General features: G+C 37.0%; 3 protein-coding genes and 1 long non-coding RNA gene across 7 annotated transcripts; 3 read left to right on the top strand and 1 right to left on the bottom strand.

Annotated features, from left to right (window-relative positions):
- Positions 1–17,314: 17,314 nt before the first annotated feature.
- On the top strand, positions 17,315–20,960 carry LOC116252335 (growth-regulating factor 6-like). The gene is made up of 4 exons (XM_031626512.2): positions 17,315–18,033; positions 18,632–18,856; positions 19,053–19,404; positions 19,841–20,960. The coding sequence occupies exons 1-4, from the start codon at positions 17,661–17,663 to the stop codon at positions 20,619–20,621; spliced, it is 1,731 nt and encodes a 576-aa protein (XP_031482372.1). The 5' UTR covers positions 17,315–17,660; the 3' UTR covers positions 20,622–20,960.
- Positions 20,961–45,456: 24,496 nt separating this feature from the next.
- Positions 45,457–49,372, top strand: LOC116253633 (receptor-like protein 44). 4 transcript variants are annotated; one of them, XM_031628564.2, is made up of 2 exons: positions 45,457–46,900; positions 48,967–49,372. In XM_031628564.2, the coding sequence occupies exon 1, from the start codon at positions 46,084–46,086 to the stop codon at positions 46,897–46,899; it is 816 nt and encodes a 271-aa protein (XP_031484424.1). In that variant the 5' UTR covers positions 45,457–46,083; the 3' UTR covers position 46,900; positions 48,967–49,372. The 4 variants fall into 4 exon arrangements, with proteins under 4 accessions (XP_031484424.1, XP_031484425.1, XP_031484422.1 ...); XM_031628565.2 differs by lacking the exon at positions 48,967–49,372 and adding an exon at positions 48,388–48,954; XM_031628562.2 differs by lacking the exon at positions 48,967–49,372 and adding an exon at positions 47,901–48,365.
- A 2,380-nt stretch (positions 49,373–51,752) lies between these two features.
- On the bottom strand, positions 51,753–52,371 carry LOC116253607 (uncharacterized). The gene is made up of 3 exons (XR_004172496.2): positions 52,013–52,371; positions 51,875–51,934; positions 51,753–51,787 (listed from the first exon to the last, which is right to left on the bottom strand). It is a non-coding gene; the product is annotated as an uncharacterized LOC116253607 (long non-coding RNA).
- Positions 52,372–62,767: 10,396 nt separating this feature from the next.
- LOC116252633 (uncharacterized) lies at positions 62,768–65,701 on the top strand. The gene is made up of 3 exons (XM_050077586.1): positions 62,768–62,952; positions 63,390–65,396; positions 65,479–65,701. The coding sequence occupies exons 2-3, from the start codon at positions 63,391–63,393 to the stop codon at positions 65,504–65,506; spliced, it is 2,034 nt and encodes a 677-aa protein (XP_049933543.1). The 5' UTR covers positions 62,768–62,952; position 63,390; the 3' UTR covers positions 65,507–65,701.
- Positions 65,702–72,089: the final 6,388 nt, after the last annotated feature.

Raw genomic sequence — 72,089 nt, 5'->3', positions numbered from 1 at the left:
TCAACACGCTTGGTCCATGCATAAAAAACTGGATTTGAATGCACGTACAATGCCCCTAAATTATCACACCATAACACGGGGGCTGAAAATGTATGAAACTCTAGCTCCTTGAGTAACAATCAAATCCAAAGAAGTTCAACAGCACTTCCAGCCAGAGATTTGCATTTGGCTTCAGTGCTTGACAAAGCCACTATTTTTTTCTTTTTGGAGTACCAAGTGTCAACATTATCTCCCATAAAGACTACACAGCCACAGTTTATTGTCTGCCATCTATGCATCTGTCCCCAATCAACGTCGGCAAATGCTTGCAACAACAATGGGGAATTGGAAGGTTTAATCCACAACCCATGCTCAATAGTGTCTTATATATATCTTATAATTCTTTTAATGGCTTTCCAATGATTTTCGACTGTGCATATATTGTCATACTTTATTTACAACAAATGAACTATTTGGATCAATCATCTAAGCATATTGAAGAGCTCCTACTATGCTGCAGTAGAGAGATTCATCTTTGAATAACACCCCATCCTTGCGCAGTTTGGTGATCGAACTCATGGAAGTGATAAGTTCATTTGCATTGACCATTTTGGCTATTATAAGAATATTTCTGAGATAATTTGTCTGTTGCAGCAGAATTTCATCTTCATGACATAAAACTTCTACTCCCAAAATGTAAGAGAGGCGTATGATGCCTTTGATAGAAAAGCATTTTTTTTAGCTCACATATTATACTCTAAATTGTTGAACTAGAGGCTCCTGTGATGATGATGTCATCAATAACACTGGAATATAAATGTGAGTTTTTTTAGAGATGAAAAGTGAAGCATCAAACTAGCATATCAGAAATCCATGGTTCAGAAGAAACTCACTCAACTGCATGTACCAAGCTCTTGGAGCTTGTTTCAACCTCTAGAGGACTTTTTCAAGTTTACATACATGAGAAGGAAATTTCTCATCAACATATCCCTTCGGCTGAAGCATATAGACATCCTCTTGTAAGATGCCATTGAGAAATGCATTATCAAAATCTAGCTGTCGAATATCTCACTTATATTAGACTGCCAAAGATAAGAGAATCCGAATAGAGGTTGGTTTAACAACTAGACTGAAAATCTTTGAGAAGTCAATTCCAGCTTCTTGGAGCAATTCTCGAGTGACCAATCATGCCGTGTGTCCAAAGATGGATCCATCTGAATTATGCATAAGTTTATAGACCCATCTGAAGGAGATAACATTTGAAATCAGGCTGCAGATGAACTAATTTTCAAGTTCCATTTTTTTTGTAGAGCCTGAAATTCCTTGTTCATTGTTGCACACCGCTCTTGAACCTGGGTAGCTTCCTTGTATGAGGTTGGTTCACTATTTTTAAGGTTTGACCGGGTCATCATTCTACGTATATGAGTAGGTGGTGGTGTTTTGGGTAAAGAAATAGGGTGGGTAACAAGAGACATGGAAGGTACAGCTAGTATAGACTCGTGTGAGGTGGGTTGTGGTGAGAAGCTCAAATTTGGGGTGGGTTCTAGGTGTTCTAATGGTGCAGTAGATAGTTGGGGGCTATGAGGGAGGTTAAAAGTTGGTTAATCAGTGGCATTTTGAGGTTTATGAGGTTCATGTGTGCTGCTATTCATCGAGGTGGGAAGCAAAATTCTCCATTGTGTTGGCTCAATGACATTCAAACAGGCTTGAGTTGATTTATCAAGATCTGACCCAACATGGTTTTCATTAAGAAAAACATGTTGGCTAATAATGATTTTCTTTGAATCATGTATATAACAAAGATAACTCTTGTGTCTCACTCCATTTTTTGGTTCAAACTTGCTGGAGTTATAAGCAGTCAAAACTGGAAAGCATATTGACCCAAATACCTAAAAGTGATCATAACTTTGTTTTTCATGGAATATAATTTCATATGGAGTCTTGTGCATAGCATATTTCCTTGGCAGTCTATTTATAATATAAGCAGCAATCCGAAACGGATCCATCCAGAATTCTTGTTTCATTTTCGCTAAATCAAGTATCGAGAGCCCCATTTCAACTAAATGCCTATGCTTTCTTTCCACTAATACATTTTGTTATGGAGTTTGTGGACAAGAAATGCGAGGGTGAATTCCATTGTCAATCAAGAATCTCTCTTGTCGGTCACTAATAAATTCTCCTCTATTGTCTTTTTGGAGAATTTTAATTCTTTCTTCAAACATATTTTCAGTAATGGCTTTAAAATCAATAAAGCATTGTTGTACTTTAGATTTAAACTTGAGAGGAAAAAGCCAAACAAACCGAAAGAAGTCATCTACTAGCAAAAGATAATAGGAAAAGCCTTTTTGATACAGTTGGAGACTGTTCCCAAACATCTCCCTGAATTATTTCTAATGGTTCTGACTGTTGCCGGCGGACTATGTCTGGCCCGGCCAAGCCAGTAAAAGGTGATGCTGCTTGGCAAGCTTAGGCATAGTTGGAAGGCATGTGGGATCAATCGGTCACCGAGTCAAGCAGAAAGCAATGCACGTGGAATGTGCAGCGCGGTGGTGCAGTGACAAGGCGTATAAATGCATCAAGGTGAACAGTCCCTTTGGAAGTGCAAGTCCGTCGTTGGGGAATCCAGTGGGTTCCCCACGCGTAGTATTTGGATACACAAGGGCGTGCGCATGGGTTAGGGGAAATTCCCCCAGTGGGCGTATACGCTGCGTTCCACAACTGCGTAGAGTCACGCGGGGGTGAGCAAGTGAATGCTCATCGTCGAGTAGGGCGATGGTCGGCCGCCTTACTTAATGACATATAGTCGTCAACTGGCTTCGGCTGGGGACTTCCTCTCAAGGGAAGTCTACCCTCACCCAGATTTCGTTTGGATGTAGATAGGCACTTGGAGGAATGGCGAAGTTCTGACAGGGCCTCATGGTCACGGCTTGCCGATGGCCGACAATGGGATAAACCTGGGTGATGGTGTACCGAGTGCTTAGCACTCATCGTCTAGTCCACAGTCTCGAACAAAAGATGAATGCTTCCGCTAGCTTAAGAGAGAGACGGCTGGCCGAAGGCTTTGGGGAACGCCTTGGGTGCCGTGCGGGCTGGAGAAACTCAGCCCGTGACACTGACTGTCTTGTGAGTGGCTGCCTTGAAAGGTAGTTTGTCGGCTTTTTGAACAAGGAAACTCTCAAGAAGAAGTCTCCCTTATTCTTCAACAAAATAGATTGCTGCAGAGAGAGAAAGTCCATGATTTTTTTATGTGCATGACCGAGCCGCCAATGCCATGTATCAAATCTTGCTTCTTTCTTGGCTCCATCGGCAAGCAACACCTCAGGTTTTGGCATCTTAAGCTCATACAGACCTCTTGGCGTCTTCACACCCTTGAGCACCTTCCTTCCATTTCGAGGATCCTTAACAAAAAATTTAGTGGAAGTGAACCCAAAAGCACAATCATTATCAACAGTAAATTGTTTTATAGACAACAGTTTTTTGGTGATCCAAGGAGCATGCAAGTTCCGGTTTAGATTAAAAGTAGAAGGTCCAGAATGAAAACATATGAAATCAACTTGAGAAATAGTAATTTTATTGCCATTACCAACAACTATACCTTCATCACCTTGATAATCTCGTTTGTACATAAGTTGAGAACTATCATTTGCAACATGGTTTGTTGCACCCATATCAGGGTACCAGGCTTCATCCTTCGCTTCATCAAGAGTCACTGCAAAATACACCTCTATGGCATATCCCAGCATGACCTTGCCGTGTGTCCTTTTCACTCGCAATACAGAACAAATTGCTTTTGACTGCCTTGAGTGTTCTTATTTGGTCCATCCTTTGATGTTTCTCCTTGGATGGAATTATGCTTTCCATGTTGCTGAAAGCGACCATCACGCCTCCTTGGAAATTGCCTTGCCTGTGGCATCTGTAAGATTGAGTTGTTTCAGCAACTACAATGGCCTTAAATTTCAGCACCTGGACTCTCTTCTCTTGGTTGAGAATATCACATAGATTGGAGAACATGAGTTTCTCCACCGAGCTCTTTGTAATGGACATGAGTTTCTCCACCGAGCTCTTTGTAATGGAGGTTATAAAACTTTTGTACGCTTTTGTTAGACCATTAGAGTAATCTGAACAAGGTCAAAATTTGACACTTTACGATCAGCAACTGCTAACGTGTTTGCAAGGGAGTTGATTCGGTCCAATGCACAAGGGAGATTGTGACACATAAGATCACTCTAGATCTTCTCAGGCTTCTTGGGCTGTTCCAACATGAAGAATCTGGTCCAAGGCTTGCTCAGAGACAATAGCCTGAATCCAACTCAATGCAAGTTTATCAGCATGCTCCCATTCTTCATAGGCTGGATTTGGTTCTTGCCTATTGTTTTTCTTTTCAATATATTGAAATGGCGCAGAACATGTACCATCAACAAACTTCAGCAACCCTTGAGCCTTCATTACGGACTTGATCTAGTTTTGCCAGAGTAAGTAATTTGTTTTGTCTAGCTTCACCGAAACTAGACATGCTGCAACATTCCATTGGGCAGCATAATGATGGGTGCTGAAATTGGCTGCCATAACTTCAGAACACACATGATAGATTGAAGGACCGAGCTGCTCTAGAGCTTCAATGGCTCTGACATCATGAAAGGTTTTTGGATAGAGACAAGATGAAAAATGGAAAGAGACTCACACAATCAAACGAGCTCTGTATTACAGTATTTATCAAGAGATACTTACAGATATTACAAGTATTGTACAAATACTAGAAAGATAACCATTCCTTAAATAGAGGACATGGTTTACAACAATAAAACAGAAGATAAGGGAAAGACAATTAAAGTTGATGATATGCATATATCCTTAAGTTACACATGAATTCAAATTTTTTGAATCTGAAGCTTGACCCTTATGCTTAACATTAGCATCTTTTCTTGCAGTCTTTCTTATGCACATTGAGTCTCTACAACTTCCTAATGCACATGGAGCCAATACAACTTTCTTATGTCAGTAAGGTAAAAACCTCAGCAAACTTAAAAGAAAGTTTATAATTCTTGATATGCTTCGTGATTGTTGAGATGCCATTTAAATGTTAAAATGCTACTTATGCTTTCTTGTTTTGTGCAGAAACATTTGATGTTCTTTATCTGATTATATGCACATATACATGAAGAACTATTTATCCAAGAATGTAGAGGATTGGGTCTTAGTGTTACTAGACAATCTGTCTACATGTAGACATGAATACAAGAGATGTTGACTTGTATCTACATTAGCTCATGATTGTATCTATTACCTATTAGATGTTGACTTGTGTGCTATGTCCTACATGGCACCAAGAGATGTTGACTTGTGTTTTATGCGCGGGATAAGCTTAAGTGAATTATATCGAACCTTCATGAATCTAAGAGAAATATTCATCTTTTCTAGTTTATAACTCTCAAATATATCACATTTTTGCTTCTCTTTTGCAGATTTAATTTTCAATCATGATGTCCACATTCATTTTGTTACTAACTACTTGTACAATGGTTTTCATTAATGATTTTTATCCAAGCCATCCAAGCTATGCAAGTAAAATGATTTATGAAAATAGAATGTGAATTAGGAGACAAAGAACCAACTACACCTTTTGCAGCAATTCAGCATCATCGTTTTGTCTTGCAAAAGGGTGTCACACATTTGCAAAACATAACTAAGAGTATTATTTTAATTTGAAGCAAATGAAATTTGAAGCATATACTCTGATTGCTTGAAGATCATCACTTCTTTTTTTAGTAGCAAGGGTTTCTCCAATACTATTGTATGTCTCTAAATTAGTAAAAAATGAATGGCATTCACTTCAGCAGGCTCCTGAGAAAATGGCACAAATGACTCAACTCCATATTTCACAAAATTATAATTTTCTTTTACAAAACATTTATCACAACCTAAATCTGATAGCTTATTCAAGCATTCATTTGAGAGTTCCTCAGCATAGATACATACAAAGGAGACATGAGGTAGGGACCATTACATATGCCTTTACATTAGCTCATGATTGTATCTATTACCTATTAGATGTTGACTTGTGTGCTATGAGCTACGTGGCACCAAGAGATGTTGACTTGTATTTTATGTGTGGGATAAGCTTAAGTGAATTATATCGAAGCTTCATGAATCTAAGAGAAATATTCATCCTTTCTAGTTTATAACTCTCAAATATATCACATTTTTGCTTCTCTTTTGCAAATTTAATTTTCAATCATGATGTCAACATTCATTTTGTTACTAACTACTTGTACAATGGTTTTCATTACTGATTTTTATCCAAGCCATCCAAGCTGTGCAAGTAAAATGATTTATGAAAATAGAATGTGAATTAGGAGACAAAGAACCAACTATACCTTTTGCAGCAATTCAGCATCATCGTTTTCTCTTGCAAAAGGGTGTCACACATTTGCAAAACATAATTAAGCGTATTATTTTAATTTGAAGCAAATGAAATTTGAAGCATATACTCTGATTGCTTGAAGATCATCACTTCTTTTTTTAGTAGCAAGGGTTTCTCCAATACTATTGTATGTCTCTAAATTAGTAAAAAATGAATGGCATTCACTTGAGCAGGCTCCTGAGAAAATGGCACAAATGACTCAACTCTATATTTCACAAAATTATAATTTTCTTTTACAAAACATTTATCAAAACCTAAATCTGATAGCTTATTCAAGCATTCATTTGAGAGTTCTTCAGCATAGATACATACAAAGGAGACATGAGGTAGGGACCATCTACATATGCCTTTAAATTAGCTCATGATTGTATCTATTACCTATTAGATGTTGACTTGTGTGCTATGTGCTACGTGGCACCAAAGAGATGTTGACTTGTATTTTATGTGTGGGATAAGCTTAAGTGAATTATATAAAAGCTTCATGAATCTAAGAGAAATATTCATCTTTTCTAGTTTATAACTCTCAAATATATCACATTTTTGCTTCTCTTTTGCAGATTTAATTTTCAATCATGATGTCCACATTCATTTTATTACTAACTACTTGAACAATGGTTTTCATTAATGATTTTTATCCAAGCTATGCAAGTAAAATTATTTATGAAAATAGAATGTGAATTAGGAGACAAAGAACAACCACACCTTTTGCAGCAATTCAGCATCATCGTTTTGTCATACAAAAGGCTGTCACACATTTGCAAAGCATAATTAAGCATATTAATTTAATTTGAAGCATATACTCTGATTGTTTGAAGATCAGCACTTCTTTTTTTAGTAGCAAGGGTTTCTCCAATCCTACTGCATGTCTCTAAATTAGTAAAAAGTGAATGGCATTCACTTGAGCAGGCTCCTGAGAAAATGACACAAATGACAACTTCATATTTCACAAAATTATAATTTTTTTTACAAAACATTTATCAAAACCTAAATCTGATAGTTTATTCAAGCATTCATTTGAGAGTTCTTCAGCATAGACACATACAAAGGAGGCATGAGGTAGGGACCATCTACATATGCCTTTTCATTGGCCATGATAAAACACATCATGTTGGTTTACATTGACATTAATGTTTATACATTCTTTTCCCTTCAATTATGTCATGATGTCTTCTCCATATATGTATGCCTTTAAGTTCTCTTACACGACCATGTAAGTCTTCAACTTTGCAATTCAAGTGTAGTATGTCTTCGTGTGCATCTTCTAAGGCCATGTTTGGATGAAACTCTAAAATGTGGTTTTGAGAGGCAAAACAATGTTTTGCCTGAAACCAAGTGTTCAAAAACCTGTGCCTCCTCAAAATTTTCACCAAAAACATCGTTTTGGGACTGGGTGCAAGCTATAGCAACTGAAGCATGTTCGTTCTTGAAGATAGAAATCTGTTATCCTTTTGCATTTTGAGTTCTTGAAGTCAAAACCTCTTTGAGAAGCAGAATATTTGACCCTTTTCTTTCCTCACTAGGAGTAAAGGCTCTTCCCTTAAGTGTTTCTTGCAGACGATGGTGAAAAGAAATTGCAGCACATTGCAAACACCCTAATAGCTGTTGCTATCTTGGTTAAAAAGACAACCAAATAAGAAACAAGGCCACTTTGATTGTTTCACCGGTTAATTATGCACCCATTAATTTTGGTGAATACTTTGAACCAAGTTTGAGCATGTCCGCTCGTTTAATGTCATTTAACTATTAGTTTAATGTCATTTAATTGTATTCAACAATAAGCTGAACTTGATTTTTAGAGAGTGCATTAAAGACATGGTTTTTGTCATAAAAAAAAGGTTTAAAAAGTAAAATCTTAGTTTTTCTGTTATCCAAACAAAAAAACCATGTTTTAAAACCTGGTTTCCTAAACCAGGTTTTGTACTTGTAATCAGGTTTTAAAGGCTGTCATCCAAATGCCCCCTAATCGGTTAATCAAAAAATGCACATTTTCTTCCTTCGACAGATACAAACCCTTTTTGTTGCAACACCATTCAAAGAAGTGACCAAATCTTGTTGTTCCCTATAAAATTATCAAACAAAGGACTACAATCCAACTAAATTCAATATAACAAACAAATCAGTGCACAAATACATACATAATTCCTACATCCATAAAACAACCTCCCTGAATTTCAACCATTTTTTACTACACGAATGATTGTTGGCAATTCACATTTACATTGACAACTTTGGTAACTAGTGGAGCTCGCCATTCTTTGCTGAAAAGGAAAAAAATTTGAAATGGAAATAGTACAATAGGTAAATGTTTTTTTCTTTATTGCAAAGACAGTACTTAAAGTTTGAAAGGATATACATTGCATTGAATTTTGAACAGATTTGAATCTGCCTCAATTAGTTTGAGGCATGGCTGCTGGAGCTCTTTGTGGTCTTCATCATCCTTTCAAACTTTAAGTACTCTATCTCTCTCTAAAATTATAACATTTCACTGGTTAATTATGCACCCATTGATTTTGGTGAATACTTTGAACCAAGTTTCAGCATGTCCGCTCATTTAATGTCATTTAACTATTAGTTTAATGCCATTTAATTGTATTCAACAATAAGCTGAACCTGATTTTTAGAGAGTGCATTAAAAACATGGTTTTTGTCATAAAAAAAAGGTTTAAAAAGTAAATTCCTAGTTTTTCTGTTATCCAAACAAAAAAACCATGTTTTAAAACCTGGTTTCCTAAACCAGGTTTTGTACTTGTAATCAGGTTTTAAAGGCTGTCATCCAAATGCCCCCTAATCTGTTAATCAAAAAATGCACATTTTCTTCCTTTGACAGATACAAACCCCTTTTGTTGCAACGCCATTCAAAGAAGCGACAAAATCTTGTTGTTCCCTATAAAATTATCAAACAAAAGATTACAATCCAACTTACATTCAATATAACAAACAAATTAGTGTACAAATACATACATAATTCCTACATCCATAAAACAACCTCCCTGAATTTCAACCATTTTTTACTACACGAATGATTGTTGGCAATTCACATTTACATTGAAAACTTTGGTAACTAGTGGATCTCGCCATTCTTTGTTGAAAAGGAAAAAAAATTGAAATGGAAATAGTACAATAGGTAAATGTCTTTTCTTTATTGCAATGAACTAAATGTTATAATTTTAGAGAGAGAGAGAGTACTTAAAGTTTGAAAGTATGATGAAGACCACAAAGAGCTCCAGCAGCCATGCCTCAAAGTAATTGAGGCAGATTCAAAACTGTTCAAAATTCAATGCAATGTATATCCTTTCAAACTTTAAGTACTGTCTTTGCAATAAAGAAAAAAACATTTACCTATTGTACTATTTCCATTTCAAATTTTTTTCCTTTTCAGCAAAGAATGGCAAGCTCCACTAGTTACCAAAGTTGTCAATGTAAATGTGAATTGCCAACAATCATTCGTGTAGTAAAAAATGGTTGAACTTAATATAAGAAATACATATTCATATTTATGTATAATGTTGACTTTATATTACAAACCTATTATATATGAATGTGATATACATACCTTCAACTTATGTTCACCAAAATAGTTGGTAATAGACTCCCAATAATCTTCTGGGATGTTGTATGTGCATATGAATTTCGCTACTTTAACATCAGATTGAGGACCTACAGGTTCTTTGAATAATTTCCTACACTCATGCTTCCATTACTTGTATAGTCGTGCGTATTCATGTATAACTTACTTTTGTGGATGTGCTCTTTCTTTTAGTGGGAATTCATATTTGTTTTGTTTCCATATATTAAAGTGGATGCTAGTATAATAATTCAACATAAAATGAAAATATTACATACCTATACATGCAACCATAAAAATTTGTAATGAATAATATTGGAAGCTCAGAAAAATTATGATATAACAATGGTGTGGTAACAGGATCATGCACCTGTGTACTGATGTATCTCACTAAATATTGTACCTCTCTTCCAATAGGTTGGCCTATCAAACATTTTAATCTTGTGCTTTGAGTCATTTCTTAAGGTCACAGTCGCCACAACTCAGGTAATGCCATGTGTCTTCCTACGTAAAGGGCTTACAAGAAAATCGATTAAAGTTTGTACATATGAATCACAATATGATGATAGAATAATGAACTATCAATTCTTTCATACTCAGTACCAGGAGGATGTGTATCAGTTATCTGCTCTTTACTACGTGTATCTTCACTATCTGTGGTCTCGTATTCTTCCTCCGTATGTGAGTCAGTCTCATATATCGAAGGAATGGCATGTCTTTTCCTATATGTACTCTTCCTATGTACCACATAAAAAACACAAACATTACATCAATTTTTAAAAAAATATATAAAATTACAACAAAAAAACATAACAGATATAAGTATACCAATTATGAACCAATATTGCATGTTCATTATCCCTAACCAACGGATATCAACTTCATGTACGTTGGCTTGACTATTTGATGAGTTTTGTACATTTATATCACCCTCTGTCATATGTCCTAATATGTCATACAAGTCTCTTGATTTTGTTTTAATAACAACATGCTAATTATTGTATATTGAATTTCCTATATAAAAAACTTGTTGACATTAAGATGCTAGAACAAACGGTTCGTCCTTCATACATTTGTTGTTGATGTTAACACATGTAAACCCAAATTCATCCACTTTCATGCCTCTCTGACGTGCAATCAAAACATCATATTATTCACATTTGAATAACATGTACTTCAGTTTCTCACAATAACTGATCTCCATTATATCAGTGATATATCCGTAGTATTCAACTTCACCAACATGAGGAGTATGTGCATTAACATGAACACCACTATTCTAGTATTTCATGTATGTATGTTTATCCCTTGTATGAAATGTAAATCTATTAAATATGAACCTTTTATATCTGAATGCATTCATGTTTGAGAATTGAAACAACCAAACAATATCTTCTTGTACATATTGATTTCTTTGGTCACATTTTTTTCTAATTTATAACAATATATATAGATATATAAATGCTATAAATAATGTAAATGTAAATCTAAATCTAAATACATCCAAGCACATGTATGAATCATACATGTTTTTAAACCAATCTGAGGACTTTGTTTTGTGGAGACGCTGTATGGCATTGGGATTTGTCACACTATGTTTGGTAATCAACCTCATGTGTTCCCTATAACACAAAAAATAGACGTAATAACATCATAGTATATTGTATGAACATACAAATGTAAAGTTCAGAATATTCTTACATAATATATGATAGAATAACATTGTGATTAAATAATATGTATGTGTGCACTTGCTATCGAGTTAATGTGTCTATGGTTACCAATTTTGATGTGCCTAATTGATGCCCCACTGTCTCTACACAGGATTCATCATCTGTATTAACATCAATGTCTTCGGCATTCCTTTTAGGTATATTTATTCTTGATTCTATTTCCCGACAGTATGTTGAACAAAATGTCAGACATTCATCTGCCAAATAGCCCATTGCAATTGACCCTTTTGGTTCACTTTCATTACCTACATACCTCTTCGACTTAAATAAATACATGATATAAGCATAAAGTAATAGTTTGAAGACATGTATATTCATTAACAACTTCTTTGTATCAAAAATTAAAACAAAAATATACTTTTCAAGCGGATGCATCCACCTATACTGTAGTGGTCCACTCAATCGAACTTCATTTGCTAAATGAATTGTCAAATGCACCATCACATCAAAAAGAGTTTGTGGAAATATCATCTCCAATTGACAAAGTGTTATGCTAATTTGTTGTTCTAATTCTTGTAACTCAGCATCTGTTATGGACTTCATACACAATTTTTTGAAAAACTCGCAATAGTTTATCAACACGCGACAGACCTTCTTAGGTAGAGATCTCCTCAAAGCCAAAAGAAAAAATTATTGTAGAAATATGTAACAATCATTACTCTTCAAATTGGAGATCTTACGTCCCTTCATGACGACTTTACGTGATATGTTGCTTGAATAACCATTTGGAACTGTTAAATTTTCAACACATTATAAAATATATCTCTCATTATTGTTCATGTTATAACATGATGGAGGAAGTACCCACCTATCTAAATTTGGATGTTGTTGTGCATGAAGTGACTCTCATATGTTCATTTCCTTCAAGTACATTCTAGTACTCAAATGATCTTTTCATTGTTGTGTATAATAATGTACCATTGATGTTGTCACAAATGTTCTTTTCTATATGCATAACATCTAAATTGTGACGTAATATGTTATGCTCCAAATATAGCAAAGTGAAGAATATACTTTTTTTTTCTTTCAATTATATCCAAGTCATTCTTCTGTATTTATGTTCAACGTCATATCGTGCAACAATTCTGACCCTACAATCATGTGTTGGGAAACTAATCTTAATTATACTATATAATCAAACATGTGCCTGTCTTTTCCATCTCAATGGAAGCCAATGACAATGACTTGTATAATACATCTTTTGTATCTTTATAACAGACAGGAGAAGCTAGCTTACCTTTCGTAGTCCAACCCGATATGTATGCATATCTCTGAAAATCATGCATGGTCCACAATAAAGCTGCATGCAATTGAAAATATTGTCATCTAAGAAAGTCAAATACACATACTCTTTTAGTACATAACAAATTCAATTCATCGACCAATGATTATAGACATACATCCATGCCATTTGTGTTTAGAATTGTTGGTCTTAAGATGATTAAGGATAACAACATATATGATTGGTTCATGCATATGCATAGTGGCAAATTATATATCACCAGTACTATAGGCAATATGCTATAGGTTGAACTTAAATTTTCAAATGGATTGAATCAATAACTAACCAAACCTAAGCATACTCGAGCATCAAATGCAAATGATGGATGCATCTCATCAAAGTTCTTCTGTGTTGCACTGGGTGTCTAAGAAATCCTCCCTTTATATATTGGTCATTGTGGCATGTTCTATGCTTTGTAATTTCAGTAATTGTGAACATTCTCTTCAAACGTGCAATAAGGGAAGAATATCATAGAGTCTTCATTGGTGTCTTATGATGTTTATTGGCATTTGTCATTGTTTGTTTATAATCATTTTCCTTCCATCACAAAGTACCACATTTATCACATGTATCTTTAGTTGTGTCTTCATTTCTCAATAAGAATTAATTATTAGGACACATATCATTTTTTTCACAATCAAACCCCAAATCTCCAATGATCTTCTTTGCCTCATGAACTGACTACGACATTTTTACCCCTGTAAGTATTATAATCCATTGACAACTCAAGTAATAAACCAAAGCTTTTGTCGGCTCACCCCCATAATTTTTTTTTATATGAAACAACCATATTAGTAAACTCATCTTTGCAAATCTGTTGCATCTTGGATATAGTGGATGCTGAACATCTTTATTCAATCTTTCATAATAATTGTTGATCTAATAATCTTTCGACTATGTACCGTATGAGAAGATGATGCATCTGGTTGTATATGGAACAAATCTGATAGCAGCCATTGAATGTTTTCTACAACTATTTCCGATGCACATTCATGTGAACTTCTTTTCTCCTATGACATTCCCAACAAATAATTTTGTACAAAACCATTACATATGATGTGATCGAAGACACCTTTAGCAACATGAGGGAGGATCACATTCTTCCATTTGCTATCGCATTATGTTCGATAGGATAGTCAAAAAATTGTTTTACGCTAGTTACATATTCCAAATTGTCTCTCTTTTTTTTTTTTAATCCCAGTTCGATTATCCATCTTTAATAATTTTGTACAACCAACTTCAATATGATCAACTCCCCATATTGTCAATGCTAAATTTTAACCAGTTGGTTTCTAATTCATGCAAATGAATATTTGTTGTGTAGTTCGTCATGCAATCTTTTAAACAAGTGCCTAAATATTTTATTTGGATAATCTTATATCTTTCGAACAATGTCAAAAAGTGATGCCTTTAACATATATGCAACATAAATATCATCTTATCCCTAAATCAGATATCATTAACAAAAGATTTATTGTACCATTTGGCAATGTAACATGCTATATGATTCCTGAATGACGCTAGAATCTAAGCGGTTTTAGAAAAATATAACTTTTCACTCGTTTAAACATTTTGTCAAACACTTAATGGGAGACTAAAAATGCTACGGACCAGAAACATTCAAACACCCAAAATAATATTCAAATGACAACCAACCGAACTAATATTCTACAAATAAGTATGTGTGTACTTGAATTAGACATTATTCAAATTTGACCCCAAACTTCAGCCACAATGCACCAGAACCTGGTGATGATAAAAATTAAAAAAAGTGGTGGTTTTGTAATTGTTTGGAGATTTTATGCAATTAATATACCAAATTGAAGGTACTAAGGTCAACAAACATTTTTATAAAATTTCATGGCCTAAACGGTTGCTGAAAAAATTTGGATAGGTACCTTACAAAAATCATATTAAATTAAAAAAAGTGGGAGAGGAAATTGAGAAACCAACCTTTTCAAACTTCAAATAGTCCAAAAACACTATAAAGAAGAAAAACTCACCAGAAAACTGTCGAAAGATCGCCAACGGGAGGAAGAGGGAAGAGAAAATAAAAAAGGAAAGAAGAAGGAAGAAGAACAAAGGTTTGGGTGGAGGAAATAAGTTGGGGAAGCCTTTACCGATGCGTGAAACACATTGTTAAAAGCATCACTTAAAAACATCGGTAATGTTAATGTGGTAACATTACCGGCATCTGAGGCATGTCGGTAGAAAAGGCATTAGTGATACCTAAAATCAACACATCAATCAAAGTAGAGTTTCGGTGATGCTCGAAGCTCGCATCGGTAATGTTGCAATGGCGGTACATTTCAACGACGTGGAGAAAATCATGCATTGGGAAAAATTGGATCGATACATGTAATTCATCAATAAGAGAACCATAACGCATCGGTAAAACTAGACAATGTTTTTCACTTTTACCGATGTCCAGCTTTGGACGTCAGTAAAGTTTCAACTTTAATGACAGCGACATAATAGCTCCACGTGTCAATGAAGGCTGCTTTTAACCGACATCCTTCGCTAGACATCGGTTAACAGTCATAATTATTGACATTTGGCTCTAAACGTAGCTAAAAGTCACTTTCACCGACGTATATTTTCTACACATCAGTGAAACCATCTTTTTTTGTAGTGCAGGAGACAGGGTCAAATCTATGGTCATCTTACCTTGTTAGGTTTATTGCTCAATACTCTACTGCTCTATCCCCTAAGCTTCCTTCGTGCTTCTTGTTTTACAGTACTAGTGCTTGATGCCTCTGAGGGCTTGTCTGCTCGTATTCTTTTTTGTTCAATGAGTGTGATCAGTTTGCTCCCTAGCTCGAATCACTTCGCTGTCGCCCAAGTTAGCTTAGTTATCCTTGACAAGCCACTTGATTGATTAATATCTACCTTCCCAATTGGTAGATGGTTCCTTTTCCCCTGAATCAATAAAGAAGGTAGAAATTAGTTGTTTCTTTTGTAGAACCGGAATGGAAGCACCATGTCCCAAGGTTCTGGAACATATCACAATGACATGTATATGGGTGCATACTGATGGAAAGAACAAAATGCGAAAAGTTAAACATAATATGGTAATAGATCATAGGTTGTAACTTGATCATGAGTGCATTTGCTGATGTTGCACCTACTAAGTATGAAAACTGCCAAACACAGGGGACTACTAGGAGAGGAGTTAGGAACATGAACAAGGAGAAGCCAGATCATTTGTCCGCCCACAATTGCCTCCTACCTAATGTTGGCCTTGCTGTAGTTCGACCTCCTTTGACCACCTATGAGTGCCTCTTGTCTGATGCTGGCTGAAATCCTAGCGGGGAAAATTTTGCCTTCCACTGACGCCTCCCTCATCTTTTTCTTGGTGTTAGAGGGCAGAGAGGGAGAAAGAGGGATACACATAATGTCGAATGAGTGTCTCAAATAGCGTGGTTTAAAACAATGGATTTTAAAGCATTATATCTTATATCAGCCCTATGTATGTGATTCAAGAAAATCAAACAAAGGCTTAAGTTTTTCCATGAAAACCATCTCAACAGCAGTCATCTGCAAATTAGTTTCTTAGCATAGCTGTTAGTTATAAGTTTCAAACATTGAATGGTCTTCCCTAAATTGCATTACCATTTAGCAGCTTTCTGCAATTTAGCAAATTAATTAAGGAACACAGATTGAAACGTTCGGTAAATAATATAAAAGTATATTCCTAAAAAAAGGCAATTAAATTTGTTAATTAGAATATTTGATGCCAATAAAATTTTCCCTAAAAATGGTGAACCTTTTTTTGTTGTTATTCAAAAAATTTAAGATGAAAGGAATATCAATGGATTCATAGGGAAAGCCGTTATATGTTATGGGGCTGCATGTAATAGGAGGGGAGATTCCTTTCACACCTCCCCACAACACATAAGTCGCCCTATAGGAAAAAGAAATTAAGTTTATTAATTAGAATATTTGATGTTTTTCTCTAAAGAGAGGTTAATAATTTTTCACTTGAAAAAGTTTGAGCTAGTTTTGTTCTTATTCTAAAAAATTAAAGTTGAAAAGAATGCCGAAAAAAGTAAACGGGTAACGCTTTGCTCTACATTCAATTCCTTTGTCAACACCTTCAAAACTTTCTATTTATACACTAAAGCTATGAGAAAGCATCTAACAATGATAGAGAAAGAACGGATAGAGAGAGCAAGACATTACATAAGAATGAGGTTGCCCAGTTTGTGCTTAACCTCTCGTAATTTTCTATCCTATCGTAGACAATTACATCTATTACTTCCTTTCTTAACTCATTAAAAGGAGGGAAGGGAGAATATAATTGTCTGCTTCTGTAGTTTTCTTGTCACCTATTTCCCTCAACATCTTCCTTCGGAAACGCTATTGCACATGTTATTTCCATTCTCAAGTTCATAAAATGAGCAGCAGTCTGCTTCTGTAGTTTTCTCTTCGCCTATTTCCCCAACATTTTCCCTCGGAATCGCTATTGCATACGTTATTTCCATTCTCAAGTTTATAACCCGAGCAGTAGGTAAACGAGAGAGAGAGAGGAGGGGAGAGAGAGAGTCCTGGTTTTTAAAAGCTTCTTGTGCTTCTGAGAGACGGGCTCTTGATACTGCTACATCTGTTCCCAATATCACCACCCATAGCCATGACTGTATTAATGCACTGCTTGTGTTCTTTTAGCGTGGCATTGTAGTGATGCTGTTCGATATGAGTTTGGAGGGTGCCGGCTCCATTGGTGCCTCAGATGACGGGCTTCCTGACCAGAAGGCCTACGGATTTGATGGGGAGTTGATGAAACGAGGGAGGGCTTCTGAGTCTCTTGATGTTTACTCCAATGACCTCCCGGCCACTGGTTTTAATAGCATCAAAATGCTGAAGACAGATGAGCTTCTGCGGTCAAAGCCAATGCCGTCCCAAACAAGGGATACTCCTTCCGCATCTAACTCATTCCCACAAGGGTTTCTTGGCGTCTCTTCTCTTCCTGAACTCGATGGCTTGCTTAACATCCCTGACTCTGTGCAGACTACAGCATTTCCTTCTTTTCAGTCTCTTCATACCAGAGTGGCAGGTACAATGCTGCTAATGCTGAAAATAAATGATCCTGCCATAAATTATATGCTGCATACCGTTTGCCAACAGGAAAAAGCTGGTTTTTTTCCTCTGATTCCTTCTCTTAATGGGGCTTTGTTTTTTCTGATCTGGGATTTTCGTGAAGCGAAGACAGGAAATCTTACGTTTCCCTCGTTTCCTTTCTATATGGTTTCTGCGATGAAGAAAAGATTTAATCTTCCTGGGAAAGTCTTTCCGCTGCTCTTATTTTCTATTTTCCCCTTTTCATCAGTTGTGAAGTCTTTTTATTGATGGTTGTCGCTTTAATCTTTTCTTAGAAATGGAGTCCTTGGTTGGACAGTAATTTCGTGCATGCTTTTTTTTCCTCCGTTTTTCCAACCAAAACATTCATGGGAGGAAATGACATAGGACACAATGAGATAATGAGAAAGTGAACACTGAGTTGGCTTTGGATATTCAGTCGCAAGATGAGTTCTCCATTACGTGACCTCCCTGTGCAATTAGCGCGCACTTGGTTTCTTCACTTCTTTCTATTTCCTAAAGCTAGACATTGGTTGTTAAATCGTTTATATTATCCTTTTTGGAATTTATTGAAGGTTTGAGTTCATCAAGTTTGAATCGAAATATACAAGGAATTCCAGTAAGATTTGGAGGACCCTTTGCTGCCACTCAATTGTTGGAACTCGAGCATCAGGTCTTAATATTCAACTACATGGCTGCAGGGGCACCAGTCCCCCCAAATTTGCTCTTAACCATCAGGAAAAACTTGGGTCCTTCTCCACCTTCTGCTAATTCTTCTGCTTCGTTGGCACCCGATAACGGTGAGTAACTTAGGTTGGCTTTTGTTTTGCTGGAGGTGCAATGTTTTTTCTGATCTTTTTGGTTCTCTTTCATTACATTTACTTCCTTGTGTTGCCTTCGGATCTTGGGCCTTATTCTTCCTTTGTCTGGTATAATTTGATTGTAAATGTTTTCTCTTTTGTCCTTGCTCTGTTTGGTCTGTTTCTGAGTGAACAGTGAGTTGGGGATCGGTTCATCTTCCAGTTTCCGGCAACGGAGATGCAGAACCAGGCCGGTGCCGGCGAACAGACGGGAAGAAATGGCGATGTGCTCGGGAAGCTGTCACCGATCAGAGGTACTGTGAGCGTCATCTGAGCAGAGGCCGCCACAGAAGTTCAAGAAAGACTGTGGAAGGCCAAACTGGTAATACCTCTAGCGGAAAGGGTGCTGCCTCTGCCCGCATGGCGTTCCCTTCTGCTAGTTCCCCGTCTCCGTCACCGGCTTCAGACTCTCTATCCATGAAGCAACCACAAGTCAAGTCCTCCAATACCTCCGCTGACCCCACCTCCGCTGCTGCCAATTTCAGCAGGTTTGCTGTTAAAGCCTATGTCACAATTCTCGCATGCTCCCTTATCCATCGGACACCCTTTATCCCTTGAATTTTTTCCTTTTCTAGAAGCCACTCCTTGCAGGGGAAATCATGATGGCCTGACTGTTGGCCCTATCTTTTCACAAAGGATCTTTTGCTTTCTAATACACATTGCGTATGCTTGTGGATTTCTCCATGTGAGGACAGAGGAGAGAATCTATCTGAATGTTTTGATTGGTTGGTTGTGCAAAGATTTCAACTCATTACACACTGAAGTTGGTCGCAGATGGACTTAATTGTGATATGCTGGCCTAAACATTTGCTCTTTTTATTTTAAGTCTATCTGATTTTCCTTTAGTATCTTTCTGTTTAGTGGTTGGTAATTGGTATTGTGTTTTTAACTTTTTTTTCTCTTCTTGATTTCTTCTTTATACAGTGCTCGCATGTTCTCGATTACCAAGTCCAATCCTTGTGATCCAATGCCTAATCTGAATAGCAGTTCTTTTCCTTGTTCTGCAAATCTCGAGAGTGGATCGCTCTCAGCAGAAAAGCAGCAATTTCTATACCAGCATTCCTCTAGAATGAAGAACGGCTTCAATCTGCTGTATAATGCGCAGAGCAACTCATACTTGCAGAGCAGGAACTTTGGCCTTCGTCAGCACCTGAAGACAAGAGCACCTGAACATGCTCAGTTTTTCCGTCCTTCCACCCATGGCAGGCCTAAGATCGATGATGTCCAAGAAGAAGCAACTTCACTCGCCACCTCTATGCCTGCTGCCACCTTGGGTTCTTCTTCATCGTCCTTGTCATCGCCAATGCCAGAGCAACTTGCGCTCTTACCATTGAAATTTGCGCGTGAAGTGCACCCAATTCAGATGGGACTAAGTGTGGGAGATGCAAACTGTTCATCCCCAAAACAGACTTACTGGGTGCCAAGGTCGTGGGAGACGCCATTTGGGGGTCCTCTTGCGGAGGCATTGAATTCCACGAACGTCACAACCAACTCCTCCATGGAAGCGAAGAATTCCTCTGCTCTCAACCTCATAGCACGAGGATGGGATGCAAATTCGCCGCTACAGTCATCCCCAACTGGTGTTCTGCAGAAGACAGCATTCGGAACACTGTCCTGCAGCAGTGCAGGGAGCAGCCCAAGGCCTGAGACCAGCAAGGTTAATGAGGACTGCCCCCCTGATGATCCCCTGGTTCCATCCCTGTGAATTCTGCAACCAACAGTTCAGTCTTCTTGATGCATTCTACAGAGGTAAATCTGACTGGCAACAGATACCAAATACTGTGGCCTTTACAGCTACGAAAAGGAGAAACCAAGAGGAAAATAAATGCGTTTGGAATAGGAATAGGCGCTTCCGTTACAGCGACCTCATGTTTCTCTCGTTGTCCTTTAGTTGATGTTTTCTGAAACTTGGCTTTTCTGTGATACCAAACCAAAGATCGAACATTTTGTTTCTTTGTTTCTTATTCCTTTTGTAATCCAGCAATGGGTGCTAAGATCTGATATTAATTTTATCTATCCTTATTGCCAAATAATTCATTAGCAATTTTCCTTTCTAGTTTCCCTCTGGTCCTTCTCAGGTGAATGCTCTTCTATTTTTCTTTCTCTGCTACTTTTTCTGCAGTGTAAAGATGATGAAATGAAAAGAATCTAATCATTCATTCAGCTAATGGAAAAAGAAGGCGGTATTTTTTACTTATTTATGATGACATGAACAGTTTCGTAACTGTTTCTTCACTTGTGAATTAGAAGAGTAGGTCATAATACTCAAGGACTTACTGAGAGGTACTTATGTATGGCCCATCGCTGCAAATACCAAATAATGCTACAATTGAATTGAATGTGAAGAATGGAAAGCACGTTGTTTCCATAGCAACAATTCTTCAAAGAGGAAAATGACGGTGCTTCTTCATCATTTCCTCTGTGCCTGTTGTATTTCAAAGTACCTAGTAAATGCAGTTTCCACTGGATAGTGGCCATGAGCCCTATCCTTTCCCACTTGTAACTGTGAAGGGGGCCACTCGCAGTTACAAGATAAAGTTTGTGAACTTTCAAACTAAATAAATTTTTTATCAAATATATTTGATTTATAAAACAGTTTTCTGATTTCTTTCTCTTGCAGGGAATCCTATGTGGCTGGCTCTAAAATAGCACAGCTCCTTTAGTTTAGGGTTGATCGTTTGATTATCTTGGTTTTAAACTCATTGAAGCAAACCTGTAAACTCACCATTCTCTTTCTCTTTCTTCTCTACATCGTCTGTGCTCTTTCTCTTTTATTGTTTGCTGCTGGTCTTTGCTGCATCGCTGGAGAACTTATGCTGTTCGGTGCATAACAAATCTGGAGACTCCTCTAGTAATCTTACTGAGGAGGTTGAAAGGCTCACACCTGTCATTCGCTGCAGAAAACCCAACAGTTTCTGCCGCTCATTTTTTGACCACGGAAAAACTTGGCTGCATTAATAGGATGCAAACGTGACTGAGTAAAGCAATGAAAAGTTTCTGTGATGGAACAAACATGAATATCGGGTCAAGCAGGGGTTGGGTAATGACGTTGCTCCCTTGGCATTGAATTTTGCTATTAAATTCGAAGAAAGCAAAGAGGCAATCAGGTTAATTGTTCTTCAACCAAGAAGGAGATCTTTGGCCTCTGATCGACCAAACCAAAAAAAAAAGATAGAATTTCAAAGTAGAATGACGCATATGCCCCCTCATTGTCGTTTTTATGTGTGCATGAGCGACGGCGGAGCCAAAGGGGCTGGCAGGGGCCATGCGCCCCCCTCCCCGACCCCTCCTCTTTCAATTTTTTTTTTTAATTTTTAAAAAATTTTGTTTACCATATATAAATTTTTTGAAAAATTATGTTTTAGCCCCCATCAAAATTTTAAAACTATAGTTATTTTCCTTTAATGAAAATTCTTAGCTCGCCCCTGTGTATGAGAAAAAAAGAAACTCTACCATGTTTCTTCTACCCTGCATAGTCGCTTCAAGATCTTCCAGGCACAAAAGCTTCTCCACCTCCATGCAGAGTCCCTTATGCAATGGCATAGGCTGGCATTTTGTCTGTAGCGGACTAATTTGAAAGCTCTCTTGTCTTTAAGGGTATTTATACACGTAAATAAACAAAATATTAAAGACATTAATATGAAATAAAATAATTTTTTGCAGGGCTGGTGTGGGTAACAACCTACATCTGCACATATGTCGTTAGGTTATGCCACTGCTTCCACCTCTCCATGCACATCATTTGCAGGTACATGTTTTTTATGCTTCAGGATAATATTTCTCATTTGCATATTAACTCCCCTTTGAAATTTAAAATTTGATATATAACCAGTACTCCTTAGTCAGAATTTTCTCGGCTCTGCCTTTGGCACCTGTGCTCATTGACAATGGCTGTTGGCTGAGGAGATCAACCATCTCCTTCTTCCATTCACCCTGGCAGGAACCGGTATACTTTCTTTTAAACCTATTTTGTGTCTATGTAAACATGTGCATTCTCCCCTACCTTACTCCAGCATGGTTTGTTTCTCAGCCTCCAGTTTTTATATGTTCTGCTTCCAGCTGCCCGAAACAAATCTGGTTGTACGTCTCCTATTTAAAGTTAATGTGCTTTAGTTTATGTTTACTTGCAAAACATGGGCAGCCAGTGTAGGTTCTACGCATCGTTATTTAAGAAGAAAGGGCCAAATCTCATGAAGAGTTCTTGGCCTTTAAATTTATTTAGACTAACTTTTCACATGCATGCCAGATCAGAGCACTGTATAGCATTTATTTTTATAGATCACCACTAAGGTGTTGGAGGGTTGGACCGACTTCGCTTTGGATCCACAAAGATCTGAATTGGGTTCGGACCAAGATCCATTTGTGACTGGTTTTAGAAGAAAATGCTTACTAGTGAATTAAAATAGTTCATGAAAAGTGCCATTAGTACTCATTATATCAAAAAGATGTCATTAGTACTCACTGTACAAAAAAATGACATTAGTACTCACCATACCAAAATGATGGAAATGTCAAGATTCTTTTGAAAGGTTAGGACTTTCTTGAAATGTCAAGACTAATTGTAATTATATGTCGTTAGTACTCACTTTACAAAAATTGTATGTCATTAGCATTCACTATACCAAAATTCATCAAGTGGAGAAAGCGAAAGGATGAACATTTTGACGTAAACAGTTATCGGGCTATGATATGGTGACAAATAGGACCCAAATTGGAAGTGGTGAGACCAATTTTGAAAAGTTGGAAGGGGATCCTGGTAATTATTGAATCTGTAGATATTACAGCAACATAGTCCAAAATTCTTTCAGCAAATTCTTTTAGAATGCGTCTAATTGAGTTTGATGACAGTAAAAATAGTACCCAGTTTTCATAATGTTTAATATTTGATGGTTTCAATCTATTCAAAACAATTAATATGAGTCACAACACACGGACAGTGGTTTTCATTTTGTATCATATGGATGGTTATGAGACGACCCACTATAATATTAATTTTGTTGATTTTTAATCCATCTAGTCTAGAAATGACATAGATGCATATTTACTTCCTTTCATCGATGAGTTACAAGAATTGTACGGTTGAAATGAACACTTATTATATCTCGAAAAAAGAAACATTCAATTAGCATGTACACTACCTTATCAAGGTGAAGTACTAAGAATGAACTTACCTGCCGTCATTGTCAAACTAAGAGCCACTCAATTTTTAAGAATAGAAGAAAAGTTTGTTATATGGTTCATCACATATTTTTGTCAATTGATCATGTGTTTTAATTGAAAACTAAGTATTTGATGAAAATTTTGAACTATCATATGCTTCAATAACTGCTTCTCACAGTGTCAATTATGTATTACGAATATATTTATGAAAATTTGTTAATCATGAACAAACTAAGATTGTTATTAAATTAAAAAAGAAAAGTATATGTTTCGATTTTCCATGTTGGTGGTATAATATGCTAAAATACAACTTTAACGTAATATATATTAAAAAGAATATTGGCAATAATATTATGCACATATTCTTGAACATAGAAGGGAAAACCAAAGACTCTTACGATGCTACATTAAATTAGAAAAATTAGAATATTAGATCCACATTTCATCCAATCAAGATTCTAAGTTTCAATAAAACATGCATACCACATGCTTGCTTTTCAATGATAAGGAATGGGAAAAAATATTTGTAAAGTGTTAAAAAATATAAACACTACTAATGGTTTTGCATCAAATATTTTAAGTTGTGTGCATTTGAAAAAAAAAAAGAAAATATTGGTTCTCAATAGTAATGCACTATATTAATTCATTAGCTGTTCAAAGGCCTATACCAAATAATGTATGTTTGGCATTAGTTAAGCTTTGTAAGTTTTCCAAGAATTTATATTCCAAAGTATCGAATGAAAACTTGACTTTCAGCATTTAGATGAGAACCTTAATGGTATAGTTTGCCAACTTAAGAAGATTCTTCCACTTGTCTTTTTCGATATCATGATTCACAAGCTGGTACACTTGGCTAAAGAAACAATTTTGGGATGACCTATACAATATCATTGCACGAATCACATTGATAGATACATGGCAGTTAGACTTTATAGATTACTTATGTCATTTTAATGATATGCTTTGTACAATTAAAATTTTCAGGTGTGCATGTATTTTATGACATTTTCGATGCGTGCACCCTCTCTAACTTTTGTTCATAAAGCAAATGACATGTACAAAACAGAAAGAACTACTTACATCCAAAGAAGGGAATTAGCGCTGTTGAGACAACAAAAACAGTGCTTTTTGCTTACATTCCAACCATAGATTAGGCCAGGTACAACCAACCTAGTCTGGAACAAAAGTATATGAAATGACAGTTTTGTGCATAGAGGAACTAGAAATCATTACATGTTTCTTGTAGAAGGAACATCACCAAAATTTTACCAAAACCTTAGTACTTTACGCCAGCAAAACGGATTGTGGCAGTCCAAAAAACTCTTGGAAGGCATAACAGCATCTGTGCATATCCTTCAAAATGAAGGCCAAGTATACAGAGACACTCAACAAGAAGGTGCACTACAAGTATACCTTTAACTCAGCATTTCAGGCCAAATTACAATTGTTGTATTGTGCATTAAGAGGTCTTAAAGTCCCCGGAACGGCGCAGAACAGCACAGCGTCTTCCATTTTTCGCACATTCAATGCAAACACCGGACATGGAACAGGGAGAACAGGATGGACGGGGGACGCAGGTATAAAAGCTAAACCTGCTCCGATCCGTTCCGTGGTTTAAGTGCGAAGCAATGCATTCGAGGCATTTGTCCGCTCTCGTGTAGTTCCTTTGGAACCTGCGACTCTCCCTCTCTCTCACGCTCTGACACTTGTAGTCCATCTCCCTCTCGTTCACGCTCTCTAGCTCACTTGGTTCAGCTTTGCAGTGAAGAGTTCCGATGAGCAACAGCCACATTAATGGCAACCAATGGTCAGGCGGCCATTGTCTAGCGACCAGAGGATAGCTACTCCACGTTCCCCTCCACCATCAGCGACCAAGTTCCAGGTAGGTCTTGTTTTCTCCTTCCCTCCACCATCAGCAATGATCAAATATACTTTAATTCACTTGCCAACCATTCGATAAGTCTGTCTTCTTGCATTTATAGGCATGAAGTAGTCGTTCAACTCTCATTGAAAGTCACCAAAGGTATCTACCTTGCAGTTCTCTTTTGGAATGTCAAAACTTTTTTGCTTATACATCATGCTGCTATTTTGGCTACCATTATATTTTGTTGGTCTTTGAATGTCAATGATTGGTTATCACTGCAACATGCCACTATAGAATTTGGTTTTTTGGTTGAAGTTCTTTGACTTTTTCTGTAATGCAAACACTGTATCAGTTAGTGCTCTCAAATTGAGGCATCATTTTCTGCGTTGTATTTCATTTAGTCCCTCAATTCTTCGAAGGACTCAATTGCATTGTCCAAGGCTTTCTCATGTGTGGTTACGTTGCCAACCTTGTTCATTATTTTGGCTAGGTCTTATTTATTTATTTATTTATTTCAAATCGAATAGACAAAAAACACCATCTAAACTATTATTATAAAAAATTTATTAAAAAACTATGTCCAGTCATATACAAAGTCTACAAAATTCACAATCCACGCAAAATGAACAATTGAAAGTCCATTTACACCATTTAATTCTTTGGTTGTTGATGTGGAGGCTGCCAATTGCACAAATGAATTGGGGACAAGCCATGTTGGTTCAGCTATGTTACAATTATAATGACCTTCACATGATAAGAACCATGTATCACGTGTGCCAATTTATTAGCTTTTGAAAGAGCATCTTTTCGTCTCTGTTTACCAGCCTTTCATCTTTCATCCATTTAATCATCAGTGTTCTAGCGTTTGTCCCATGATCAAGATTCAAAATAATTCCCATCTACACCATAGGAAATGTCCATCAATCACTAGGAACTCAGAATCGACCATGGGAATAAGAACTGTAGAAAATAATAAGTCAACATTCAAAGAACTCATGTTGCCAAAAGATAAGAGACAAATTAAGATTGAATGCCTAAGAGAAGATGATGACTATATCATGAAAATAATACAAGGCAAGGACTATTTGCAAATATTCATGATTCATTTATATAAGGGCCCCATTTTGCCCAAAAAGGATACTTACCATTCTCATTGATAAGTTTCATATTAGAGGAATGTATATAACTACATAAAATCTAAATGTGAAATTCTAGGAACTCATCTTTTTTTTTTTTAATATACGTTCCATCTTCTTTTTCTTTTTCTGAAAATCGTTCAACCTATGTCAACAGGATAAGTGTCAGCTTGAAATTTATTTCCAGCTATCAAGAAGCACAAAAAATGAAGACAAAGAAACTGTATAGTAGCACTACATGTTCACCATAAAGTTAGTACTAAACATGAGCAGAGTCGCTTGACTCATTAAACCTTGAATTTGAGCTCTCAAACTTGAGTCAATCTCCACATAACGGGCTTGAGTTTGACTAAATATTAGTTTTCAAAATTTTTATAAGATAAGTAAACTTTTTTAAAAATTTACATATAATTTTTTTTAAAAAAATTTGAGGTGACGGCAGGGCCATACAGGCCCCCTTTTGGCTCTGCCCCTGCCTTCAACTACCATATTCTTTTGTTAGGAGAACTTTCTGTTTAAGTCTTAACATGAAAGAAAAGCACAACAGAACATATATATATATATATATATATATATATATATAATGCAATGAAAAGGAACAGATTTGAGTAGAGATGACACCCTCTCTCTACATGGCCATACTTTTCATGCAGTGAAACCATCGACCTATGAGAAAACATACCTTGGGTTGAGCCAATGTCGGACTGCCGCCATGGCACCTGCAGCCAGAGGATTGCCGGAAACTGCCCACCCCTAGATATAGCTTGACAAGCCATGGAAATTTCAGATGACAAGAAATGGAGAGGAGAGAGGAAGGATGGATGGGAATCAGGGCTTCGTTTGACGGTGAGATCCTTATGCCCTTATTGATTAATGTTTAAAATCAACCCATACTTTTACCACAATTTTGAAAGGGCTGTTATAAAATTTAATCTCTTATTTTGCACATACATTTTCAGAAAACTAATTGCATGAAGAGGCTTGTGACCTTTATTCTGAAGCTTTAACAATTTTGCATGTTTTAAGTCTTAACATGAGGGTTTTAAAAATATGTCAACTAAGTTTTGCTCCATTTTAATTTTTAATATTTTCAAAGGAGAGCCTTTGAGCTGGTTTAAAACAAAACTCGGATTTTTAGACTCTTTTACTTTTAAATGTAGTTTTCTGGATCCGAATCAACTTTACACCTTACATGGTGATTTGGATGAACTTGCTATTTTAGAAATATAATTTAGTTGTTGAAATAAAATTAAATATGAGTCGAAGTTGTTTGAAAAACATATTTTGGGTTCTTAAAAGCATATCAGGATTTAAATCCAAGTTGCCTTAAAAAAATGTGTATTACCTGTTGTCAATTGACACTGAGATGAACGTACTGTTTTACACGTATTGGATCAACATTTGATTTACCTAAAAAATATATTGGTCCTTCTAAACAAATTTCAGATATAAGTCCAAACATGTTTATGAACTTTAGTGGTTGTAAAGGTATTTAGATATGCGACCCACTTATTTTCAAAAAAAAAAAATACATATTCTGGCTATATGAATTTATTTGGATTTGGATCCACCCCGTTTTCAAACTAGATGTTTTAGTTCTTCTGAAAATATATTTAGGTTTGAATTTAGCCAGTTTACAGTTGACCGATATTAGTTGTTGCAAACTTATATATTTGGACCTACATCCAACTTACTTTGAAAATAAATATTTTTGGTTTGCAAATGAATTTGGATTTGGATCTATACTTCTAAAAAATATTTTTTATGAATGGATTTGAATATGATCTATATTAGTTTGAAAATACATTATAAAAAATAAATGCCTAAATGGGTCCAATTATTAAATGTATGTTGTAGTTGTTGTATATGGATCCATATCTAAATTTGACTTGTTTTGCAAAGACTTAATATATGATGGTGGTTGAAGGTAGATTTTGGATTTATATGGATATATATATATATATATATATATATATATATAAAACCTGTTGTGACTGGACTTTGAAATGAACACAAATTATTAGAAATTCCATCTTTTAGTTGTTTTACACAGTTTTAGATTAATATTTGATTTACTAAAAAAATGAATGTTTGGTTCTTTCAAACCGATTTGGTCATAAAAACCATTTCATTTTGGAAATATATGTTTTAGTTGTAAATTATTTGGATTTGTATCTTACTTGTTTTAACATATAAGTTCTAATTATTGTGAAACCATATTTGGATTTTTTGAAATTGATATTTTAGTCATGGAAATGAAATTAGATTTAGATTTAATGTGTTGTTGATGAGAATATTTGGATATGGATCCTACTGGTTTCTTAAACATTCTAGATCTTATGAATGAATTTCAATAGACGTATTCATCTTGTTTAAAAACAGTAGAAACGGTAAACTAACTTTGGATTGGATGATTTGAAAACGCATATATTGAATTAAGTTATTTGGTTAAGCAGATATAGGCCTGGACCTACTTTGGCGTATGTAATTAAATTACATGGACTTCAATGTAGTCTCTCGTGTTCATTGGAGAGATATTAATTCAAAATACAATATAATTTTGAATATATAAAATATACTTCAAATATATTGGTAAGCATGGATGTAGAACGTATTGTGTTTTAATTGTATCCAATTAATTTGGATCTCATTCACATACATGTTTGCATATTGCTTGTTATGCATACACGTGGATCTTGAATTCATTTGTTATAAATGTACCTTGTGTATGATTGCAGACGGATTTATATAGGGATTTGACTTGCTCTCACATGCATATGCATGTGATTGTGATTATACTTGTACAATGGCCTTGTCATAATTATGATGTGTTTGTTTTGATTAAGCATATACATTTATGCATATTTTCATGAGCTTTGGATCTAGATCTAGCTTAGCTTGAGACATATATGTCTCATGTAATTGTGTGTGACCGAGATTGATCCTGATGGCTAAAAACTTGTACTGTTATTTATCTAAAGTGCAGACATGGTATATATGATGTTGTTGATTTTGTATTTGAACACATGCAGTAAATGATTCATATGAGCATTGAAAGTATGTTTAAATATTTGAACTTAGTAATTAATGCTCATAATGATTAGTGCATATCTAGTTTGACCTTAAATGGTATGCTTAGAGGAACATGGTGTTACGATCTCTCATGGCAGGAGGAAGGAGGTGAAGATTTCCTTTCCGCCTAAGTGAGGCTGAATAGGGGAATACTCATTACCTAGTTTTTTAATTTGTTGTTGTTTCTGCTATGCGTTTTTTGGGCACCCCTATTTAAGGGTGACCCATTCTTGAAATTTAGAGAGCATCCCTTCAACTTCCCTTTTTAAGGGCTGGTTTAATGGAGGAAGGCAACGGTTTTTTGTCGTACCTATGGATAAGCCTAGGTACCTGGCAAGGAACCAAACGGGGTGGGCTTGATAAGTTTTTTTAATATTTATTTTATTAATTTATATATATAATTATAATATTTTATTACGATTAATTTATATTTATATATTATTTTATATTAAAAATATTTTAAATTTAATCAGACCGGGTTCAAGCTCGGATTTTAATTGCCGAGTTGAGCTCGACTCATTATCAGGCCTGCCCGATGCCCAAGCTTACCTATGTATATTATCAAAAAAAAATTGTTGTGTAAATAAAGTACTGGTCACCACCCCCATGGTGGACGTGGTTATGGACAAAAGAAGCTTAATCATGGTTGCATGCATATCAAAAATTCATATTAATCATGGTTGCATGCATATCAAAAATTCATAATGATGTCATTGTAGAGACTTGTTACTATTAAATGTTTTGTTGTCCCTATGTATCATGGATACTAAATTCATGCATTAGAATTTTTTATTTTGTGTGGTAATGAAGTAAACTGCATGCCGGATTAGATCGCTGTTGCTAGGGATGTCAACTGATCGGATTCAGATCGAATCTCCAATCAAATTGCTTTAAATAAATCAGATATGAACAAAAATTTGACTTCTGAATAAAAAATCAGACTGGATTCTGTTTTAAAAATTGATATCTGACTAAAGTTGGATTTTGGATTTAATATCCAATAGAAATCTGATCGGATATTAAAAAATTAAAAAAAAAATATATCAGATATCGAAACCTACACTTGCAATCCGAATCCAAATTTTAATTTATAAATCTAAATCCAAATTTCAATATCTGATTTTAAATTTATATTATCCAAATCCGAAACAAGAATTCGGATACAAACTTGGTTCAGGACTTGTCTAGGTGAGATTTAGCACACAAACCTTCTCCGCAATATCCACCATGTCTTTAGATAGGACTAAATGCACATGAGACAGACGGAGAGATAGAGAGAGAGAAAGCCGGCTTCTCTCTCAGTGACGGAAACAGGAATGGGGAGAACATAAAGAAGAAGGGGGTAGGTCCTCATAAGCTTGTCGACACCCCCTCCACCAGCATCAATGTCGTCGTTGTCTTCTCAGTCGATTCAGCGAAGAAAGTATGATTTGGCCAACCTTCGAGCGGCTACGAAGCTTAGACGAAAGAACATCAGGGCGTTTGGAACCTTAGAAGGGGAGAAAGGAGTGGTGGATGGGGCGGGTGGTCTTGTGAGATGCACTATAGGATGATGTGTGATCTGGAGAGGCCAAGGAAGGCATTGGTCTAGCTTTGCCTAGATGTCGGCATGGGAAGTTTTTTCTTTTTTGGCCAGATTTCTTTTGCACCAATCTAATAAAATTTTCCAGACTAATTGGGCGCTTCAATGTGGTTGTTAATGGGTATTACTGGACAAGTGGGTGCTCAATAGCAATCATCTAAAGACGTTTTCTTGATCAGTTAAGCGATATTATTACGCTATCAACAACTTTTACATGGTAGAAGTGATTGATCTTTCAATTTTCAGGTGAATTGTCGACGCACATCTTAACTTGAGTTTGAATTAAATATGATAAAAGTAAGGATGCACGTAAAGATGTGAACGGATCAATGTTAATGTGGCACCATGCTATAGCTTAGCCTAACTGTGGTGCAATCAACATGATAGAAGCTTTGACCTACAACTTGCTTAACCTAAAGCAGGAAGACATAACAAGCAAGATGAGAGAATAAAAAAGATGCCATGCAATTCTTATTATGCTTGAGAGTGACTGGTACATGTTTATATATGTAAAGAAAACACATTGAAAATTGAAAATTGGTAATCAACTGTCAGTAACAACAATTAGTTAGAGCCTGTTGATATGCTTTCTCTGGGGACTTCATGAGCCTCCCTTCTGATAGCTTCCTACTACTGACTAGCTCTCTCTTCCTTTTCCTCTCTTGCAAGGATTTGTTTTTGCCTTTTGTTTCCTGTGTCTGGTTTCCCTGCCCATTACCATTACGTGTGCTTCTGTCATCTGTGGCAACCTATTGCATGTCTTTTAAATGTTCTCCCATTTTTTTTGGCTCATTCTCTTGTCAGCCAAAATAGAACTCTCTCTATCTCTCTCTTAACGTGTTATGTCACTTGTTAGCTTTCATTAATTGCTAAAAATTAACATCTTATTATGTTTTACAATTGCAAGTTTGATTTTTTTCAATGTTTCTAATAAAGTGATGTATATCTTATATCGTTTCCTGTAAATTTGAGAACCAATCTTTTATGCCTTCTATTTTTTATTTTTTTTTTTAAGTTGTGTTCTTGTCAATTTTAACTTGTCTGAGGTCGCATCTTCAATCACAAGTGATTCAAGAAACAATAGTTCATTTTCTATATGTGTCTATTGATTTGTTTTCATGTTTCTCCTATTTTAACAGATGAAGATATCAGTACTGCTAATAAGTTTTTCTTCCTAGAGCCTTCTTTTTATGTTTATAGTTGTATTAGCATGCACAAGATAGATTAGTACTAACTTCATTTCGATTTCTAAACATCCACTATAATTCGGGTCGACAGTTTCTTTTTTCATTCCTTATAGTTGTACTGTACTTTTATATGTGTTGTAATCTTAATTATCTTACTTTTTTTTTTCAATTTTGTTTTCTTGAGTCTAATATGAGACAAAAAAAAAAAGCCATGATTCCCATGGTAATTTCATAACTTAATAAATGGACTTCAATTTAGCTTTTTTTTTTTTTGTTGCCCTTACTGTACCAATGCTTTAATCCATTAAACTTCAAACTGGACCAACCTCCAACTGATGTGTTAAGCCCTTGTCGATGAATAAATACATTTTGGTTCTAGAAATTCTGAAATGTGACTGGTCAACTCTCTCTAGATCTCTCTCTCCCTCAGTTGTATTCTTCTATGTCTGGACAATATAGTAGGCAATGCCAGGTCCAACCCTTATTCTGCTGAGCAATACCGACCCATATTCCGTTCAGACATCCGTTTGGTGTGTTCGCTGGTTGTATGAGATGTATTTTCTATTTGGGGAATTCCTTAGACCGTAGGAAATGCAGATTATGATTATATAAAAACATTAAAAAATGTATATTACTGCATTGACCATAGTTGCCAAACCTTAAAAAGAAAATGGAGGCACTGTGAGAAAGGAAAACCATTAGACAGAAATCTTAGCATTTTTATGAACATTTAGGAGTGGGGGAAGAGAGAAAGAGAGAGAGAGATGAATTTAGTCTTGTGTCAATGTGTGGGAGATGGTGATTGAAACTCATTATAAATTCACAAGAGCTGGAAATTTATGGCACGCTTGAGTGGACCAGATCTAGACTCAGATTAAACCTATAGTGGATTTGGACCATTAATCTTAAGCAAGATATTCAAAACCCAATTTTGGTTATGGTTTCGGATCCAGATATATAAATCTAGATTCAAATATCCAAAAAACTATTTGATTGGATTTCAATGATAAAAGTTGGATTTTGGATATCTGATTGACTTTTTTATTATAAAAGTCAGATTTGGATTCATACATGGATTTTGAATTAAAAGTTGGATTTGGATATGGATTTTAAATTTAGAAGTCAGATTCGGATATGGTACAAAAGTATTTTCATTCACATCCAAATCCGAGTTTATATCCAATATATGAATATCTAAAAAGTTAGATATGGTTTATGGTATATCCGATCCGAATAAGATCCATTGACATCCCTAATTGCAATTACACATGATTGTTTGTTACAATAAATTTTTATACTACATTGCATTTGTTATGATATTATGTTGTTGATTGCCATGATTTCATGAACTGTCATTAGTTAAGCCATTAATTGTCATTTGTGTGCTGAATTAAACAAGGATGCTCACCTCAATTTACTCTTTTTTGGGTAATTGTGAAAAGAAGGATGGTGACAAGGTTGCTGCATTGTGTGATGATCAAGCTTTGCCAACCAGTCCATGTGACGATTTGCATTATATGATTTAGAAATTTTGAATGACTTTCATACATTTTTGTAAAAGCTCCATTTGATGGCTCAATTTAAATTAGAAGTAATTAGTAAAGACGCCTTATGATTTTAGAAATTAGAGGTTTGAAAAGTCATTCTCATGCGTTTTGATTTTAATATGAAATGCTTTTATACTTAAAAAAAAAAAAGATTAGCCTTAAAAATTAGGGTTGTTACTTTGCCGGTGCTGCCTGAAGGAACCACCGACGGCTTCAGGCTTGCATGGACAAGAAGAGAGTCAGGAAAGGGAAAGCACAGTGAAATGAAAAAAACAAATGGATGTAGTGCATTAAATAGTTGTTTTAAACGTTTCAATTTATGCTCAAGCCGAGTCGAGTTCAACGAACTCGAACTAAGCTTCACTAGGAAAACAAGCCGATACGTGAGCTGGAGCTTTGGTTCGTTTAGCAAAACGGCCGGCTCTAACTTGAGCTTGAGCCAAGCTCGAGTTGCTGGGCTCGTTTGACATTACTTTTTCAAAAAGGTGCATGGAATGACAATTCAAAATCAATTCACGTAAACATTGTTTGGTTGATATGCATCCAGTCAGGCCCATTCAATTCTTTAAAATATTTTAAATCAATCTAAATTATTTTTAATTAAAAAAAGAAAATAAGCCAATGCACATCATATCAGTAAACAATATGCTCTCTCTCTCTCTCTCTCTATATATATATATATATATATATATATAATCTGACAATTGCATGATTTTTAAATGTGAGTAGGTTAATCTTCTAACCTTGTTTTTCAACCAGATGTCCAATTGCGTGCACATATACCAAGATAAATGATGCTCACTTTCAACTAGGCCAACATTTGTGCTCCTCCCACCTTATTTGGCAGTCTAATTAAAAGGTAATGCTAACAATGGAAGTGCTAAAAGAGGTAGATCCAACGCAGGAGAGAAATCTCATCCTATGCATAGTAGCTCAGCTTCATCTCCAAGCCCCAAGCATGGATCAACTCGTGCCACAAAGCAATGTGCACGAGATGATGCTTTGAGAATGCAATAAACATAAATGGAAATAACAAAGGCCTCCTTAGTGCAATTGGTTTCCACTAAATTTGCATAACATAATAAATTAGGACTACTAAGTAGATCAACTACATAATCTATAATTCAGGTTATATTGGATAGTTGTCCAAAATGATATGACAACAAAACAATTTGAGCAAGATTCAGTCAATAACTGTAGCAAAGAGTGAGGTTCCTCCGAATGCCCCCAAAGTTACTTATGTGTTTGTCTACCTACCAATGAAACTGTGCCATGCACAATACCAGGCGGATCTTGAGAATGCTAGGGCTATCATCTCTATCCATCACTTGAAACATAACCAACAGCAAATGGGATCCTTGTTATATTACCCTATTAAGAATGCCAGAAGTTGCCTTCACGAGATAATGCTCAAGAACAAATATCACAGCACAGAGTCCATCTCTGCTGCAACAAATACCAGAAAACACTTGATGATAATAATATTGAACCATTAATACTGTTAATCTAGAAGGCAGCCACATTCTTATTTGTATTGCATTACCTATCATACCTTGACAAATTCATAAAGATACAAAATACACTAGACTAGTGAGAAAGGTTCTTGTTCAATAATGTAGAAGCTACCATAGACTGCCCAGGTAATTAGTGGGCATCATCAACGAGGCCTTGTTGGTTGACAATCAAACAAAGGTACCTGATACCATGTGAAGCAGGCAACAACATGCTATCATCAACTTCTTTCAAAATAAAAAAACAGAGCCATGCATCTCATGATTGACAATCATGTCCATGTCCTTTGTCTTATCTCCTAATAGATTTTTCAAAAGAAAACAAACAATAATCAGTTAGAAAAAGAAGTTAACGACTTATTAAATGAAGGATGCATTGTACAAGTCATGACTATATAACATTGTGTCTGCCCATATGCAAATGGTGCTCACAAGGCATTGTTGAAACATAACAAGCTACTAGTGTAAACCACAGCAACAAAGTAAAGGATTACATGTTTAAACAGCAATAGTGGAATTCATGTAGAAACCAATAATGGTTTGCTGGTTTGGTGTATCCTTTTATGACTACGTGCAAACCTTTATTTGTTTTGTCATTACTTCTCAAACAGTTTTTTTTTTAAATCTAGTTAGAAATAGTACATGGCTGCATGGAAAGGATTGTTTTCCATAGACTCGTATTGAGGAATTCATCTATTCCATTTTTAGCTGATTTTTGTTGGGCAGTTATTTCTAGTAAGAAGTAACCATCATATTTCTAATGCCATTACTGTAATGTTATGCTTCAAGAGTACTGGTTTTGGAAATTTCATCATTATATATTTAACCTTTATACTTTTCTACATGTAATTAATGTTTCTTGCATTTTCACTATTATGATGATTTGCAGCTTTTAGAAAGGGAGAATTGAAACCCACATACTTCATTTTAGAAGTTGTTGGACAATAACTAAGTTATTTCCGTGTAGTTTATACAAGCAGAGAAACATGCCTGGCATGGTGTTTAAGCTCATTAAGAAGACTTTTAAATGGTGGAAACAAAGCCACAAATTAGACTATTTTTCAAAGCAAAAACGGAAAAATCCATGTCAGTGCAACAATTTACCATGCCTTGCGTTCTAGACAAGACCACAAAATTTGAATGAAACAAAATCCAGTCCAGCCGATTCCGCTATGTATCTTCTGCAATAATTTTCTTGTATTTCCATTAAAAGAAATAGCCTAAAGAGATCACAATTAGAAATAAATCCAAAAATGGCTGCTGAAGTATAGTGATGAGGTCGATCAACCAAATGTCCTTAACACAAAATAAATATTATTATTGCATAACAATAAGTATAAATCCAAAAGCTATAAATGACAAAAAAGTACCAAAGAAAGTGATAATACATGCTCTGAATCATTTTTGAAAGGCCTAGAGGGAAGCAAAGGACTTTAGAAGGTCCAAAAAAAAGGAGAACTGTGTACACATAAAAAATGTGAAAAGTAACTTTTAACAATCCTGCTAAAAATGGAGACTAAGTTACGTGCGCTACCCAGCGTATGCAACAAGCCTACGCCGAGGCCGGACCCTACACCAACATGTACCTCTACTTTCATGTCCAAACATTACATATGCATGTGTATAAGATAACAAAACATGTATGAAATAACAAATAAATATGAGATAATGTTTATGAGATAACAAAAGATTTATAAGATAATGAGATAACGAATGAAAGGATGTATTAAATAATGTCAAATGTAAGTATGAGATAATATTTATGAGATAACAAATAATTTATGAGATAATGAGATAAAGACAGATGCATAAGATAATAATAAATATAAATATGAGATAATAAAATATTTATGAGATACTGGACAAATGTATAAGACAACACTTCACATATATATAATATAATGTTTATGAAATAATAAAATATTTATGAGATTGAGATAACGCTATAAGGGGGACAAAAAAATGAAAATATTTTTTTACTGCATAAAATACATATATGAACTGACAAATGTTACCTTTATCGAATCTTCAAATCTTTTTTTTTTTGTGGTTTGTTTTTACCCCTACAAAAAGTTTCTTTTTGTATTCATCATTGATATTTTTTTGTCATACTTAAAACGACCTATGAAGTTACATATACGGAAGTGACATATATAACCAGCTTCACTAAAAATGGATAAGCCTTGACCAGGAGCATCTTCTCAGCTTTGTTTCCAATTGCCCCTAACTCATTCAACATTCTCAACTATTCCTAACTCCCTCAACACAGTCATAATGCCAGCAAGTTTAGATATTAGATCTATCAACTATGCCAAACAAAAATATACAAGTTGAAATGTTATCTTACCTCATTGAGTCCACCATGAAGTGGACCATCAAGTGCTCCAAGAATTCCTACAAAAATAGCCTACACATTGAAGCCATGGAAGGGAAGTCAAAGATATAAACCAGTAATTTAGTAAGAGGAAAGAAGCTGGAGAAACATAGTTCTTCACTACTATAACATGGTAGTAAATTGAGCAATCAAATTACACTCTCCCCGGCTAGTGGAAAAAATAGATAAAAAATAAACGTTTAATGAAATATGGGATTTCACCTATCATCTTGGACAAATTCTTCGACAAGTTAGTTCTTTTGTTCTTTTGTTTGTTTTGCCTGTGATTTCTCTGTGCTTGGTCTTACCAAATCACAACAACGTCAGAAACTCATGAGTTGAGTGACTAGGCAAAAGCATAGGGACATCTTTGCCTACCAAGATCACATCGCAATATCGCATTATTTGGAAAGGAAAGGAAAGGAAAAAAATGAACCTCTTTCCATTCTCACATGCATTATTAAAACGACAAAATCTAAATGCATATGCATATTCAATTAAGGAGAGGCCAATGATGGTCGGGACGAAGTTGATTAGCATCTCACCAAGGCACCGACTAGGTAGTGACTCCTTTGCGCCAGGCAGCCCCAACACGACACCAGTTTGGGGATTAGCCGATGGACGGTATGCCATTGGCAATAACGTTCTTGCTTTCCCATCCGCCAAAGCTGTCGGGACTCGGGAGTGGCAACATTTGTGGCTGTCAGTAGAGGCCTTGGTAGCACAATGGTGGAGGGAGCGGTCAGGAGAGGGCCAGAGCAGCACCGGTGGCATAAAAGGGAGGAACCGGTGGAGGGTTAGAGAAGGAAAGTTGGCGGAAAAGGGTGGTCGGGGGCCTTGAAGAGGAAAGGTTGGCGGAGATGGAACTCCCACCCCAAATTCTTGTTGTTGTTATTGGCATTCGTAGAAAATGAGTTGCCACTAACACAATGCAGATCCTGTGCTTAAAACACAATGCTACTTATCTTATTATGCTAGCGCTGCTAAATCACAGTTGGCTCTATGTTAAAAAGCATTAGAGCTCTCACACTAGTGCAACAAAAGCGGATGTCTACGTAAAATGTTGGCCGAGCTTTGCCACTGCTATGCCTAGCCAATCATTAACTGGTGTTGTTTCATTGCCATGCCAGAGACACCTGTCGACAGCCACACTTTGTTTAGCGGCGCCAGACATGATTTTATTTTGGTGCCGCAGCTGCTCTATTTTGTTGTGCTCTATTTTGTTGTAGTGCGATGCCCCACGAGCAGTCAGGAATTACACTACCAACGGCTCACCGTAGCCTTTGCCAACAGCTCAGGCTGTCGCTAATTATCAAGATTGTCATCTTGACATTACGGGGAGAATACAACCCGACAGTAACTCGAGAATTATTGAATTTCGTATGCCGGGCAGGTTCGACCTTTGTCGTCGGACCGAGGAGGATGTTATTCACCCATTTTGGGAATTGTCTGGTGGTGAAAACACTATTCCGTTATGCTTGTCAGCAACCTACAATTATTGTAAGGTCATAATCAGTTATTAGAGATCTTATTCTTCGCCCTGTAGAATTGTGCATCAATAAACAATGGAGAGTTCTATGGAAGGGGCCCGGTGGAACTCGACCTCGACTAGACTCATATCTTGCTCAGCTCTAGCTCGAGTTTAGTTGTACAATGTCAGTACAAACTCGATAGACAGATTCATAGCTTGAGCTTGACTTATTTAAACTCGTTTAGCAGCTCCCCATTTTACTTGATCATTTTTCTTCGTTCTAACTTTGAAAATTACAAAAAAAAAAAACAAAAGAAAAAAAAACTTAGATTGAGCTTTAATCAAGTCGAATTCATGTGACTTAGAACTCGATTCATTTATAAGCTCTCATTTAACAAAGAAGTCGAGCTGAACTAAACGAGCTCCAAGTGCAGCTCGTGTTGGCTCAACTTGTTGTACCACCCTATTCGCGAGTAGTTCTGATAACTAGGAATAACGTTGCATTGAGATGAGTAAGCCTAAATCTACAAAACTTTAACACATTATTTGCTGTCTCAATTTTACTTCATCAAGCCAATAGCACCCATCAATATTGAGGGTTGATTGGGGTTTTTTGTACAGGTGTTGTGGTGTCATTAATGTAGTAGGTCAAACTTATGCCTATCCAACATATGATGTCAGTTTTTTTTTTTTTTAATATAAAACTCATTACTAGTATCTATCCAACCTTTGTCTGTATGTTATGGAATTGGGATTTTACTTGGTTTCTTATTTAATTCAAACTGGACCCTGTAATTTTGTATTTAAAACAATTCATAGGAACCCCGATCCAATTCGTTATTATAACTACAACCTATTGTTTTTAGTGCCAATCCTAGCAATTAAATCTGGGTTCAGTAAATGGAATTGTTGACATATCTCATCCAAATAAGTGCTAGCTACATGATCTGGCTTTTCTAATTGAACCAACTAGCATGTTCAAACTACTATTCGTCGTTGAATATATCTCATGCATGTGAAGCAAAGGCAGTTTCACTAACTTGCTGATACATGATTAAACGCTATTGCCAAAAGAAAAACTTAATTCATATTAAACCATTTTTTTCAAGCTCTACCAGCATGAAAAAAAAGTGTTATTTTTAACCATTGAAATGACAAAGGCCACATTTATTTGTCTTTTTGTTTTATTTTTAGGTTGCCATGGCAGCCATGTCTAAACAAATAAGATACGTAGCCTCAACCTTAAACAAATGCATCCACAGATTCTCAATCTCAATAGGTGTAAATGTTGATAAAGAAAATAAGCTATAAAAGAAAATTAAAAAATTGACGAAAGAGTTTCACAGCGTCAAGAACAAATGTGCATCGCAAATAGTAGGCGCAATATGGTGTGATGTGATGACATGTAAAAATGCTAAAAACATAGACTCATACAGTACGATGTGCAATGTTAAAATGTATGTGATGGGAATAAGTGAATCTAAAGAAAGTCGACCCGCCATTCATGAATAATAGAAAGGATGGATTTTCTCTCTGAAATTTCTGCTATATACTTGGTTGTCAGTGCTTGCTAGGGGCGAACAACGAGAGCTCGACACATTAAACCTCAGCTCGTGAACGAGTTTAAGCGGAATCATTTGCTTAATGAGTTAAGATCCAGTTCATGACTCAACTTGTTCAAATAATCGAGTTGAGTTCAAGCTCGGCATGTAACTGTTGAGTCGAGCTCGAGCCTTGAACGAGTTGAGCTCGAGCTCAACACGTAACGATGAATATCAATTCTATTCAAACAAGTTTGTCGAACTTTAAGCGAGTCGAGCTCGAGCTAAACATGTAATGATGAATATCAATTCTATTCAAATTAGTTTGTCGAGTCTTAATCGAGTCCAACTCAAGCTCAACACGTAACTACTGAGTCGAGCTCGAGCTGCTCCCGTCAAGTCATTCTTGAGACTCAAGTTGAGCTCCAGGTTTCATTAGTCGAGCCAAGCTCGAGCTAACGGAACTCAGGCTCGACTTGGCTCGTGTTCACCCCTAGTGCTTGCACTCATCTACTATAGCAAAAATATCAACTCCTTGCAAAGTGACTGCGCTTTGCTGCCTTTCTTCTCAATTTGGGCAGTCTCGTATGTTGACCAAATGGAGTAAATAAAGTGTTGTATGGCATACTTACCTCGTTGGGCACAATGGGCTTGGGCTGAACGGCGCTCGGTGATTTCTCCACTCCACTTTTGTATAATTCATTGCTTCTTCATATGCCGGCTCTATATCATAAGCATTTCTTATGGGTACAAGACTGCATGTTTGGTTTGTCCTACATGATAAAGTTTAGACCAATCTGACCTCCAAAAACGAGGTTTTCACTTTGTTAGTCATTGTACATACACTGCGCAGACGAAGAAAGTAGCTACCATTTGTTTTGGATCTGTAATGAAATGCTGCAATTATATCTTGCTTTATGGCACGCATCACCAGTTCCCCATGGTTTCTCCTCCTTCATTTGCTCGTGCTCTTCTATTTGGTCTACCTTCCATCACATGCTCTAGGATTTTGTGTTTCCTGTGGCCCACTTGGCTATGTTGCTTCTGCTCGCAATTATCATTCCCCTTTTCTCTAACATTCTCTCCGGTCAGACATTTTAGCTGTGGTTAAGGCTCTTAGCAAATCTGCTTTTCTTTTCATTTGATGTGACACTCTTCTATTTCCTTTTTGTGTTAATTTGTAACATCCCTGTCTCATTTGATATAGTTCTTTTCAACTCTCTCTCTCTCTCTCTTTCTCTCATATTTAGGGATAGGCATTGCGCCAGTCTGGTCGGCCTATTGGCCCCCAGCGTTATGGCCTGGTAGGCCTGAGTGGGCTGCATAAGGCCTATTATGATCTGGCCCATTTGTTTTTGGGCTTGACCAGGGCAGGGATTAAAATGAGATGGTGTCTGGACCTTATGCCCAATACTCGCTAATATATAACTTTATACTTTAGAACCTGATTGTAGGGAGTTGTTTCAAGTCGAGCCTTAGTCCTGTAAGTACTTTTTGCGTAAATGTGATGTATATGATCTGAATTATATCTATATATCTGTGTGTGTGTGTGTGTTTACTGAAATCAAACGGTTACCTCTATAGCTAGATGTTTTTATTTCTGTTAAAATATCATAAAATGTGCATTGGCGATTGCCTCTTGGCCACGGTGTTTAGTAATGGAATGTACATTTTGTGATGGTTTTTAACAACACAAATTAAGACACAAATAGATTTTAATACACACACAAGTGAACAACAACAAACTTACCCAATGGGCCTCTAGTACCCAAACCATCTCAACCCAATATCTTATTCGGTCCGAGGGTTTTTTTAAAGGCCCAATGGCCCAGGTACTTGTGGGGGACCTCGGTCCGATGCTGACCCTTGCTCACGTTAACTTGTAAATAAGCATTTATGATAAGAAAAAAAGTCCTAAACCGCTTCTAGGCCTTTGAAATAAATATAATCTAGTGGCCTAAATAAATGTACATGTTAGATTAGTCAAGCAGCTCATTAATAACTTGTTTGACTAATGAGCATAATCAACTTAAGTTTTTAAAAGAGAGGTAAGCCGTATGGTACTCCAAGCCTCTCATAAATTGGATCTAACGAAGGGAAGCTCAATTGCAGCTCCTATTAGTCACGTCATGCATTAACTGCTACGGCAGTCCTTGTCACGAAGGCATGCCCTTTCATGTGCAATTCCATACCAAAAGTAGCATATAACGGGACTTTGGGTATGTCGGACAATCTATCCTGGTGACATGAAGTCCCCAGTCCGCTCAGTGTTCTTGTCAATCCAGGCATTGACTGTCACAACCTGTCTAATTCTGTTCTTTTGCTGTCACAGGGACATGCCATTAACTCAGTCTAAGTCTTAACTTGTATGGATACTATTTTAGGAATCCTACAGACATCAGCATCCGATATTTTAGCAAAATATTTTTAAATTTTAAATTAAAAAAATTTTTTTATTAAATAAAAAGTTGGGAGAAAGCCTCTAGATCGTTATGCGTAACCTGTAAACTTCAAAACAAGCGTGGGCTTTTTTTTTAACAAAAAGGAAACGACTTCAAATTTGTGAGTAAACTGTAATAAATTCAAGCCAGTGCGACTGAAATCACGGGAGAAATTCTTTAAAGTTGGAATTAATTGCAAGTAAGCTTCTGAACCCGGTGATAGAAAGCCAACAAAAAATGAAGATGATAACAACAACAACAACAATAATAATAATAATAATAAACGTCAACTATGTTAGCCAACTTAAACGACATGCATATTTTTTTTACCCTTAAGATGATTTTATTGCTGTCCAGTGAGCATATGTTGTGTTGGTGCCAACACGAAAACTACGCTCATTGTTCTACCATTTGAGACCAGTTTTACAGGTTGAAATGTATTTTAGACGGCAGACTCTCGCCAAGACTGTGAGATTGGATCTGATTTTAAACTGCCATCTACATTTCAATTGTTAAATTGGTCATGGTTCGCAAATTTGCCGATCTGACTTGCAAGTCGCTTGAGTCCACTAGAATCATTCATATACTAGGTTAGGGTTCGGACCCGCCCATGTCGACTCGGATCATCAATTAATTATAAGTTTTTTTTTTTTTTTGTCTTGGTTGCTGAAAACTGAAGTTTGTTCTTTTGTGAATTGTTAAATATTATTACATGATGGTTTTAAAATGGCTTTTGTCCTATTGTGAACTTCCATTCGAGTTTACTTTTAGCAACTTACTAACCCAAATAGAGTAAAGAATAGGTGCATATTTAACTGTCTTATCCATTCATTACCATGTTAGACATCCAACCATTAACTTTATTAACAATGCATATAAAATGCTTACATTACTTGTTTTTTAATTTTAGCTGCGGAGAAAAGTCAAACAAGAAGTCCCCACAAACCGATCTTCTTCACCTATTTGAAATAAAAAATACAATATAAGGAAGACCTTACTTTTGCAAATGCCACATTCAGACTTTTTAACCAGTATAAATCCAATTCTTAAACAAGGAAGACCTCTCGAAAAATTTAAATTTAGTTACTTATTCATGATCCGGGATTTGTAGCATTAACAAGAACTACATTATTCTTGCTTCTGTTTCTCCAGGAGCACTTTGTGTGCTTCACAGTAACGGCGCGGTTATGTTCTTTGAGATTGCACGATGATTAGCAGCTAGGGAAGCTCCAAACTGTAACTGATATCTAAACCTACTTGCCTTTCAGCGCTCGATCCGGCTGCTTTTTCTACAGTAGAAGTAAACTGTTTTGGACTTTAAACTCGAGAGCAGATATGGTTCATTGACAGACTAGCTCTATATTTGCTTGTGCTTCGTGGGTCCTAAAAACTGAAGAAACTCCTTCTTGGCAGGAAATGTTAAGAGTAGCACACGCTAAGGAGGAGCATGCTTTAAAGGCACATGGTGTTCACGTAAATGCAGCAACCAGGAAGTACAGAGAAGTATTTATTGCAAATACTCCACTTCCTTGTGAGGACGTGCAGGACATAGTCCTCCATTTAAGAGGCTTCACGTCCCCAACGCCATCTTCATCTTCTTCTTCTTCTTGCTGCAGCTACTGTTGCCTTCGTCCCCACCACCTTCACGGTTCTGATATGACAAGTACTCACACTGCTCGTGGACGCCTCTCTCTCACGTTTTCAATGGCGAAAATGCCATCATGAAGTGGACGGCTGTCAGTGCTCGAACATTGAAGAGAAACAGCACATCTTTTCCTTGTCATTCTGATATACCTTTGTGGCATTTTTGTCTCGTTAAAGTTTCTCTCTCCTGTCGCCCACAACCATGGAGCCCCTTTATTTAACGAATCCGCCGTCGGTCTCTGTCTCCTTGACCTCCACTACTCATACCATCTTGAGCAATCACCACCACCTTCAAGCTACAACCTTCATCCTCCTCCTCTCCCCCACACGACTCGCAGACCCACCAAAGCCCACAAAATTTCCCTCCTTCTCCTGATTTGTTTCTCTTGTTCCAGACCGCCATCACCATCTTTAATCCCTAAACGCTCCCTCTCTGTCTCTCTAGCGAAACCATAAATCCCTGGGAAAAATTTCCTCTTTTTCATTTATCCTCATCTGTTCCATCTTTGCCAGACCAACACCACGATGAATTCCTGAGGCTCTCTTTTTCTGTGAGTGTGTTGTGTGTGTGTGTAAAACCCCCAAGACCCGCTGCTTACAAATCCTCTGACGCCTCATTCTTCCTTTTAAACCCCCAATGGGCTTCTTGGTGCTCGCGTTCTTCGGTATCTCACTTCTGGTGGTGCCGTCGCCGTTGGTGGTGGCCGATCCTGACGACCAGGCCTGCCTGTCCAACCTTCGGCAAAGCCTGCAGGACCCCACCGGGAAGCTCGCCCACTGGACAAAGGAGAACCTCGCCGCCCCCTGCCGCGGCGTCATCTCCGACCTCGAGGGCGTCACCTGCAATAACGACCGCATCTACAAGCTCTCCCTCGTCGGCTTCTCCCTCCGAGGCTCCCTCTCCCCTTTCCTCTCAAATTGCTCCAACCTCCAGACCCTCGACCTCTCTTACAACCAGATCTCCGGCCCCATCCCTGCCGAGCTCCAATCCCTCGTCAACCTCGCCGTCCTCAACCTATCCGCAAATAGCCTCACCGGCCCTATACCTCCTCAGCTTGCCCTCTGCACCTACCTCAATATCATCGACCTCCACCGCAACCAGCTCACTGGCCCCATCCCCCAGCAGCTCGGCTACCTCGTCCGCCTCTCCGCCTTCGACGTCTCGGACAACCATCTCTCCGGCCCCATTCCTCCGCTTCTCGCCAACCGCAGCGGGAACCTGCCCAGGTTCAACTCCTCCTCCTTCGCCGGTAACAAGGATCTCTACGGGTACCCGCTGCCGCCTATGAGGAGCAAGAGCCTCTCTGTGATTGCCATTGTTGGGATTGGTTTGGGGAGTGGGCTGTTAAGCTTGGTGATAAGCTTCACGGCGGTGTGCGTCTGGTTGAGGGTCACGGAACAAGGGATGGCCGCTGAGGAGGGCAAGGTCGGCCAATTGATGCCTGACTATTGAGGTTGGCCTCCTCTTCCTTTTTCCTCTGTGTCCTTGCCTCTTTAGTCCTCTTTATCAAATCCTTACTTGGAGAGGTTTTAACGAAGACGGTGGGCTTGTATTTCTTTTGAATTTCTTAGGTGGGCTGTGATTCTTGTTATATAAAGATAACCATTAATTGATTAACACCATACTCACCAGATTGTTCAGATGTTCTGATTCTGGCTCTGTCTTCAACATTGCTCCCCTTCTCCTCTCTTTTTCATTCCTTTCTCCTTGAATTTTCTTGTGAAATCTTTGAGTCAATTGATAAACATGGTTTTGGGTATTGCTTTGGTTTCTCAAGTGGTATGGTAGGGATTGTCGGAGTATTAACTCCATTCTTGGACATGTATAGTGATGCCAAATCTTCAATTTTGTGCATTCTTTAGCCCTTTTGGGGATTTAGTATGTGAGCATTTGTATGCACTTTGGATGCATAATTCCTGTAACCATTTCATTTCCTTTGATTTGTTGACAGCAGGAAACAAAACCTATTTTGTACTTTTGGGTTTTTCTTCCTTCAACTTTTCTTGTTGTGGGGAGTTCTCTTTTCTTGATGTAGGCTCTAATACAAGGTTATCTGGAGAATTTGCAAAAGAAGCTTCTGGTATATGCGCTGTTCTGTTTGCCTTCAGTAAATCGAGGTTCTTCCATTGGCTGCACACCATGTGTTCTTTACTTCGTTTGTGTTAGAGATGAGCAATGAACAGCGATACCACGCTTTACAGAGCATTAGCATTCATACAAAACTAACTTTTGGGGCCCGCTGCACGAGGAGCTATCAGTGTTGTTATTTTTTTCATCTCGTTTGGTGGATTTGATTGATCTAGGTAGGCCTTCTTCATTTTCGGTACTGACTGCAGAAGATTTAAAATGTGAAGGTTGATACCTTGGGGAAACAACTTGTTTCTTTTTTGCTCCTTTCTAGTTTCATGAATAAACAAACTGTTTTCTCCTTTTGTTTCCTTTATTTTTTTCAGTCTCACAGTATGGGGATTGGATTGGCTTCCAAATGAATTTTAAGGAAAAAAAGAAGAAAAAAAGAAAAAGGGTCTGTAGACTAGATTCTTCAAAGATAACTTCTTGAAGGGTGATGATGGGTCACTGGGTTGTGACAGCATCATGATGTGGTAACGCTATTATTATTGGAGCTGGTTGGTTTTGGCTTTATGTCTCTTTCATCTGCAGTAAAAAGGAAGGGAAGAGATAAATGAGATTACTGGAGAGTGGAAGAAGGAGATCAAGATGTATCCTGTATTCAACCAACTGCCTCGTTGCATACTTGCCCTAAATTATGAGGTGCAGTAAGCTGCTGGGTTTCAACACTCGCGGATTTAAATGCTTTTTGCTACAAAGTTATGGTTGGTGTACCTTTTTTGTATATATACAAGCCACATTATGTTCTTCATACATAATATAATAAACCCACTAAATGATAAAGTGTTTCTTTTTGTTCCTTTTCTTCAGTTGTCAAATAAATCAAACGAAAGATGAAGCTGTAGAGGTTGAATCCAGTTTTATGACATGGCCCCATTTGATGAGGTGTGGGGTGTATGAACCATGTCTTCTTTTTTCCTTCAGTTGACAATGATGACAGGGTTAAGACAGAGCGTGGCGACGCATGTGGCCCTTGTGGGTACCCGCGCGTGCAGGCATATGTGGTTCTGTCTGGTTCCCCTGTTGGTATTGTGATTATAATCATTTCCGTTCATTTTATATGGTGGTATATTGCTTGCTTACCCTTCCAGTGCTTTGGTTCTGTAAGTATTGAAATCAGCATGCCTATATTGATTAACCTTTTGCCTTTTGAATCTTGTAAAAGGCGTCCTTGAGTGGGAGGGATATTTTTGTGCTGAGCGCACACAGGAATACTGACATGGCCCACGAGGGCCCAAATGGGTCCGGTCAGATTGTGTCTAAGTTGGCTTTAGGGGTTGGATCTCAACCTGGCCGCCGAATGTATTGCATGGTTTTCAATCGCCCGTGACTGCAGTATCATATGAACATGCGGATCAAATTTTACTTTTTTGTTTTTATTTTATACAGTGAGGTCGGCTCTTGGTTGTCCTAAACGGCTTTAGGGCGGGCGGGATTATCTTTGCTGCGGAATAACGTCCTAAGGTATCAAAAACAAGCAAAGAATGTTTGGGTGAGAGATTCGGCTTTAGGCTGGGTGAAGGTGAAAAACTTCACTCACCCGAAGGTTGGCTGCAGGTTGGTTCAAGAGATTGATTCAAAAAGGAAAATTGTTCAAATTTTGAAAGGTAGGTACGTGGCCACTATGTATTCTTGATGGGCAGGGGCTGATAAGATGCACATTGGGATTATTATTACAGTAAATGCTGCTGACAGCCGTAGGAATCTGGCTGTATCATAGCGTTTCCTTTTGGAAAAATGTGATATTCGCCAAGTTTACTGACATTAAAGATCATCAAATTTTTATTTAGGCTTACCTCTGGATTTCGACATCTCATGTAGGCTTCTTTTGTAAACGGGGGTGTAAACATAAACCCATGTCACGATGGACTATATTTTTCTGCAGCGTTATGGCGTTATCCTCTCGACTTGAATAAGGTTTTGCTTTTGCTGACCAAAAAAAAAAAAAAAAGTCACTCTTAACAATGTAACATTACTCGATTTGCCTGATCTTTTAACTGAGATCATGAAATAAACACAATGGTAGTCTTTTGCATTACAGTTGTTAAAGTAAGATGTATCGATCTAGAAGGCGCTGATCTTGACTACATAGATTGGCACGGATATGTGCCAAGCATTTGTAAGCTGGTAGTGCTATCTGCATATCTGTTCCACTTGCCTAACAAATGGAAAAATATACAAAAAAAAAGTCGCCTTTGAGCAATCTCTCTCTCTTTCTCTTTCTCTCACGCACGATATTTGTTGCAGAAGCTGACTGTGGAAGTGGTTCTGACTTTTAATTGCTCATTGTTAGGCATTAATAAAGAGAGGGAAGAGATGCGCCAGAATTTGAAAGTCAAGGTTTTATTTTCCCGAATAGGTATGCTAGATGGTGACTAGTGACAATTCTCTTGACTTGCTTTATATTTGTTTTCACCATATTCTCATTAAACACAACAGTAATAGTCTAACATTTAATTTTCTTATATATATATATATATATATATATATATGTATATATATATATATAGACTTTGCAAAACATGTCTTAACCGACGTTTGTACAGACTTGTCCTTAAAATCTTTATTTATGTCTTATATTCAAGGGGTGCTAGGTATAATTTTTAAATTTTTTCAAAAGACACCAATAAATGAAAAAAATTGCTCAGGAATATTAATATAAAAATAAGAAGATTGTTGGAGTCAATATAAGTAATTGCCCACACCTGCCTTGGCCCTTACTTTGGACAAACATATCTCTGTCAGTTTATTCTTAGAGATACACTTCGACGTTAAAGGTGTAAGTTCTTAAACAATTCGTCAAGCATTATATATTTGCATATCTCTCTCTCCTTCATATGAATGGGCCCTACTCATCCGAAGGAGGTGCCTGTATACCTGAACACCCAAAACTCGACCGACCTGCTCGATCACATCTCCAACTCATATTTTATAAAAAAGTTTCTACGACTTTTTATAACCTTAGGCAACGGATGTCCCTTGGCCACATCTCCTGATATTTTAAAAGCCTTTTTACCTGTGTGAGGAACATCACATATTCTTTCTTTACGATGTTTATCACTCGGCTGCTCTAATTCTTGGGCTAATCCCTCGTTATTGCATGCGTGAATGGGCATGTATCCTAGCTTTTCCCTTGATTTTCAGATTTTAGATGTTGAAACAAACAGTTTAAACTCCGACCCTTTTTCTTTGAATGTTACAGAGCATACTTATAACAGCATGACATAGCATATGGATCTTAAATCTGGCCTCCGATCCTTAGCTTGACCAACCATGCATCTTTAATATCAATCCTTTGCCAGCTGTGAAAAGCTATGTTGCATCAGATCCACAAATTTGAAACCCTCAGCACATCCTAAGAGAAGGGAAACAACCATCTCCAGCCCCCAAGAGTAGGCCTGGGCATCGGGCCGGGCCGGCCCGGCCTGTTTAAGGCCCGGATCCGGATACGATCAGCCCGCTACCCGGCCCGATTAGTAACGGGCCGGGCCGGGCCTGGTACTGGGCTGAATCAATCATGTCCAAGGCCCGACCCGACCCGTTTGTTAACTGCCGGGCCGGGCCGGGTCGGGTCGGGCCCGTTCGGTTTTTAATCATTTTGTCGTGCTTACAAGTTACAAAAAACATATACATTCAGCCTGTTAAATGAACTCACGTCTACGAAAAAAACAGGCATTGTTCAAAGCAATTTTCATCCATTCTCAAAAAGATGAACCATACCAAACTATAACTTTTTCAGAGGCAAAGAAAGGGAGCAGCAACAAGCAACAATGAAAAAACGACCAACAATTGATGAAGAAACATAAACAAAAAAGTGTAATTTCCAACAATTGAAACTATTACTTCAAGAGCATGTCTCACTATCACACAAGACAGCCTTCTTTCGTTAACAAGACAGCCAAGAATTGAATGTAGCATGTTCACAGTAATACAACTACCACCACCGTCATTTGAATTAACAAAAGCTATCATTTAGAAATAAAATTAACTTGAATGTGGCATGTTCACGTTAATACCACCATCAATTGAATTAACAAAAGCATCATTTAGAAATAAAATTAACTTGAACGTGGCCTGTTCACACTAATACAACCACCACCACCATCATTTGAATTAACAAAAGCATTATTTAGAACTAAAATTGAAACTTGAATGTGGCATATTGAAACTAAATGTCTTCAAAGTCCGTCACCAACCTTGAAATGTCCATCTACAATTTAACACAAAAAAGAAATGTTAATAAAAATGAATATGTGCTTGTCTGCATGGAATAATAAACATTAATTAAAAAAATTACCATGATAATCATGCATTGGATTAACTTTCCTCGTCTGAATGGTGCTCTGCATCATGAGAACTGTAACATGTGTTAATTTAAGCACACTATTATGTTAATATGTAAAATAAATTAGAAAATAGACTATGAACATCTTACCTTTCACCCAAGTTGTGTGCATCACGAATCCAACTCTGTGTGCAGATTAATGATTCCACATTTTCAGGAGTAGTTGAGCATCGATAATCATTAAGAATTCTTCCTGCTATACTGAATGCAGATTCTGAAGCAACTGTAGATACAGGAATGGCTAATACATCTCGAGCCATTTTGGCTACAATTTTATATTTACTTTCATTTGTCTTCCACCAAGATAATATGTTGAAGTCTCCATTATGTGCAATTTCTTCCATTGGATCAATCAAATATTTGTCCAGATCCGTGTGAGCCACTACAGGAGAGATAGAACTGAAGTATGTTTTGAACCCAAATCTAGCCACACTTCTATACTCTTCTGTTGCAATCATTGTACTAGTATATGCATTGTCCATTCGCATATTACTTGTGTCACTTTCATTATACATGTTTCTGTATTCAACATACAATTCATGAAGGATGTTCTCTACAACTTCATATTTTACCATTGCATCTGGTTTATCCAAATCATCAAGCAAATACTTCAAGTATGACAACTTGAACCTAGGATCCAAAACAACTGCAATTGCAAAGAGAATATTGTAGCTCTTGAAGTATTTGTCAAATTTTTCTTGCATTTTGCAAATCAATGCCCTCATATGTTCATTTTATGTTCCACGACGCCTACGCAAATGATGATAAATTGATAAAACTTCTTCAAACACAAGATTAGATGTTACCTGCTTAGAGGTAGAGAATAAATTTGTTGCATCATAAAATACCTTTAAGAACTGACAAAAATCAGATGCATGAGACCACTCATCCTCAGAAGGCAAACATGCATAACTAGGATCGCATGATGCCAAATGTTGAAAGACATCTTTGAATAACAATGCATCTCTCAACATTATAAATGTAGAATTCCATCGAGTAGGAACATCATAGTTTAAACTTTTCTTCTCATCCAAACCCATTGCCTTTACACATTGCTTGAACCCATGTAGTCGTTTTGGTGATCCCCTTACATATTTAACACTGTCACGAATTTTTGAAATTGTATCAACCATATCATTCATACCATCTTGAACCATGAGATTTATAATATGTGCACCACAACGAATATGAAAGTATTCCCCTCTCAGTGGAAATGAAATATTGTTTTTTCTTTCCATGGTCCTTCTTAGTAAACTTATTCCACTATCATTTGTTGAACAGTTATCAGCAGTAATAGAAAACAACTTCAATTGAATTTCCCACTTAGTAATGCACTCTGATAAAATGTCACTTATACAAATTGCATTATGTGGTGGAGGCACATGCATAAAATTAAGCATATGAGAGTGCAATTGCCAATCTGTATCAATATATTGGGCTGTCAAACACAAATATCCTAATGTTTGTTGTGAGGACCACATGTCAAATGTCAACGAAACCCGCTGCACATGGTTATTTAAAACTCCTTGATATCGCATTTTTTCAGTCTTGAACATTGACTGAACCTCTTTTGTAAGTGTCTTTCTAGAAAATGGAACAAATCTTGAATTGCAAACCTTTAGAAGATCGTTGTGATATTCATATTCTGCAAAACTAAAAGGAAGTCCATGCATGATTGTACCTATGTCACACGGACACTTCAAAATGGGCCAAGTACCGGTGTCGACACTCCGACACCTGGATACCGACACTTGGACACGGCAGGATACTTTTTGGATCGGGTCTGGGTCAGACCCGATCCGAACCACTTTACTAACTCGACATTCTTTGTTTTGTTTGAGACTTTCTTTCTTATGACTTATGAGATTGGTCATGAACAATGTTTTGTTTGAGAATCTGAGACTTTCTTTCTTATGACTTGTGAGATTGTAAGAGTGAATTATTAATTTAATGTTTTTTTAATTTTTTAAAATATAAAATTCGACGTGTCCGCGTATCCTAAAATTTTGAAAATTGCCGTACCCGCGTACCCGTACCCGCACCCATAGGATACCCGTACCCGTATCCGTGTGACATAGGATTGTACACTTCGCCATACATTTTCTTATAGTCTCCATATCAAATTTGTGTAGACCTAAAGAAGCTGCACCAGAATCACTAACTCCAATTGACAAAGTTCGTTGTTTTCCATGAGCAATTTGTCTTTTGGCACATGTATCTCTATGTCGTTTTAAGTGGCTCGTACCATTAGAACTATGTCCACTTAATCGTTCTCCACAATGGTTGCATTTTGCAAACTTGTTTCCCTTATACTATACTAATTTGAAGTCATTCCATACCACTGAAGTTCTTTTCCTCTTGGATTCAACTTCCTTTTCAGTAGATGAAAAAGATTCATTTTCCTCTATATCTGTCAATGTCGTCGGACAATATTCTTCATTCCCAATGCTCGAAGACATAATTTACTAGTTGAATGGAATTCAAACAACCTAAAGACATGATTAGAAACCAATTTTAGAACCGTGATTAATTAAGATGCTAATGCCACTGCTTCTAGATGTCTCACACTAAAATGCATGTAGAACATAAGTTATAAAACAACATAATAGCATGATAAGATATGACAATATACTATCAAGTATAAACTTGTAAGAGCAAGAAAGAAAGCGTAAAAAATGGCAGCCACCTTGACTTCTACCAAATTTGCAGGCACCCTTGTCGACAACCCATTTCTAGGCAAAACAAGAAGCTCCAACTCCCTAAGATATGTTGTTTGCCTTGGGAATGGAAGATTCACCATTTTATAACTTGTTTCATTAACTGCGACTCTCACAACAGCACCGCTACTGAACTACAGAGGAAGAAAGAGAAAGAAACCAAAAAAAATGGCAGCCACAGCACGTTGGTCTTTTAGCCAGATATACCCCTGCTTACTTTCATAGCATGTGGCACTTCTTTACCGACTTACCTTTAATTTAACATTCGTCAGTTGGTTAGCTATCTGCATCCAAACAGCCAAAAATGGGTCTGTAACATGTTTAGGATGACAAAAGATACATGACTTTTTCTCCTTGACATAATCTTTTACCTGTTTTTTCACTAAAGGGACACTATTTATTTCATATGCATGTGAAACTCTTTTGTTTTTACATGTTAGTTAGTCAGCTGCACCGCAAAATCGACACAACAAAAACCACACCGACTTCCTACATTGTCCACACAAGAAACACTTCTCAATATAGTTGATGCCAAGGACAAGAAGCACAGAGAAGAAAGAAAAAGCCTCTAGATTGTACTTCTATGTTTTCTAAAAGTAGACTCAATACCAGCAGTGATAAAGACATGTAAAGGAAAAATGCAAGTATGATTTCCCAGACAAGATACAGATGGCAAATGAATCATACGACCAGACTCACCAGATTCAGCTCTTTGTTTCCCCTTTTTTTTAGATTCCAGCCTGGCTATGGGCTCCTCCTTCAGAGCTTCCACTATCGAATTTGGCTCTTCTACATGCTTTTTCTGCAGACCAAAAAAAACAGACATAGATGTTTTAGAAAGAAACTTAGATAAAGTAAAGATCTGATCGTGTTGATTGATTTCGACAGTCCAGCGATAAAATGCATAACAATCAGATAAGACATCACCTATCTCCGAAACATTTTGGCATTTTCATACCCATCATTTCCAGTAACACAAATACACGTCCATCTTCAGAAATATTCAAAAGTGGAGAGGTGTAGGAACCATGATGGAATTCACAATGACATGGTCAAGTTTGACTGGAAAAACTTGAAACTATGAGACGTTAAGGTCATTTGTGCATACACTTGTAATGAGACCTTTTCACTGATTTTCAATGGTTTCAAAAAAGCAGTGTGAAGACTTATCAATTCAGCAATTTAGTATCTCACGGGAGACCTCATTATTCATTCAGTTAAAAAAGTAGAAGCATTCAAGAGGGAGAAACAACAACAACAAACACGCCCGTATCTCTGCATGATTTGTATGGAAGGGACCATCTTACCTGACTGGAGAGTTCCCTGGGGACTATGGATGGGACACAGCAGGATTGTCAGCAGACCCAGAAGCCTTTGCCAGGAACAGTGGAGGTAACAAATTTGATACCATAATGGCCTACTGTGTTGATTCTTCCATCAGAAGCATCCATTCTGGTTTCTAACGTTTGGATTACAGGAAATTAATAGAATTGGAAAACAATTTAGAAACTCGAAAACTTAACATCTGTTAACTGGGATAAGTCTGGATCAGGAGTCACAGTCCTCCAATTTCTTATTCTGGTATGCTTTTGGCCATGAAAAGACATCCTATTATTATAGACATGAAGAAAGACATGAAATGTTACAGAAATTAATTCATGGTCTTTGTGAATCCAAACAGATTTGCTGTTGGTATCTGTTAGGATCAGTCAGATAAATTTTCTTCACTGCAACTTGCACAAACTAAATTGACAAACTAGAAACAGCTCAAGTTCCCGTGACAGTTATTATGCATTAGTGTCTCTCAGCAAAAAAAATTCTTACTCTGCTATTACTTGAAGACTTGAAGTATCATGATGAAATGTTGGAATATTATGCCCAATGCCCATGTAATGTGAGAGTTCATATTTAATATTGTGATGGTTTTGGGACAGGTAATCCATTAAATTTGGGTGGATAGAGAAGAAAACGTACATAGAACGAGAGAAATAAAGAGTAACCTCAGAGATGCACGGTGACAGATGCTGGTGGCCTCTAGGACGTTCGGGCTGCAGTTGTCCAACAAGGAGGAAAAGAGAACACGAGAAATCGAGGGTGAGACCGTGAGAGTCAGCGAGAGGACAGAAAAAAATGAGAGAGGTAGAGAGGGAGATTTGACCTGTTCAGTGCGATGTGCGCTCCTAGTGGCTGTCGGCAGAAAGGGTTTCAGTTGCAGCTACTACGGTACCACCAATGAGTCAATGGAGAAGAAAACAAAAGTAACCTCAAAGATGCACTTTATTCAAGTGGTGATAGATGCTGGTGGCGGTGGCCTCTACGATGTTCGGGCTGCAGTTGTCTAGCAAGGAGAAAACGACAGAAATCAAGGGTGAGACCATGAGCGTCAGCGAGAGGAAACTAAAGAAACAAGTGAGGTAGAGAGGGAGATTTGACCTATCACCGGCGCTGCGAGTGGCCGTCGGCAGTCCAAGAACCAGGTGGCCGGCGGATGTTGAGCAGCACGATGAGTTGAACAGAGGAACAAAGGCGCGAGCGACAAAGTGAGAGCATCCGTCGACCGTCGTTACGAACATAACAAAAAAAAACCCTAAGTCCCTAACGTTCGTCGGGCTTCTCGGGTCCCCGACGAACGAAGTGTGACACCCGGGCCCGACCCGAATATTACCGGGCCGGGTCGGGTTTAGTAAAAACCGGCCCGTTAATTCTTATTTCAAGGCCCGGGCCCGAGTCGGGCCGGGTATCGGGTACCCGGCGGCGGCCCGGCCCGGTGCCCAGGCCTACCCAAGAGTAATACACAACAAGTAAGCAGAGGAACTCTTACCAGATCCACCTAGGCGACTCTGCAGTTATTGGCTAAAAAACTAGTATACACTTAATATGAGGATGTATAGTACTCATGAGAATCGAACAAGGGAGGCACCTTTCATATGAATAATCAGCTTAGAGAGAGAGAGAGAATGTGCTTGCGTGGGTACCACGTGCTAGGACGTGCAAATCTTGTTGACATGCGCTATTTAAACTCTGTCTTTTAGCTATTATTCAACTCCACTGCAAAATCGCTGTCTGTCATCTTCAAAGCCTTCCTTCTCCCCCACTATATCTAGTTCCTTTTCCTCTTTGGCCACATGGTAGGAGTACTGCGGGCGTGGGTGGAGACCCAACAAATATATATGGCCATCCTTCTCCCCACAATTGGTCAGCGCCAAAGTTTTGCATTCATGGCCCTTAATGGTCCACGATGAGTGGGCCTGTTTCTCACTAACCATCAGTTGATAAAACAATTTAGCATTACTTGGGCACACCGGCAGGGGGTGGAGATAGGGTCAGGCCTGCAGGGGCCGTGGACCTGGGTTTAGTTTGGCCCCTTTAGATCTGAACCCGGATTCAACCCACAAAATGCAGCCTGCACCTGCAACCCCCTTTCGTCTCTGTCCCCATTGTTGCCCTATTACGAAAACTGGATTGCTGTCTCTTGTCTGTGACTCTGCGTGGCGTTTGGACTGCCGCTGGAGCGCTACTGGCTGCCGTCGTCCTAGACACTGTTGGTCCGTCACTGCCGCGGCGCCGTCTGGCTTCAGCGTTCGCTGTTTAATGACTGCGTCTCATTGCTAGGCGTCTCTGTTCTGGCTCCTATATCGTTATTGTCTGATGTCTCACAGAAGCAATTATTTCTCGAATTTGTCGGGTGAATTTGCAAACTCCCTTGTTTGTTTACTTATTTTGCATGATTTTGAATGGTCTTGCGAGCCTTCGAGGTGCCAATTTCCGTTTTCTGAAAAGAGGGGGAGAAAACATCCAGATTTCTTACCTATAGCACATTGATATGTTCTAAGTTCTTACTGTGCTTTTTTTTTTCATCCATTTGAAGTGCGGAAGGAATCGGCTGAACCGTTGAAGAGTTCAGCAATATGTTCAGTGTCAAAAGGATTCAATTTCTTCTTTCTTTGATTGTTATTTGCTTTTGAAACAGAATCGATGTTAGTTTCTGTGCTATTTATGTTCCTTTTAAGTTCTTTGTTCACGACTGATTCACATACGCTGAATGTGATCTAATAGGTAAAAAATTTAAACCATCTTTGGTCGACCTGTTTCTTGGATGCTGCCTTCATTCCTTTTCATTTATCTAACATTTGATCGCCAAAATATTTTTGGTTAGAAAGGGGTCAATGATGTCAAGGAGCCTAAGTGACTCACTTAAGAGAGCACAGACAACTGTCGTTTACTATTTAGGCCATTTACCTAAGCTGCCGCCAAGCCTGAGTACGCTGTCCTCTTCTACTCCAGTAAGTAGTCACTGGTTTATTTTATTTTTGCTTATAGTCACATTAATTCGTTGCTTACTCACAATTTTTTTTTTGAATTAAGCATATAACCGGCTGAAATGGTTTGAGTTCAATATATTTAAATCATATTGTCTGTTTTAAATTTCAGATTTTTTGTATTAGCTTATTGAGTGAAAAATACTCAAGATTATTTAAAAAAAAAACAAGTTATTGATATAGAGAGAGAAAACCAAAATGTTGGTTATTCTAGTCCGAAAGCTCTTGATGTTGGTCTTTTTGACTCGAATTCTTCACTTTTAAATATTCAAAAATTCAAAATACAGAAAGCATTTTGTGTGATTGAGGGTTGCAATGTCCTATATGAGAGATATCAATAAATGAGAGAGATAAAGTTAGCGAGCATATATTAATTATGAGTCATATAAGCACAAACTTCATAGGTATCTAATGTCAGGTTCTTCAAATAATCCTCTTAAATTTCAAGTTTCATGGTTTCAAAGATTTCCATGCTTAGAATATTCTCCCAAGATAGATAGTGCATATTGTTTGTCATGTATCTTTTTAGTACTGCAGCTTCAAATGATAGTCTATTATTTACTAAAGGACTTAGAACTTGAATCAGGGTTGGTGGTAGTGAGAAAACATATGCATTTCATAGTCATGAATGTTGACTTAAGTCATCAAAGCAAACACATAGATAAAATGATGCAAAACAAAGTTCATAGTTTGTTCACAACAACCGATTGAGATTGAAGGCATCTGTAGACGCAGTTCATTGGTTAAGCATGTCAAGTTTGTGCTTTTAGAGGCCATGATGAAAGTTTAAGTTCATTGAATCAAGCTAACTTTGTTGAGTTCATTAAAACTTTAGCTACTTATAATGACAAAGTTGCATAAGTTGTTTTGCATAATGCCTCAAAGAATGTTAAATATACATCGCCAATAGTTCAAAAAGAAATTTTACATGTTTTTACAAATAAAGTGAGAGCTAAAATTATAGAAGAAATTGGTGACGCTAAATATTGTATTATTATTGATGAAACTCAAGATAAAGCAAATGGTTGTTGTTCTTAGATTTGTTAATAAGTAAGGTCAAGATCAAGAGTGATTTTATAGATATTGTGCATGTGAGGGATACTACAGTAATTACTTTGAAAAATGTAATTTCTACTTTATTGCCTCAATATGATGTTAATACCCAAGATATATGGGGACAAAGATATGATGGTGCTAGTAATATGCGAGATGAATGGAATGAATTGTAAACAATATTTTTGAATGAATGTCTTTATACATATTGTGTATTGTTTTGCTCATATATTACAACTTGCACTTGTTGTAACTTCAAAAGAAGTTGTCAATGTTCATAACTCTTTTGAACAATTAACATATGTAATTAATATTGTTAGTGCAAGCAGTAAACGTAATGATGAATTACATGAAGTCCAAGCATATGAAATTGCATTTATAATTGCTATACATGAACTTGAAATAGGAAGGGAACTTAGTCAAATTGAATTATTACAACAATCTGTTGATACTAGATAGAGATCTCATTTCTTGTCTGTGTATAATTTGATAAAAATGTTTGATACAACATGTGCTGTATTAGAAGAATTAAGAAACAATGAATCAATATATCAAAGACGGGGTGAAGGTAATTGAACTTACAACATGATCACATCATTTGATTTTATATTTATTTTGCATTTAGTACAAGAAATTTTGAGACATATTAATATTCTTTGTCAAGCACTGCAAAGGCAAAGACAAAACATTTTAAATGCAATACTATAGTTTATAATTCAAAAAAATACCTAGAAGCAATGTTGTAAAAGGTGTAGCATAACAGGTATCAGTCAGGCTAACCTATACATTGTATCATAACGTATCACAAACGTAGCGTAACATATCGTAAAATTAATTTTTTAATTTTAAAAAATATTAAAAATAAAAAAATAAAAAAAATCATAAAAAAGCTAAAAAAATCAACAAAAAAGTAGAAATCAAGAAAAGTGTATTCAATAAAAAAAAAGATTATCATGCATAAGGAACATTCATTTGTATCAACATGACATTCAAAAATAACAAATCAGAGATTGGAAATAACATAATTAGCATCCATCACAATTTTAAACTTGAAAATTTTATAGAATCTTAGTTTTTGGAATCTTAGGACTTAGATTACATCACAATTTGATAAGTTCAAAGCATATAGTTATCATTTTTCATGATTCAACGATAATATCAATCCTCAGTGATTTTTTATGAAAATGGCCAAAATCTCTCGTATCGTACGATATGGGCGATATGCGTACCGTATAGGTTTTCTAAACCTATACAGTACGTATCATACGATATGCATGTGTATCGTACCATGCAGATAACGTTGCCTACAAGAACTTAGAGAGATTGGTTGGGATTCGTTTATAGATATTGTGGAAGAATTTTGTATGGCACATGATATCACTATTCCAAATATAAATGCCCAATATTTTGTCAAAGGATCACGTTTTCGTCGTGAACGTAATTTTATTACAGTGAGACATCATTATCATGTCGATATTTTTATTGCTGCCATTGATTCTTAGCTGGTAGAGTTGAATAGTAGATTTAATGAGAATTTTATGGAAATACTTCATTTAATGTCGACATTCGACCGTGGACATCAATACGAGTCGTTTAATGCAAGAGATGCATACACTCTTGCACAGAAATTTTATCCGTGTCATATTCTCTATGTCATTTCCTATCATTATGATATCATCTACATAGACAAGTAGAATTATTATTTTTGATGCTTGCAAATTGAATAGAGTATGATTAGACGTAGTCCGCTTGAAGCCAATTTTAACAAGAGCTTCACTGAGATGAGAATACCAAGTCCGAGGTGACTGTTTCAGCTATATAGTGCCTTGTTTAGTTTTCATATGTGCCTATTTTCATTTTTCACACTATACAGAGGTTCCATGTAGACTTTCTCGTTCAAGTCACCATCTAAGAAAGCATTCTTGACATCTAATTGCATGAGTTCTCAATTCTTATTTGACACTAGAGAGAAGGGTTGTAACTGAACTCATTTTGGAGACTGGTGCAAAAGTTTCATTGTAGTCGATGCCCTCAGTTTGAGTGAACCCTTGGCTATTAGATAGTTTTTAAATCTTTTTATGGTCCCATCGCTTTTGAATTTTATTCGGTAGATTGATTTGCATCCAACAACCTTCTTTCCTTCCAGCAATGGCATCATTTTTCAAGTGTGCTTTTTTTCCAAAGCAACTAACTCATCTTTCATAGTATCTTTTCATCCATGGTGCTTTTTTGCTTCTTTAAAGCTTCTCGGCACTTGCAAGGAATAAGAGTTGAGAACATATGTTTGATATGACTTTGACAAATTTTTGAACGTAACATAGCCCTCCATAGAGTGAACCATACATGAAGAGAGTTAGGTGTAAAAATCGTTTAGCTTGGTTGGGTGAGTGGACTGTCATAGAGGTTGCTTCTCAAGCATTCCTTGGATTTGATGAGGTTCTAGTTGAGGGGTAGCAGTTTCAGCATCATTCTCATTGGTTTGAGGTTGTTGAATGTCACTTTTATGGTGGATTTCAACTGAAGGTTGTAAGTTTTCACTATTTCCAACTGCATCATCAAAAATGCTAACAATAGGTAGTGACAAGCAATCATGATCTATGTCACCGCGGTACGCTTGGAGGAGCCGCGTACCGGTACCAACACGCCGGTACGGCAGTACCGGTTCGGGGAAACGTGGTGGTACGTTTGGATCTGGTTTCGGGTCGAAACCAGATCCAAACCAAATCCCGATCCGAACAACATAAACCTAAACCCCGAAAGTTTGCCCGACGCTTTCTAGTTTCTTCTTCTCGACTTCTCCTTCTCCGCCTCTGTTACTCTTTCTTCTGAAAACCTTCAACAATCGGTGGCGGCGACGGCATCGGCGACGGACGACCGGTGGACGACAACCAGCAACGGAGGCGACGGCAGTGGACGGCAAGGGCACCGGAGGAGACGGTTGGTGAGTGGGCGGGCCTCTGTTTCTGCCTCTTTAATTTCTTTTTGTTTCACACGAATCGTCCAATTTCTATTTCATTACGCATGATACGATCTATGATTAATTAATTCATTGAGAAAATGCTGCCAACTGCCAGCTTTAATGTACTGATTCGTTTGCTCGATCTATGATTAATTGATTTCCTAAATGTACTGATTTCAAGGTTAATTTGGAAGGCCGTAGGAAGTTCCTTAATGTTACTTTCTCTACAAAAGTTTAATACCATTCATTCGATGCCTTTGATATTTGCCACGTATATGGTCATCAACAATGTTGGTGCGTCGATGCACTTGATGTTGGCATGTGTGTTTTTCTGTTAAACATGATTTACAGTGTCTTGGATGATTTACAGTGTCTTCTGATCTCTAATCTTTTCAATTTCATTATCTTCGTTATTATAGTATGGCTGCCTCAAGTAAAGGGAAGGGAACTACTTCTACGCCTACAAGTTCTAGTTGTGCATCGAAAGCTTCTTCGTATTTACAAGAGGACCAGCCATTATGGGGTTATGTACAAAAGAAAGGAAAAGCTCATGGAGGTGGTGGGAATGTAATATTCGAATGTTCTTTTTGTAGGAAGGAGTTCACTGGAACATATACAAGAGTTAAAGCACATCTACTGCACATGAAAGGTAATGGTATTCAATTGTGTAAGAATATCAAACCTGATAGTGTGAATGAGTTGAAGAAGGAGCAAGAACAATATGATATGAAGAGAAGTGGTAAACAATCTGGTTTTCTTAACATTCCTTCAGTACTCTTACACGATGATACAGTCCATGAGCAGAAAAAAAGAAATTTGGACACATTCCAAAAATCAATTGAACAGACATTTGCTTTACAAAAGAGGCAGGAATTAGATAGAAAAGTTGGAACTTTCTTCTTTTCTAGTTGCATACCTTTTAATGCAGCTAGAAACCCATATTGGAAGGATCTAGTTACATCTTTGGCAAATAGCAATATGTCTGGATATGTTGCACCAGACTCTGAGAAGCTTCAAACAATCATCCTACAACAAGAGAAGAGTCGAATAGAAAAAATGCTACAATATCAAAAGTTGAGCTGGGAGCAACATGGAGTTTCAATTGTATCTGATGGCTGGACAGATATTCAAAGGCACCCACTTATTAACTTTATTGCAACTTCAACTAATGGGCCAATCTTTCTGAAAGCAATAGATGCGTTTGGTGAATATAAAAATACTGAGTACTTGAAAGGGTTATTTGTAGAGTTGATTGAAGAAGTTGGAATGGATAAGGTTGTTCAGATAATTACAGATAATGCAGCTGTATGTAGAGCTGCTGGTCTTCTAGTGGAACAGGACTATCCTCACATTTTTTGGACACCTTGTGCAGTCCATAGTTTAAATTTGGCATTAAAAAGTATATGCAATCCAACAAGCAAAGAACATGATCTTCGTGCTTATGAGTTGTGTTCGTGGATTGAAGAATTGGAGAGAGATGTTAAAAACATTAGAAACTTTATAGTTAATCATCAGCATGCCCTTTCCATTTATAACAGATATATTGATTTGAAGTTGTTAAGAGTTGCAGAGACACGTTTTGCTTCTATCATTGTTATGATGAAGAGAATCAAGAAGGTTAAAAGTGCATTAATCAATATGGTGACAGATGATGATTGGAACTTCTATCGTGCTGTTGATGATGACAAAGCTCAAACCATCAAACGATTGATTGTTGGTGATGTTTTTTGGGATAGAATCTCTTATTTTCTTACATTCACAGAGCCTATTTGGGAGATGTTGAGGGCTCTTGATTGTGATAAGCCAATGCTTCATTGTGTTTATGAGATGTGGAACAATATGATTTGCAAACTACGGGATGTCATTTTCAATCATGAGAAGAAGAACTTTGCACTTGAAGATTCAGACTTTTTTGATCATGTGCACAAGATATTAGTAACAAGATGGGATAAGAGCAACACCCCTTTGCAATGCATGGCATACTCATTGAATCCTAAGTATTATGGATTAAAGTGGCTCTCTGAAGGTATTGGAAGAACTCCACCACATGTAGATCCTGAAGTATCAAGACATAGGGTGACATGTCTTAAAAAAATTTTTAGAGATTCATATCAAAATGAACGAGCTCACAATGAGTTTGCAAGCTTTTCTACAAGGGATGAAAATATGGATGCAATGGTAGATAGACACACATATCTACCTATTCCTTGGTGGGTCAAACATGGACATGCTTATCCCACTCTTCAATACCTTGCTTTGAGGTTGTTAGTTCAGCCTGTTACATCTTCATGCTCTGAAAAGAATTGGAGCACCTATTCACATATTCACAACATTAAGAGAAACAAACTTACAAGCAAGCGTGCGAAAGATTTAGTCTATGTGCATTCCAACCTTCGGTTACTTTCACGAAACAGTAATGAATACAGGTAAATGATTGTATTGTAAATTTTTTGTATCTATATTGTTGATTAGTACATAATTATACTCTTAATTCTTATCTCTTTATAGGAAGGAAGCAGTAAAAATTGGGATGTAAATGGTGAGGAATTTAACTTCGAAGGAGACGAGGATCTAGACCATCTTAATTCAGAGTTAAATGAACCATGTGCACTACAAGAGGTAGAGGTGGATAAGGAGGACTTTGCAGAGGTGGAAGATGAACAGAATTTACAATGAAATATATTAATCTGAGATCTCAGTTTTTTATGTTTTTATTTTTTATGAAAGTATATGTAGGAACTATGAAAGAAACATTTGATGTTTTCTTTATGAGATGGTATGTAAGGATAATTTGATGTTTTCTTTAAGTTTCCTTTTATGTGTCTTTATGAGATTATATGTTTTGTGTGTTTGTTAGATTGTATATTCATACTCAACGGTATGTAAGGATATATTCATACTCAACGGTATGTAAGAAAAACCCTGTCAAAATTTACAATTTTTTAAATTAAAAAATATAATATTATTCAATAAAAAAAACACCGTACCCGTACCATGATTTTCAAAAACATCGTACCCGTACCCGTACCCGTTTTCCCGTACCCGTACCAGCACCCGTACCCGTACCCAGGTGACATAAATCATGATTAGATAAAATGGACTGTGACTCCCCCTGATTGGGATTTTCAAAAAATAGTTCTTTCTCAAAAAATTTTACATCACGGGTAACAAAGATTTTTTTTTAAGTGCGGGTCATAGCATTTACAAATTTTTTTTGTTGCTAAATTGGTAGAGTACCCAAGAGAAATGCATTTAATGGCCTCTTTTCCAAGTTTATTTCTAAACTTTCTTACACTTGAACAAAATATATGCAACCAAATACTTTGAGATGGTTTATGGAAACAACTCTGTTGAGGAGAAGTTGTATGGTAACTAGATTTTCAATACTAAAATTATGGGATATATAGCATGCCGTACCTATAACTTCTGCCTAAAACATAGTAGGAATGTTCATATGCATCATGAGTGACCTAGCTATATTAAGCAATTGCTGATTTTTGTGTTGGGCAACTCCATTTTGTTGTAGAATTTCGACACAAGTTAATTGTGGTTGAATCCCTTTTTTTTCATAAAATTTTGGAGAACTTGTTTAATATATTCCCCACCATTATCAAATCATAGCCTTTTTATTTTGACACCATATTGGATGTAAATGAACTCATAAAATTCTTCAAAAATATTTGAAACCTCATTTTTATTTTTAATAAAATAGACTCATGTCATGCATGATTTATCATCGATAAAAAAAACATACCATCTATAACCAAAATAAGAGTTGATGGGTTAGGTCCCCAAACATGGCAATAAACTAACTCAAAAAATTCAATAGATCTTTAACTAGAATCTTGAAATGGCAACCTAGTCAACTTTGAAAATTCACATGCATCACAAGACTTTGATGAAAATGAGCAAAGCCCTACACTTTGCGAGTGCTTTGTGGGCTTTGCACACTATTGTAGTCTACTTTCAAGAAAACATTAGGAACCATTATTTTTAATTTCTTGTCTGACACATGACCCAACCGTGAATGCCAAATCTGATAATTTGAGGCTTCAGTGGCATGAATAAGGAACCTTGCCTCTATCTCGCCTAACACATATGTCCCATGGTGCTCACGTCCTCTGCCATTAATCTCTTAGTTCCCTAGTCACGAAAAATCACATTTTTTTGAGAAAACATAACCAAAACACTTACGTGTCTTGGTGATTTTACTCAACCGACATAAGACTTGCTGAAAGTTTTTGATTAAAAAGAACACTAGACTTTTTGGTTTGCCCAAGAATTGACGATTCTCCAATGCCTTGAACAGCAACTGGAGTACCGTCTACAGTAAAAACTTTTTTTTTTCTTTTTCTTGATTCAACTTAACAAGCTTACTTGAGTCACTAGTCATATGAGCAGTGGCTCCAGAATCAATAATCCAACTTCAGTTTTTTGAATCGGCAAAAAAAGTTCGATGCGTACCTTGAGATGAGTAGTTGATGGGCTGGTTGGAGGTCAAGTTTGGCTTAGAAAATTGCTGAAAAAACTTTTCCAACTCCTCCTTCGTTTGCTTCAATTTTGGACTGATTTGAGGAGTTCGTTTTTTCTTTTGCTGGTCTACTGTTTAAGTCCCAGCACCTTTCCCACTCATAGTCATTCTTCTTACAGTAAGTGCATCGCATCTTGGCTTTGCCCTTTTGACAGTTGCTACCTCCGTAACTTCCGGAATCAGGTTTGGGCGTGCTGGACTGGCTTTCAGATCCACACATCATTTTTTCATTTGATTCTTCACTAGTTCCATCTTTTTTTTTTTTCAGCTAGATTCATAACTCTACGAGCATGCTCTCTTTGATTGGTCTGACACACATTGTTAAAGCTAGGAAGGGGAGACGTCAATAATATTTGACTTCTAACATTCTCATAGTCGTGTTCTAGTACAGCAAATCTAGAGATCTTGTCTTCGTCCCTGTAAGTGTCGGGGTCAGATGCGGATGGGCGGTATTGCATGAGTTCATCCCAAAAGCTTTAGTATTGACTTAGATACACATGCAAATGTTTATCACCCATTGAAAGCTTGACTAGATCCACCTGAATTTGGTATACCCTGGCTACGTTATTTTGTTCACCATACAAGTCTTTCAAGGTATCCCACACGTCTTTAGCAGTTTCATGATAAATAAACATGTTTGAAATGCTACGATCCATAGATATTAATAAGCCATGATATTACCAAATCATTTTCAGTTTGCCATTCATCATATGTGGGATCTGACATATCAGGAACATGGATCTTACCAGTTATGTAGCCCACCTTTGACCACCCACTCAAGAACCACTTTGCAGCTTTATCCCAGCTTAGATAGTTCAAGCCATTTAGAAGGGTAGCGATGATCTTCAAGGTGTTGATTTGCTGATTAGTAGCAAAACTTTTTGATCCTCGACACTGCTGGAAGGTTGGTTCTCACCACCGTTCTGTGACTCACCCATAGAGGGATCAGGCACTCAACAGTATCAACAAAGATTTCGCTCTGATACCATATTAGAATGAGCAGGTAAAAGTGAAAAACTGTGAAAGAAGAAGGAAGATGAAGAGGATTTAAGTGGTTCTGCTTTAGTGCCTACATCTACGACCGAAAGGGAGGAGAATTCTTCATTCTTTGCTCTTGTCAGGGATACATGGAGTTTTTATAATGAATATATAAGAAATAGAAAGAGGATCACCAACCAACAATCTTGAATATCATAACAAAAATAGTTATGCAAAGTGAGCAGCCTGAAGCCTTCCTGAAATAATGAGCCAACGTCTCTAAGAAATCCATCACGAGAGATCACCTCCTAAACTTGCGTAACAGTTTTTTGGGTTCTGGGAGAGCAATTGCCCACGGGTAACCCTGCTCCTGCCTTCACCCTGCTTAAGACGTTTCTGCTGAAGGAGGTCAACAGTTAAAAGTTTGATAAATATGTCCCTTATCACCATCTAACAATACTGCTGGAAGCTGCTAGTACTTAATTATGCTTGCTTGACTTGTAAAAAGATTTACCAACGTCCTGGGATATGGAGAGCAGGCACCCAGCTTGCTCGACTCAACTCATATGAGCATGTTTAATATTTCAAATTTATTGTACCACAAGATAGATGTAGAATGTGCGTGTTTATTTTGCAAATAAATAAGCTAAAGAGTTCATTTCTCTATTCTAAGTTTTGCATTTCTGCTTTTGTTCCTCCATGAGCAAACAAGAGCATGCAAACCACACCGTCAAATAGTTGGGCATGGTGCTGGTGTAAGTGGATCACATTTAGTCCACTGTTACATACCAATCCGACGTTCTTTCTAATGGAAGATCTCAAATCTGTGTTTTAGACCAAATGCCCAAAATCCATGGAGTTAAATTGGATGTACACATCCATTAATGTGTCAGATCATCTATTGGACGTTCACATATTCATAACCAAATTTGGATCCGAATAAAGAAAAGTCCATAACCATAGCTGGAATACAACTTCTAAATTCATAAACCCAGACCCACAACTTTTCAATTGACAAGAAAATCTGAATATGAATTTAAATACCCAATTGAATTCGAAAAGTATCATGATACGTTAAGCCAAAATGCATGCATATTGGATCTAGAACATTTATTTAAAATCAAATCTGAATCCGAATTCAAGCAGATATTTATTTAAAACCAAATACAAATTTTATCATATGTCCTTTCTCAGATGTGAGTCCAATTTGATTTCTTAACTGGATACCAAATTTTTTCCATCTCCAGACTTTTTTGAAGCAGTACAGTGTACCGTCAGCCCTATATGTCACGAGTTACAGGGGTTCAAACGACCCTGCACTATATGCTTTGTCATCATCAAAAGGACCCGAGTTCCCTAAAGCCTCAAACCACAGGATTTTGATCCAACACATGCTTTTTTTTCTTTCATCCAAAGTAGTTGTTGATTGTCAAGATCTGCACGGCATTAAATATATATGCTAGATGTCGGGTTCAACTTCCATAAACTACTGACAAGAATGGCAATAAATCCTTATGCCAGATCCAACCCTTTTGCGTCCCTGATTTCAGATGGAGCATATATTTTAATAAAAATTGAAGGCCTGGCATGGAACCCACACCATTTCTAGAACCTCGACATATGCGGCTTGGGCAACCAAAAATGCATATATTTCTTCTGTCATCTATTCTTTCCAATTTTGACGTGCTCATCTTCTGTGAGTAGATATGTCATCCTATTTGTCATTGATTTGTTGAAGGATTGTATGGTCTATAAGAACAGTGAGTGGATAAGCAACCAGTTTATTTATGATATTTCGAGTGTTGGTTATGTTATAAGAGTGTTTTTTTTTCTTTTCTTTTTTTTTTTAACTGCATGCATGACATTCTAGCTTCTCTTTGTGAATGTGAGATCGAACTCCCAATAACCATTTTATGTGGCCTAGGTTTACAATTAAATGGCTTATGAAGTCATCCCTTATTGTCACATGCCGGATGTCGCCTTACGGCTAAAGATTAAAAACCTGCTGTCATATAAGCATTAGTGACAATGTATGATGCAACAAATGGTTCATATTCATTGTACTTTTAATGATAATTTTTTTTAATTTTTAGCTATCGAGCAATATCTAGCACGCAATAGTATAAAAGTCTCCAATGTATACATATATTTGAAATCAACCGGCTACCGGATGTTGCTGTATTCCTAAAAAGTTATAATTCATCACTGAAAACAGTACAATCAATTTTAGAAAAAGTGCCATGAAGTGCGAGTAAACCATAAATCATTGCTAATAGTTATTGTGGTTAAAGACTTTTAGCGGCAATTATAATTTTTTTCCATCCCGCAGGATCTGACAAAAGGTTAATTTCAATTCTTCTATGCATATGATTCACATATTCTTGCTTAATATTTGAGCAGCACAAAAAAGTGACATAATTACTCATGGTAAGAAAAGCAATTATCGGTAATAAGGACATTCTATGGATGAAGACAGAAGGTGCCAGTTCATCGAGCTCTTCTACGACGGAAGAAAATATCGGCATAAATATTATGTTTTTACTGATGGGAGGATAAAATCTGTCAGTATTGTGAACACTTATACTAATGGCTAGCTATCTCACGTCGATATATATTATCACAGACGATTAGGAATGCCATCAGTATTGATAGCATTATTACTAAGGGTCTTCGTCAGCTATGAGTATAGCTGACGAGACATCGACAGTTTGGGAAGGCCGTCAGTGTTACGCTACCATGTATCGATGACCTCTGCTCTCGTCAGTATTAAGTAAAAATATGTCGATGGGTTTTCGTTCCGTCAGTAAACGTTAACCCTTATTTTCCCCCTCCTGGACCTCTTTTCCCCACTTTCTGCTCGTTCTTCTTCCCTTTCACCACCAGTACTCACGATGACACAACTGCCCACCAGCGACCGACCTGCCCACCGGATCACTTCAGGTTACTTGCTGCCAGACTAAGGCATCTCAACAGCTCTACAGAAGCACGCTTCTCCAAAGATCGCAACGTCCTCCAGCATCGGTTCGGAGAGCAAACGTCTGCGCTGCTGCCTCTGCGCTATTACTCGGAGGAGGTGAAGGGGTCCTTCCTCGACAAACCCAAACTCACTAATCGCGTAATTTCCATGGTCTCATTTTCAAAAGATTGATCCTGCCAAGGCACCAAATTTCCCAATCTCATTTTCAATATCTTAACATGTTGATAATGACTAGAAAAGATCTCATGCTATGTAATTGTGGTCTGCAGACATGGGACCGAGGGAAACTCTGACTCTGGCTTCACTCGGCAGCTCAGACGTAATGAAAGCATCTGGTATGGAGAATGTACACGGTTGGGTTGGGTAGTCAGAGATGTTCATTAATGTAGTTTACTTGATTATGTGTATTATCCTCGAGTTAGTAGCTTGTTAGAAAGAGAGACACAGAGTGGGAGAGCTTTAAAGAAACAATCTTTCTTTTAGTTACCGAATCTATCAGTCTGATTGATTTTTGACACCATAGATCTTCATTATGGAAGTCTCTTTGGATTACTTAACCGGAAGATCCTGATCACAGTTGACTAGTCTGTGGACAGTGGCATAGACAAGACTTTTGTAGCTGAGGGACACCTG

The sequence above is a fragment of the Nymphaea colorata genome, chromosome 4, assembly GCF_008831285.2.
Source record: "Nymphaea colorata isolate Beijing-Zhang1983 chromosome 4, ASM883128v2, whole genome shotgun sequence".
NCBI lineage: Eukaryota > Viridiplantae > Streptophyta > Magnoliopsida > Nymphaeales > Nymphaeaceae > Nymphaea > Nymphaea colorata.
This window is presented reverse-complemented; position numbering and strand designations above follow the sequence as displayed.

Coding starts and splice junctions, on each gene's coding strand:
- LOC116252335 (XM_031626512.2), top strand. CDS start 17,661: ATGCTGTTCGATATGAGTTTGGAGGGTGCCGGCTCCATTGGTGCCTCA. Junction 18,034..18,631: donor TCTTCATACCAGAGTGGCAG/GTACAATGCTGC, acceptor AATTTATTGAAG/GTTTGAGTTCATCAAGTTTG. Junction 19,405..19,840: donor GCTGCTGCCAATTTCAGCAG/GTTTGCTGTTAA, acceptor TTCTTTATACAG/TGCTCGCATGTTCTCGATTA.
- LOC116253633 (XM_031628564.2), top strand. CDS start 46,084: ATGGGCTTCTTGGTGCTCGCGTTCTTCGGTATCTCACTTCTGGTGGTG.
- LOC116252633 (XM_050077586.1), top strand. CDS start 63,391: ATGGCTGCCTCAAGTAAAGGGAAGGGAACTACTTCTACGCCTACAAGT. Junction 65,397..65,478: donor CGAAACAGTAATGAATACAG/GTAAATGATTGT, acceptor ATCTCTTTATAG/GAAGGAAGCAGTAAAAATTG.